The sequence below is a fragment of the Thalassophryne amazonica genome, chromosome 14, assembly GCF_902500255.1.
Source record: "Thalassophryne amazonica chromosome 14, fThaAma1.1, whole genome shotgun sequence".
NCBI classification, from domain to species: Eukaryota; Metazoa; Chordata; class Actinopteri; order Batrachoidiformes; family Batrachoididae; genus Thalassophryne; species Thalassophryne amazonica.
The window spans coordinates 44,143,308-44,215,396 of NC_047116.1; positions in this window are offsets into that span (position 1 = coordinate 44,143,308).

The window sequence follows — 72,089 nt, forward strand, 5'->3', positions numbered from 1 at the left end:
AGTATCCATTTTGCTACACGACAAAAATATAAATGCAACACTTTTGTTTTTGCTCCAATTTTTCATGAGCTGAACTCAAAAGATCTCAAACATTTTCTATATACACAAAAGACCCATTTCTCCCAAATATTTTTCACGTCTGTTTTAGTGAGCACTTGTCCTTTGCCGTGATAATCCATCCAACTTTGCGGGTGTGGCATATCAAGATGCAGATTAGACAGCATGATTATTGCACGTGTGCCTTAGGCTGCTGCAATAAAAGGCCACACTGAAATGTTAAAGTTTTATCAGACAGCATAATGCCACAGATGCCGAACGTTTTGAGGGAGCGTACAAATGGCAATTGCGCGCATTTGATGGTGTCTGGCTGCTGATCAACTCTATGTGAAGGAGATGTGTTGCACTGTGTGAGACAAATGATGGCCACACCAGATACTGACTGGTTTTCTGATGCCCCCAGAACCCCCCCTCCCCCAGTGAAGCAAAACAGCACTTTTCAGATTTGCCTTTTATTGTGGCCAGCCTAAGGCACACCTGTGCAATAATCATGCTGTCTAATCAGCATCTTGATATGCCACATCTGTGAGGTGGGATGGATTTGATTTTCTTGGCAAAGGAGAAGTGCTCACTAACAGATTTGTTAATTTTTGAGAGAAACAGGTCATTTGGGTATATATGTAGAAAATGTTTTCGATCTTTGAGTTCAGCTCATGAAAAATGGGAGCAAAAACAATGTTGCATTTATATTTTTGTCCAGTGTAATTATATTTTTTTCTAAACCTGCTTCTCACAGATGTCTGCAGGCTTGGCCTTGATGGGGCTGTAGCTCACCCACCCTTGAAGAATATGATTAGAACCACCATAACCCCACCATAAAATTTACATTTTTGGTCATAGATCCTCATTTTCTCCTGACTAATCCAGTGCTACTTGCAGTTAGATTATTGTGCATCCATGAAAGATCGCACAGAATGCAATAAAAGTAGTTCACAAGTCTCAAACTATTCCATTTATTTTGTTAAGCAAGCATGATTATAATTAGAAATGAAAATCTCACTTTCTGTAAATATTATGATTTATAAAAGAGACTCATATAACATATTCCAGTGTTCAATAAGGTGCATTTTTATTGTTAGACAAAGATACTTTTCAGCCAAGTCACCTATCACATTGTAATCTCAAATTCAGATGATGTCACAGAAGACTGTTGTCAGAAATTTCAGCTAATAATCTACTGCAACGTCATCCAAGCACTGACATCTCAGATGGTGTTGACATTTACAAAAATCTATCTATGTTAACCCCCCAAAATATTTGACATATCCACCATCAGAATAAACTACACAGGTCCCTCATATCAATTGTCATAATTGCAGTACACCCATCTTGCATACACTCACATATTTGTTCATCCATGAGGAATTGTTATGCCCATGTCATTGTCCAGCAATTCCAGATCGGAAACCTGGTGAAACTGAGAAATATGACTATGATGGTACAACATTTGAAACATGAAGAAGAACAATCCCACCTCCAGGATACCAGGATCTATCATGACCTCCATTTGTTATTAGTTGTCTTATTAAGTTTTTCTATTGTCCTCCCTGAAAGTTTTCCCTTTTTTTTTAATTTAACAACACACAGCTATATATTTGTCACCCTATGACTAAATAATTACATTTAAGATGTTTTGAGCTTGACCCAGAAAACGTATGGCGTGGTTCTCCATATTTTGCATTCTGAGCAACCTGGTCTCATGAAAAAAAAAAACCCAGTCATGAAAATTTCACTCATTTTGTCACGGGAGCACGAAAAAAAAAATGTGAGACTGGGCTGTTCTGAGAAACCAACATTTCTCAACATTGCACCCAGTGAGTCAAAATGTCTCACATTCTTGAGAAATAAATGTTGGTTTCTGAGAACACAAAAGATGGAGAACCCACCAAGAAAAATCCCTTTGGAGCCGCCACTGTCATTTCTCACCTTTGACAATTTATTTAAATCTTCCAAAAACAACACTAAAACCTTTGAATTTCACTCATGTTGCACTTAGCATCAATTAAATTCTAAAGAAAACATCTGAATTCATTATTTGTCTCACCAGGACAGATGTCGATAGGTTTTCAAAGAGAGTGGCAGGTAGAAAACAAATGTTGTGCAGCGGACCTCGTTTAACCTCACTAAAAAGGCTCATCAGCTGCTGCCTTGAGGTGCTTTCTTCTGTGTTTGGCAGGAAAATATCTTGATTGCTTTGATAGTTTGATATTTTGTTGTGAGTAGGTTGTTTCGTCTGGGTAGGTTGTCATGCCCTCCATATGAACCTCCAGTAATGTCAAATGCAGATGACGGTTGAATGAATCTTTCATGTTGTTGTGCTCAGTGTCGAAGGTTTTGAAGAGCTTTCTTGTCAGAGTGAAATACTTCTCTGAGAGATCTCTGCTCAGTGTTCGAAAAAAATCTCAAAGTTTCTGTTTAAGATAACAGTCGATAGCTGATATTTTACCTGTTCTCAAACTCAAATGTGGGAAAACGTGAAGTATCCTTATTTCTGCCATTCCAAGGAGGACTTCTTTACAAAAGCAGCATAGCATACCCCTGATCAAAGTATGTAAATCCTACACTTATTGTTTGATGAAATGGCTGTCTCTCTATATAATGGGATCATTATCTGTAAACCACAAACTACCTTTTGTATTTTAGCAATTGAGGACAGACAGGCAGACAGGCATACATAAGCACTACCTTCCTCTGTTGACTGGACAAGGTAATCAGCTATTTTCTAAAACGACTTTGTTATTAAGTACACAAACATTGCTTGCATGTGTGCTTCAAGCTGACCTTCATAATTTCTTTTACGATTCATTTTTGTTAATCAGAAAAAAGCACATTTCTTGGAACCATGTGTGCTGATGCTGTACAATGGGTCCATAGACCTTGCAGACAATGAAATAGCTAAAGAGAAACCACAGACCTGGCAATGCAGAGCCTATTGTTACCATTAAATGACCCATATCAGAATAATAGCAGTTTATGTATGCATGAATTCCAAAAAATACAGGTGGAGAGAAACAATGAATTAGCACGGTGTGGAATTATTATTCATATCCTTGACAAATAGGAAAGGGGAAGCTGCAGATATGCAGCCAGCCAAGAGAAAGCAACAGAGAGAAAGAATGGAGAAAAAGAGTTATTAATCAATGTGTCAGCACCTCTCTTCTCACACCTCCAGGGTGAAAAGCCAGGGTTATCTAAGCTCTCATTTCTCAGCCTAAAACAACTCCACCTGTCTTCACAGAAGGATGAGGGAAGAAAGAATGGGAAAAGATGGAAAAACAAGACAGTGAGTCAAGAAGAAAATGGCAACATTTAATGTGCAATAACAATCATGCTTTCATCTCAAGCTGCGTGAGGAATCAGAGTGACTCGGTTTTTGATTGTCCTGGGTGAGACAAAGATTGTATCTGCATGTGGTGAAAGTGTTGAACTTGTAGAGACATTTGCCTATATGTGAATGTATTTATATCTCTGGGTCTCTGGCTCATGAGATCAAGAGGCACCTGGGAACAGCTTATGGAGTCATGAGGTCACTGGACAGAAGTGTTTGGCAATACTGAAATCTTTACAGGAGGACAAAGGTCCAAGTCTTTAGGGTTCTGGTGCTTCTCATCTTGCTATATGGTTGTGAGGCTTTCTACATTAATGCCTCCATCACAATAGAGGCCAAATGAGCCAGAATCCCATCCAAATGAAAATTCCACCCATATTCGGGAGGTATCGAAGTGCATTCATGGCCGTCGGAGACAATTCTCAGCGCATTCTAAACAGTCGGGCATAGTCACGTGGCTGCCTCAAATGTTTTGCACATGTTCAAAACATTTGTGGTGCAGTCGAGGTGGAAGAACTATCGGACGGCAGTCGAAGTGTCGTCTGACTGCATTCTAAACAATCGGGTGGTGTGAAAACAGCATTCGTGATATTCTAATTGCATTCAGGGGGACGTTCAATATGTTTCTGCCACAGCCGAGTGTCCCAAATGCACCTGAAAGCACCACGAGCGCTCCTCGAGTGCTGCTGGATTATATTCTGCTGAACCACAATCAGACAGCAATCATACACCTTCTAAGTGCATTTTATTGTTCTTACTGCAATCTGGCAGCTGCCACCCCCAGTGGATGGAGGAAGCCAAGGAGATGGCCATGTTTCACAAACCTGCAGCAGATAAATACTTTACTTTTCCAATGTGGGGATGGACTGGATGCATGCCTGAGTGGTTTCCATTCAATACCTGAAGCAGTTCCATGCACAGAAACAAGGGGCACAGCGCACAGTGGAATAGTGGTTAGCACTGTTGTCTCACAGCAAGAAGGTGGTAGGATTGCCCCCCCCCCCCTTTCTGTGTGGAGTTTACATGTTCTCCGCACGTCTATGTTGTGTGTGGGCCGCTGAAGAGGAGGTACTGCTGGCCCATCACCACCAGAGGGCGCCCTGCCTGGAGTGCGGGCTCCAGGCACCAGAGGGCGCCGCCGCCTGATGAGAGCAGCCAGGGTGACAGCTGTCACCCATTACTGGACACAGCTGACTTCACTCAGTACCGAGGTATATCAGCAGGACAGCGTCTCCACCTCAGTGCCGAGATATCACCTTGAGTTTAAGGTAATCACCTCTGCAACATATATCTGTGTGACGAGACTTTATAAACTTTTCAGGACAGCGGAAGGCCAAGTGTTCAGATAAGTACTCACCTTTCCTGCTTCAGTGTGACAAGAGGTGGAGGCGGCTTTGCCCCTCTCATCTACCGGGTGCGGTCGCATCCCAACCTGTGTGTTTGTGTTCTTTCCCGCCAGCAGTACCGGATCCGACGAGCGGAGGCAGTGGCCACCTGGGAATTCGGGACTTGGCGGTTCCAGTACTTCTGGGTTTCGGTGGCAGAGGAGATCTGGGTGGTTCCGGTTCAACTAGGACGGACGTCTCCTACCTTCGGGCCTGCCCACAAGACACCAGCAGATTTCGGCTTACACCTCCAAATTGCTAATTGTTGTATCAGTTGTGCTATTTTCACAACAGTAAAACTTGTTCTTACTTTTCTCCATTGTCCGTTCATTGCGCCCCCTGTTGTGGGTCCGTGTACCTACACTTTCACAACAGTCTATGTGGGTTTCCCCCAGGCCCTCCAGTTTCCTCCCACAATCAAAAACATGCTGTGGAACATCTACCAGTGCCAACACATGGAAGTTAACCTATGGCTATAATCTGGCTTGTTTGGTTCACTGTATGGTGATGTACGAGGTCTGTTAGAAAAGTATCCGACCTTTTTATTTTTTTCAAAAACCTGATGGATTTGAATCACGTGCTTGCATGAGCCAACCTTGAACCTTCGTGCGCATGCGTGATTTTTTTCACGCCTGTCGGTTGCGTAATTTGCTTGTAAGCTGCCTTTGTGTGAGGATAGGTGTAGTCTGTTGTCATTTTTTCTTTGCAAGGAAATGGCGGAATGACTGGAGCATCGCGATTGCATCAAATTTTGCCACAAACTGGGCGACAGCCAGGTGGAAACCATTCGGATTATTCAGATGGCTTTCAGTGACAATCCTCTGGGCATCACACAGATTAAGGAGCGGTACAACCGGTTTAAAGACGTCCGCACGGTGGAGGGCGCGCCCTCGCTCCGATCGGCATCAGCACGCTGAAATGACCGGATCATTTCCAAAATGAATGCTGTGGTGATTTGGGACCTTTGTGTCATTATCCGAGAAACTGCGGAAGAGGTGGACATCAGCACTTTTTCGGCACATTCCACTGTGAATGAAGATTTTGCCATGAAAAGAGTGGCGGCGAAATTCATCGGCATGAAGCTGATGGCGCAGCAACAGAGCCTCTGTGATGAAGCCTCACAGGACATGTTGTAACATGCCCTGACATGTCCAGCTTGTCCACAATTTCTCGAATAGTCATACGACTGAAAAGCCACCGAAAGCCGTCTGAATCTTCCGAATGGTTGACGAGCTGGGCATGTTACATTTATATTATATATATATATATATATATATATATATATATATATATATATTTGTGGCAAAATTTGATGCAGTCGTGCTGCTCCAGTCGTTCCACCATTTTCCTTGAAATGAAAATCCGCCGAGAGCACTGCGCATGTCCTCACACAAAGGCTGCTTACAAGCAAATGACGCAACCGACAGGCGTGAAAAAAATCACGCATGCGCATGAAGGTTCAAGGTTGGCTCAAGCAAGCACACGTGATTCAAATCCATCAGGTTTTTGAAAAAAATAAAAAGGTCAGATACTTTTCTAACAGACCTCGTACATGAACTTGCACTGTCCCTTCAAAAATAAATAAGTGGTGTCTTGGATGTGGCAAAGCGTGGTAGCAGTGCATGCTCCCAGACTGATTATTTTGTGACATTGCAGGTATTTCTGCTTGCAGGTCAACCCGGTCTCACAGCAAGTCGTGATTCAGCAGCACAAAATATACATTAATCTATTGGTTTGTGATATCGTGACGAAAAGTGCCTCATTTTCGTCATGGCAGCACAAATTAATTCTAATTAATTTTGTGATGGCTGCATGAAATTAAAAGTGAAGTGGGGGGGTCAGGCGTGGTTATGGCTAGGGTTGGGGGAAGGAGTAGGATTAGGTTAAGGTTAGGGTTGGGGGTAGGAGTAGGGTTAGTAATAGTGAGTTAAAAAAAAAAGTCACAAAAATTTGACTAATTTCGTGATGGGCGCATGAAAAAAAAAAACGTGAGACTGGGCTGTGCAGGTCCATATCTCATGTCTGCCATTTCATATGTTTACTCCTATGTTGTTTTATTATTTCACCGTTTTGAGATTCCCACGTAACCCTTCAAAATTCAACAGATGTCTGTCTCAGTGGGAACCTGGGGAAATGTGGTGGGTACACAGATGCTTCTCATGACAGTGTTCCTTGAATTCTGTCACCACTGTCCCACACAAAAATATTCATATACTATTCCCTAAACCCACCATCTTGCGTAAGTTGACCAACACCGGTGGATGTTAAACCAATTTCAAATGATACGGGCCAAATTTGACCAGGAACAGCCTCAAAGTACAAAAACATGCAAAACCTGAACAAAATCTAACATTTTAAAATATTTGTATTTTTGTGTATGTTGGGTTGCTTCAGGAAAAGTAATCAAATTTCAGTCCAAAATAATGACATTTAAGGTATTTTTTACTGCTGTAACATATCAAAATGGACCAGACATTATGTCATGGTTAACTGATATTTTGAAATATCTTCTTTTGATTTACATGTTATTTACACAGTTTAATTTGCTTAGTTAAAGTTAGTTAAAAACAGATAAACAGGGAACTGCTAGGCATTTTGTCAAATCCCTTTAAAGTGCAACAGTGCACTTTGGGCGCTTCTGGAAAGTTAATTATGCCCTCACATGTGTGTGAAATAGTTATGTCACCAGTGCGGGCTGTATCTTGTAGATAATACAGTATTTGATCCTCTTTATCACTTGTAACACCTGAAAGTAAGCCAGATACCTCCAAAAAAATTAAGATTCCTTGCCTGGCATGCTGACAGACAGCTGGCATAACATCAGCTAAATGCATCAATGTGAACATGAAAGTCATTTGAATATCTTTTTTGTTTTTTTTGGTCTGGGGGACCAAACGTGTGTTTTTCTACAATACTGAGCAGTGTGAGTGCCAGAAGGTGTCAACAAAAATGTCTTCAATTCCAGCGATGGAATCCACATTAAGTGAAGTTAACACTTTTAACCCTCTGGGGTCCGAGGGCATTTTTTTTTGGACAGTTTTATATGTGTAATAAAGGTTTAAAATCAGAAATAGGAAAGCAAAAAGTAAAGCAGAAAGAATTTTCCACACACATTTATTCAAAACACACAACAAACTGTAATAAACAACTGTTTTGACACTTTATAAAGGTAATTTGAGGTCTTATGTGAAAGACTGTACAACAAAAAGGTTCAAACAATAAACACAAATGCATATTTTGAACAATATATACACAATGGTCTATGCGTTTTTTTTTTTTTTTTTTGTCTTCATCTCAGAGCAACGTCTGTCTGCTATTACACAAAGGTTAGCAGCTTTCATTCACACTTTGGCCCACGTTGGCTACTTACAGTCTGAGTCTCGCTCCATTGATATGATAAACAGTGCTTTACGCAGAGAAAGCAACAGAGTTATCCAGTAACATTCACATGCAAACAAGTGGAGTAATCCTGATAGTTACACACTCTTTGTTTGAGCATGTGAGATTGCCATCAGAGGCTCTCCATCTGCTCCGTCAGCTTTCACTGATCGCTGTGCATAATGGCGCAGGGCGCACTGGAGCCCAGTAGTATGTACTCAGTGGAGCACCCAGGGGCTATTAAAATGGGCCAACTAAGTAACATATCACTCCTGAAAACGATCTTTGGTTTTTCACGTGAGGTAAATCTGCCCTACGATTGGATTTTGGAAAACTATGTGATGGTGAACCAATTCCGATTGGACATTCACATTGCGCACGTCATCACACAGCTTCTATGAGGAGTACAAAGATGGCCGATGGCTGGCTAAAAAGTCTGCAGAGTTAATTTTTCAGCAAAAATAGTAAGTTTCTATCTCATATCATTAAAAAGTTATTTATAATTTAGTAAAGCTTGGTCTTAGCCATCGTATATGACGGCGTCTGCCCCAGAGGGTTAATATTGGTCATATCTGGCCTCCCTCAGCCACGTCTCACATAGAGCAATCATATCATACAAGCTCTCGATTTGGCTGAGACTAAAATTACAGTGACTTGATGTTATTAAAACCAAGTCTAATGTGCTGATTTTAATCAGGTAAAACACCAGCAGTATGCTGTAAGGCGTAAGATTAATTTTACATCTTGGAGGATATCAACCCAACATGCAAATAATTAAAAACAATTAAAACGTTCTGTAAAATCCTGAAAGTTTCTGAGTCCTATTCCCACCCCCCGTCTGCATATATAGTAATGGTAAATGCCAGACTGGCAGCACCATTTATGGACATTAATACACATATATGCAATTTATTCTTGCAAGACAGAAGGTATGTAGTGCATGAGTGAACGTGGTGTGCATGTGTGACCCCCCATCCTCCCTTCCCGATCAGCCTACAGCATCCTATTCAAAGCCAATAGACAACTTTTATCAGGAAGGGCCAACCCCCAAAACAACACGAAGACAAACAAGAATGAATGACAAGTGGTGAAGGCAATAAATGTGAAGTGATTAGAAGTGACACACTGAGGAGATGGGGCCCCAACCATACAACTTACCAGGACAACCAACCACACATGAACAAGCAGTGACAATAACAGTCTGTTGTCTAATTAGTGTGCATCCATATTCTAATCTAGGACACCAGAGTCTTGATCCCCTTAAGAGCACCCAAAACCGAATTGTGGTGACGGCCACAAACACAGAACCATCCACGCACAGAGACCCAGATCACAGCTAAATATCCAATCACTACTTTGGGTGGTGTGTTGGGCCACGACAAAAGTACAGAACCCTACCATATGACGTGAACCACTCCAGCACGTCAGAGCCATATGGCCAACTGCATGCAATGATGGAAATGGCCACAGGATGCAGGGCCGCAGGAGAAACTAGGAGAAAAAGGGCAGCAAAAGGGCACAGAGGCCAGGAAGGGCAGCCACCAGAGCTACCAGGGCAGCACGACAAACCACCAGGGGAACAGCCCGGTGATGCCAGAATGCACCCACCACACTGCACCCACCTCATGGAGGCACAGGAAGCAATCTCATACCCAAGGGAAGCACACAGAGTGCCTGCATGGGCCCACCAAGAGGGGGCTTCCCGGAACCACACCACCCCGGACCACATCCCCCAAAGGGAGGTGCGAGCAGCGGCAGGGACAGGGGGAGCAAAGGAGCCACTGCCACCGAACCCAAAGTTCAGACAGGGACCACCGAGCCATACAAGGGCGGAGCCCGGCCCCCAGACAAGAGGCAAGACCCAACCCCCCAGGCCAGGAAGCTCATGAGGCCCCCCAACATCCAAGACTCCCCCAGCACAGCCAGCCGGATCCCCTCAAGCTCTCCCCAGTCCACTCCTCCACCAGAACCCCAAACCAGACACCGAGCTCAACATCGGGAGATGGCCCAAGCGACAGAAGGGCAACACTCCACCCCACAGAGACCACAGCCCCCAACACCCAGCAGTCGCCCCCAACACCCAGCAGTCGTCCACCCCCCAGTGCCAACACCGGTGCCCCACCGCAACCACCCACCCTCACAACAGGCCGCAGGACCCTGGGCCCCACAAGTCCCAGAGTAGGGCCCCGAGACCACTGGCGAAGTGCAGGGAGCGAGCCACACACTGAATCCTATTTTTCATCTTCCAAAACAAGCAGGTTTTGTCTCCATCATAGGTGAGGTGCGGGAGCATGAACTGGGATTGTACACCACTGCATCCACCATATCATGGAACCCTGGATGGCAATCATGTCGAAAGACAACATCCATTCCCACCTTTTAAAAGCAGGCATTCGTCTCCCACAGCCAGGTGAAGTCCCTTGAAGGCAGCCTTGGGCATTGTTGATTATTCATGGACAGGACTTTGCCTCTATAAAGGGCCATGGGACCTTGATGATGTGTTAAATCATGTGTGCTCTTTGATCAGTCATGATGAATCATCTCTTACTGTATGTTGTAATGCAGTCATGGTGTTGTCCTATACATCTTTTCACGATACAAGACATGGTCGTGATACACCATGACATCTTTGATGTGGTGTATTCAAGGACTATCATGGTCAAAATTGTGTATAGGGCAGGGGTGCACAACCTTTATGAACCAAGATCTACTTTAATGTGGAAAGTATATCGAGATCTACCAAGCCGTATCAAAATATATTGTGTACCAATATAATAACACAATTTTTGGCACCAAGATAAAATTTTAACAGTACAAATACATTATTGAAGTAAATGTGCATGGTGCAAAGAATAAACACAAGTAGGCCTAGGACTGGCCCATAACAACAAATAACGTCATTGCCTAATTTGCATAATTGGCATTTTTTTCCCTAATTTGCACTCTGGACATACCTCTTTAATTTGGTTAATTTTATGTTTATTTTTCTTTTCTTCTCCACACCTTTCAAGTCAGCACATAGTTTACTCAGGTTTATATTGTATTTGCACTGAAAGGCTTGCACCTTAAATTTTGTTGTACTGGTTACAATGACAATAAAAAATACATATCTGGATGTGCATGCAATTGTTATTGACACTGCTGGAGAGAGGAATAACAGTGTCGGGGGGAGGGACAAAAAGTAAGTAAAAAACATCCTGCACATGTTTAGAAATACAAATGAATTTTCTTGATTGATTCTTGGATTTTGAACTGACAAAAGTGACCCAAAACAGACACTCTAGCAGAATTACTTGTTAGCTTTTCTTTTTTTTCTTCCCTTTTGTTTGTTCATTTTAACTTTAGTTTTTTCAGCCAATGAAATTGAATAACTCACTGCTGGCTGTCTGGCTCCTTTTCTATGTGAATGGAGGAGGCGATTGTTTCCTGTGAGCTTTGGGATGCAACATCTGCTGCTCATTGAGGAGAAATATATGCTTTCACATCAGAGTCTCCAAAAGACTCTAATAACACCAAGCAAAGTGACTAGATTTCTTGCTAGTCATTTTTCTGAAAACAATTTACTGGATGAATGAATGAATGAATAGTTTATTCGGACATAATGCATACAACAACATTTCAACAATACCATTGCACATTCATGTCTGGCTTACGCATCCAGTCCATTCAGTCCAATCCAGTTCAAATAGGAGTGGGGGAAGTATACTTATTTATTCAGTAAGTCAGGTATGGTGCAACCAATGTGAAATACAGCGTATGTAGTGCTTTACAGTCAAGAACGCGCTTTGCCTTATTTAATACCACCATACTTTTCAATGCTTTCTTTTGAATATATTGAATATGAGCTTTCAAATTAATTATTTCATCAATAATGACACCTAAAAACTTCTCTTTGACACGTTCTAGTATGTTTACCCCTTGTATATTTAACTGAATTTGTATGTGTTTTTGATTATTTCCAAATAATATTATTTTAGTTTTAGACAAACTTAATGATACTTTGTTAAAATCAAACCATCTCTTTAACTTTATAATTTCAGTTCTTAAATGGGTCTGAATAGATGCTAAATTTAGCGACAAAGTCACTCTTCTTCTTCTGTTGTGTCTCTTCTTCTTCTTCATTGGCAGTTAACGGCAGCCGGCATCTTATTGGTGCATTGCTGCCACCTTCTGCATCACTCCATTATAGCAGCACTTCATCATCTCAGTGAGGTCAGATTTTTTTTTTTTTTTTATTCTTCGTGTGAGTGACTGGAACTCAGCCTGTGATCGACCAGTCAGTTGCGATTGACCGGTTGGCCATGTCAGGTATAGGAGAACAGGGCTTAACCCTCTGGGGCCGATGGCTAAGACCAAGCTTTACTAAATTATAAATAACGTTTTAATGATATGAGATAGAAACGTACTTTTTTTTTTGCTGAAAAGTTAACTCCGCAGACCTTCGTGCCAGCCATTGGCCATCTTTGTATGCCTCATAGAAGCTCTGTGATGATGTGCCCAATATGAGTGTCCAATCGGAATTGGTTCGCGGTCACATGGTTTTCCAAAGTCCAATCGTAGGGCAGACTTACCTCATGTGAAAAGCCAAAGATCGTTTTCAGGAGTGATATGTTACTAGTTGGCTCATTTGAATAGGCCCCTGGGTGCGCCAATGAGTACATACTATTGGTCTCCATGCGCCCTGCGTCATTATGCACAGCGATCAGACTCACATGCTCAGACAAAGAGTGTGTAACTATCAGGATTGCTCCACCAGTTTGCATGTGAATGTTACTGGATAACTCTGTTGCTTTCTCTGTGTAAAGCACTGTTTACCATATCAATGGAGTGAGGGGGAGGGCTGCTCCTCAGACTGTAAGGAGCCAAAGTGGGCCAAAGTGTGAATGAAAGCTGCAGTCCAAAACACAGTAGAAATATAATTTGTGATATGACCTTTGTGTAATAGCAGACAGAAATTGCTTTGAGATGAGACAAACAAAATGCATAGACCATTTTGTATATATTGTTCAAAATGTGGATTTGTGTTTATTGTTTGCTGTTGTTAGCTAGTTGTTGTTTGTTTTCTGTGTGTTTTGAATAATGTGTGTGGAAAATTATTTCCCGCTTTATTTTTTCCTTTCTTATTTCAGATTGTAAACCTTTATTACACTTATAAACACAACAAAGCATATATATTATGAAAGCACAGGTTGTCCTGAAAAAGAGACATAAAAACTTGATTGTGGGATGCAGGGAGAGCTGTTAACAACAATAATAAAACATTTATGCCAGGCGAGTGAACTGTCCAAAAAATGCCCTCGGACCCCATAGGGTTAACTGATATGCTAGAAAGAAGGATCCTCACACTACTAATCACCTACCCCAGGACAAATTATTCATTAAAATGACAAGAGATAGCGGACATCAGATATCAAAGTAACATACATAAATCCAAATGCCCTGTGTTCAAGTGATGTACTGCATCTTCATTGAAAATATTTTCCTTGTTTGTGCATTTCACCTTCAGAAACAAACAAACAAAAAAACTTTCATTCTGTTGTAAACTGTGATAAAAATAAAAATAAAAAATACTTCTGACTTTGCTTGTTTTCTAGAGATAGTTTTGAGTACTGTCCAAACAGTGGTGGTGGTGGTTAGTGATCATTGTTACCTTAATTTCTATCTGTGAGCAAAAGGAGTGTAAAATACCCAAATGACTGACTCTGAGATTGCAGTTTCAGCTTGAGCATGGTTGTTTCACATTTTGAGGAAAGTACATACTGTACATCTAAACAAAGGTAATTATTTTGCCAAGCTGTGCATCACTTAGCCATAACTGCCTTCCTGGTTCAACTTTAATGAGGTGACAGGCTTCACTGTCTTTGTCCTGTGTGGGTTACTTTCTTGTGTCCTTTGCCTGAACCCTGTATTTATTTTCACATCTCTCCACAGGCTGGCAAAACCCCCTCATTCTGCACATTTCAAAGGCTCCATGAGCTGCCGATTTGCATAATCTGCAATGCACTAATTGTGTGCATGTGCATGTATACATGTGTGTTCGGATGGGCAGCGATTTATTCTTTGCATTCCAAAATGTAATTATCCCCGCTGGCCTGGGGACAGTGCCTACTCAATGAGCAAGAGAAAGGAGCTGGTCACAGATAAAAAAAAGAAGCGGACAAAAGCCAGTGGTTCTGCTGTATAGAGGTTCTTCAGATTTGGGTCACCGTGTTCTATAACTCTATCCATTTTTCTGGAGAGTGACAGTATCACAGTCACATTTCACTGACCCGTTTGGTGAGGACTCTGCTTTTTTCAGTTTGGACACAAAGCTGTTAAATGCTGATGGATACAGAAAGTAGGAACTAATACGGTTTTGATGATGACAAATTATTAGGAGCTTCACAAGGCAACAAAGTTCTGCACTGAAGGAGTTTGTATCTTCATCAAGAGTTCTCCAAGAGCCTTCAGAGACGAGGAGAGTGCAAATTGGCCGACATAGACAGACAGGCACTCGGGCTACTGAGAGCCAGAGCTTGGCAGAGATCAGATCCACATGAGAGCATCTTTAGATCAGAATCCTGCCTCCACTTTGGTATGCAGATCCACACCCACCTCCCCTCCTCAGCACCCATCTCTCCATCTTCTCCACACCTTCCTTCGTCTTGGCCTCCTCCTCATTAAAACTCTTAATTGACTCATTCACACCTGCCCCTGCACTGGCTCATTTGGGACAAACCTCCACCGCTACAGAAGATTTTCTCATCAGCGGTGCACGTTGTCCTCTACTTACCTGCAGTACAGAAGCAAACAATAACTCTGACTGTGTGTGGGAGACAGTGGAGCTAAGTGCATTTAAGACTGTCCATGTGTGCAACCATAAAAATCAGGCAAAGTGGAAGATGCTCATAAAAATGAGAGGGGGTGGAAACAATTGATAATATTAAAATGAGTTTACTGCTTTCCATCAAGCTCAAAGTAATTCTGTCAGAAGCTTGTCAAAAGTATAAATGCAGTGCATCAAGAAAGTATTCATTCTGTGTCACTTTTTCCACATGTTGTTATGTTACAGCCTTATTCCAAAATGGAGTAAAGTGATTGTTTCCCTCAAACATCTCCTTGCAACACCCCATGACAGCAGGATTTTTTTTTTTTTCAAATTTATATCAAAAATAAATAAATAAAAATAAGTACAAGCATTCACACCTCTATACTTTGTTGGTGTACCTTTTGGAGGAATTACAGCCTCAAGTCTTCTTGAATATGATGCCGATTCCTCTTTGTAGCACCTCTCAAGCTCCATCAGGTTGGATGGGGAGCGTCGGTGCACAGGCATTTTCAGATCTCTCCAGAGATGTTCAATCAGATTCAGGTCTGAGCTCTGGTTGGACCACTCAAGGACATTCACAGAGTTGTCCTGAAGCCACTCTTTTGATATCTTGGCTGTGTGCTTAGGGGCATTGTCCTGCTGAAAGATGAATCATCGCCCCAGTCTGAGGTCAAAAGCGCTCTAGAGCAGGTTTTCATCCAGGATGTCTCTGTATATTGCTGCATTCATCTTTTCCTCTATCCTGATTTGTCACCCAGTTCCTACCTGTTGGGAAGGTGTCGTAGCACGGACCCACAACAGGGGGCGCAAATGAACGGACAATGAGTAAGCCAAAAGGTAACAATTTAATGTTGTGACAATACACAACTAAACACACAAAATCTGCAAAGTCAATTAACACCAGGTGACGTGTGGGCAGGCTCGAAGATAGGAGACCCCGATGAGAGAGAGGCCGCGTCCCACACGGCTTCCACCACCAACGGCCTGAAGAACACCGGAGCCGCCAAGTCCCGAATCCCCAGGTGACCTCTGTCTTCGGCTGTCGACCCTGGTACTGCTGGCAAAAAGCAGAAACAAGATGAATGAGTGTAAGTCTGTACACTCAGTGGTCCTCGGTCTGTACACCGTTAGGAGGGGGAACCTCCACCTCCGAATCACTCACTCGTGCAACTCTTGTGTAACCACTTATCTGTCCAGAGAGTAAGGCGCAGTCGTCGTCGTTACGCCAAACGCCGAAGTCCCAGATAAGGCTCCGTCCACAAGAATAGGGCTGCAAATGAGAACTGGATTATAACACAATGTGTCAGTAGCAGAGAACGTACCTCTCGGTAGTCGATTTCTCGGCGGGGAGGTGGAGTTGCAGTCCGGCTTAAGTGGTGGTGTAGATGAGTGACAGCTGGTGTGATGAGTGACAGCTGTCACTTCCTCTGGGTCTGGCGCCCTCTCGTGCTTGGAGCCCGCACTCCAAGCAGGGCGCCCTCTGGTGGTAGTGGGCCAGCAGTACCTCCTCTTCAGCGGCCCACACAACACTACCACTGAAAAACATCCCCACAAGCATGATGCTGCCACCACCATGCTTCACTGTAGGGATGGGGCCTGATTTCCACCCAACATGACACGTGGCATTCACACAAAAGAGTTCAATCTTTGTTCATCAGACCAGAGAATTTTGTTTCTCATGGTGTGACAGTCATTCAGATGCCTTTTGGCAACTCCATACAGGCCTGATTGGTGGATTTCTGCAAAGATGGTTGTCCTTCCGGAAGATTCTCCTCTCTTCACAGTGGAATGCTGGAGCTCTGACAGAGTGACCACTGGGTTCTTGGTCACCTCCCTGACTAAGGCCCTTCTCCCCTGATCGCTCAGTTTTGACAGGTGGCCAGCTCTAGGAAGACTCCTGGTGAATCCAAACATTTTCCTTTTACTGATGATGGAGGCCACTGTGCTCATTGGGACCTTCAAAGCAGCAGAAAAGTTTCTGTACCCTTCCCCAGATTTGTACCTCGAGACAATTCTTCTCTGAGGTCTACAGACAGTTCCTTTGACTTCATGCTGGTTTGTGCTCTGACATGCACTGTCAACTATAGGATGCTATATGTAGACAGGTGTGTGCCTTTCCAATTCATGTCCAATCAACTGAATTTACCACATGTGGACACCAATTAAGCTGTAGAAATATCTCAAGGATGATCAGTGGAAACAGGGTGCACCTGAGGTCAATTTTGATCTTCATGGTAAAAGCACATAAGTGTACATATGTTTTCACAAATACTTATGTACATGCGATTTGTTTTTTTTTTGTTTGTTTTTTTATATATATATAGAAATTACCAAAAATCTAAAAACAAAAAAAAACAAAAAAAAAAACATTTTTCACATTATGGCGTGTTGTTTGTAGAATCTTGAGGGAAAAAAATCCTCAATTTTGGAATAAGGCTGTAAACAAATGTGGAAAAAGTGCAATGCCATGAATACTTTCTGTATGCACTGTAAATAAAGAAATTCAAGGTCGTTAAAAAAAAACCCCAAATGCCCTAGCCACCCGGTCTCCCCATGTCACCCCAAATTTCATGATACCACCATGAAATAATTTTGTGATACTGTCACACAAATGTAAGACATTTTGTAACAGTTTCACAAACTAACAGATGAAATCACTTTTCGTGATGCCATCACGACTTGCCATGTGATCAGGTTGTGCAATTCAAGTAATCTCAGTTGCAGTTTCATATCACCATCAGTGGTGTCATATGAAGTGAGGCATCAGAGAACTGAGAAATAACTGTGATCACAACACTCTTACACACTTTCTGTCGACAGCTGATGTAGGTAAAGAGAAGCTCATTATGTCTGGAACTCCGAACCTTCCCCTGAAGTGTTTTTTTTTTTTTTTAATGTTAAAAAATCCATATAAAATAAAAACAAATATTCAGGTTTCAAAATTGACCTTTGCCTTTTTGCAAGACAGCCTACATTTTAATTTTCAAGCTGTGCACTTCCATCTACCTGCTACCAGTCTCAACAGTAAATAAAACAGAAAAAATAATAATAATAATAATAATCACATTTCCAAAATGTGGAGGGCAACCTTTGGACAGTGGCAGAAAATTTAGATTTCCCAAAATATGACATGGAGCAGGTCACTGGAAACAAATGTCTACAAGTGTCCAATGTGTAATCTATCACACAAAGACATATTTTGTCCTGTCAACTTATATTTGTCCATTACATGATTCCTGTTCATGTAGTTGGCACCTCTAATTTCCCCATTCCCTTCCATTTACTATTTCTGTTCTATAATAACCTAAAGAGATGACTAACACCTAAAATCTGACACCTCATGTCAGTTTTATCCTGTCAAACAAATTGCAGCTGCCCGGTACATTTACGGTCAAAAGTACACTTGTCTGCTGCCTCAGTTACCACATTACTTCATCTATTACTGTTGTACTGAATATGATACACTGTAGTACCTCTGTTACTGTATTATACCATTGCCTATATTACCAGAGTACTTCACTGACTGCTGTACAACCAGAGTCCTTCATCTGCTGCTGCATTACAAGTGCAGCCACTGTTAATGTAGTACTGCTTCTATTACTGCTGTACTGCATATGTTATGTGCTACTACCTCTGTTATTATAGTACTGCCTGTGTTACCACAGTAACTGCATTACTTCATTTATTAAGCTAGTGCAAACTGTTAATGTAGTAATGCTTTCATTAATTTATTGCTGTCTTTGTTACTGTAGTACTGCATATGTTACTTGGGTACAGTCTGTGTTGCTATTCTACTGTGTGTTGTGATACAACTTCAAGTGTTAATGACTCTGTTATTGTAGTACAGCCTCTCCTAATATAGTACTGCATCTGTTACTCAAATACAGCCTATGTTACTGTAGTACTGCATATATTACTGTTACTGGGGCAACTGTTTGTTGTGATTTGGCGCTATACAAGAAAAAAGTTGATTGATTGATTGATTACTGGAGTACTATGTGTTACTTTTCTCTGTTACCACACTACTACATTTGTTACTATATGAACTCCTCTGTTGCTGTGATTGTACCTCTGTTAATGTGGTATTTCCTCTCTTAATGTAGTCCTGCCTCTCTTATTGTTTCTGTTACTCTTGTGTAGCCTCTGTTACTGCAGCAGTGCCTCTGTTACTTCAGTACTACCTCTGTTACTGTAGCACTGCCTGTGATATTGTGGGTTTGTCTCTGTTACTGTCAGACTGCCTCTGTTACTCTACTGTTGTTTGTGTAACTGCATTACTGCACCGGTTACTGTCGGTCTTGCCTTGTTATTGTAGGATTACATCGGTTACTGCATTACTGCATCTGTTACTGTAGTACCTGCCTGTGTTATTGTAGTATTACTTCTATTACTGCATTACTGCCCCTGTTACTGGCAGACTGCCTCTGTTACTCTACTGTGGCCACAGTACTGCTTTTTCTACTGCATTATTGCCTCTGTTGCTGTCAGACTGCCTCTGTTATTGTAATTGTGTCTGTTACTGTTATGTGTCGGACGCAGCCCGGAGAACCGACCAGCGTTTGAAGGACCCAGTATGAAATAAGCAGAGCACGGTACAAAGGATAACAGAGTTTAATGAACATAACAGTGATGTGAAAAAATATAAAAGTGCGCGGTCTGGCCTGGTGGTTTTGCGGTGCGCTCCCAGCAGCGCTAACGGTCCGGAGCCAGAACCAATTCGGACCCAAGGACCCCGCCGACACCCCCCAGGTGGCCGCGACAAACCGAGTCTGTGAAAGAAGGAATCATTATGTGAGTCCACACTCTACACACAGAGAGACCACTCAAAGGTGCACAAACAGCAAACACTTCCTGGCTTAATTGCAAATCAGCTTCCCACCCTGCAGGCATAGAACACCCTGTTCACAAAACTCCACTGCAGTGGAAGCTGATTTAAACGACCAACATACAGCTCAATATAATAAGGTGTGAGGGACACCACATTTACTGACTGTATAAATGTTAGTCACAAAATCTAACGTACCTCAGGAAGTGTGCTGACGAGCGTGAGACCTCACCCTCTCCTCTTTCACAGACCATGCATCAAACCTGGACGTTCTCTGCATCCACTGATGATGAGATGGCTCCCGAGACGACAATCTCACCCATCTGGTCACAAGGTCGAGTCTCTGGCAAATACATACTGTGTACTCCAGACTTAAATGCCACCATGTTCCAATCCATGTAGATGCACCACAGCTGTGAGTCCTGACGAGCTGCACGTGATCAGCCTCAGGTGATCAGGGTGAGGTCCTGATAAACTCAGCTACACAGCCACTCAGTCCCAAATGCGCACCACCTGGGAGGAAAACCAAAAGACAGAAACAAAAGACACACAAAAGCCAGCCAGGCACACCAGCCACAACAGTTACTGCATTACCGCTTTACCACGTCTGTTATTGTAGGACTGCACCTGTTAATCTATTGTCACCTCTGTTACTGCATTACTGTGACTGTAGGGCTGCCTCTGTAACTGTAGTATTGCCTATGTTACTGCATTACTGCATTTATTTTTATAGGACTCCCTCTGTTGCTCCATTACTGCCCAGTTAGTGGAGGACTGTCTCTGTTATTGTTGTATTGCCTCTGTTACTGCATTTGAGTTTGTTGATCTGCCTCTGTTGCTCCACTGTAGCTTCTGTTACTGCATTACTGACCCTGTTACTATAGGATTGCCTCTGATATTGTAGTACTGCCTCTGTTATTGCATTATTACCTCTGTTACTGCATTATTGACCCTGTTACTATAGGACTGCCTCTGTTATTGTAGTACTGCCTCTGTTATTGCATTATTACCTCTGTTACTGCATTACTGACCCTGTTACTATAGGACTGCCTCTGTTATTGTAGTACTGCCTCTGTTATTGCATTATTACCTCTGTTACTGCATTACTGACCCTGTTACTATAGGACTGCCTCTGTTATTGTAGTACTACCTCTGTTATTGCATTATTACCTCTGTTACTGCATTGCTGACCCTGTTACTATAGGACTGCCTCTGTTATTTTAGTATTGCCTCTGCTGCACTGGCAGTATTGCACTTCCTCAGTTAAACTCAGCTGAACTAACTTTTCCAGTATTACAGTGTTTTATCCCACAAATGTGTTGAAATAGCCTAATTTGTCCTTTAATGCACTCATCCTCAAGCAGTGGCTCTGTGTCATTTTTCATGTCACTGATTTGTAACATCCAGACTTATGTATGGTGTTGTAGTCGATACAGAGTTTGACAAAGCCACTTTGGCTTGCTGATGATAAATTTGGCTGATGTGCAATAAAGGAAATGTACATGATTAAAGCTCCTATGAATCAACAGCAGACAGCAGAATTATTACAGTGTATTAGACTCCAATGAATAAGTGATTTCACAAAATTGGCAGGGATTAAAGTGAAATAAGTGTAAAGCCATTGATGTGACATTAAGGTTTTTTTTTATTAGCATTTGTAAATGTTGGATGGATAAAATGGGAAGGCCTTGGGAAACCACAACTTCTGAACTAAATAGAACCTGCTCATTTAAATGCCAAAGTAAAAGAAATTAAGTACCGATTGAACCACTCTGTTGCCGTAAATCAGAAGGACGACAAGAACATTGCAAGAAAGGCTTTATGGTTCAATTTGGTGTCAAAATGTCTTGCAGCATGTGTCCAAGAGTCTCAGGGGCAGAAAATAATTGATTTTCTCTCTATGTTTAGAGTGAGTTGCCCCTAAAAGTAATACACTTTGTTATAAATTCAGACTTGCCAATTGATTTATTGACTACTCTCCTCACGTTCACCATTAAGTCTGTTTTTTACATCTCACATATGCAGACACACTGATGCGCCCAGAAAAAAATACAGTGAACACGGATGATCCCATATCCAGAAAGGTCGGAAAAGAACATGGATGATTACTAGAGGGGTCCAACCTTGTAGTTTGACGGCGGAAAAACAAAAAAAAGATGGGGAGCATAGCTTCTTTGCTTGTAGTAAAGTACAAGCCTACTAAGATTTGTTATATAATGGCTGAGTGGATCCTTATCATTTGATTGGTACTTTGTTCTAATTACAGTTCAAATTTGGTTCCATAAGTTTTGTACCACTGCATGCTGCAACCCCCCCCCCCCACACACACACACACACATACACACACTAGTGGGGCAGTGTTTTTATCTAAACATGGCGGAATTCGTTGTGATGACAACGATTTGAACAAGCAAATTGATGGTGCTAATTTTTCTAACACACATACAAAAAAACAAATCCACTACGCCATAAGTTGTCTGGAGGCATGGATAGCTGTTAGGATGAAACCCTAGACAAATTTCTGATGCATTTTTTCACTGGACTGAGGAAGTACACAAAGTCTTTTTTGTTTTCTTTTTATTTGGAAGTATCACATACTACATTGTCTGACTTATTTTTGAACTATCTAACGTTTTTCCAAGTTAACTGAGAACAATTTTGGAGTCCTATTTAAAGTTCATGTTGGACTGTTGATGTCAAAGCACCAATGACGAGCCCCACAATGTAAGTCACTTTTCTGTTGCTTATAAATTAATAAAATATTAAATGGCAAGGTTCTATTTTAGCCATTATATAAAAAAAATAATGAATGGTTTTACATTCTTTCAATGGAAGGAATATTTAATTTGGTGAAAGATGGAATGTTCCATTCAACGAGGCACCATTATTTACCTCATAAAATATTCATACCATTGAACTCATAAACATTCATTATTTGTATAATATTTGTTATATTCGGACAATTCCTGCAAGTAAAAAACAGTTGACGATGGCATTAAATGTGCAACATGCAACACTTTGCATTCTTTTAAAAAACAGCAAAAAATAAATCAAACTGTTAAAAACAAGCACTTATTTTCAAGTTCAGCGCCTTCCTGTACACACTCTGCTCTCTTCACTCCACACCACTCAGAGATTAGTTCCACCTGAGTGGCATTTGCTCGAGGAAAATGGCCTCATTAACAGCCAACACAGCTAGTTGAGGGCAATCTGACTTTGTGTGCGATTAGGCCACACAAGGCCTTTAATCTGCCCAGCACATGATGGACAGTGGTGGAGAAATTGAAACCCTCCATGGCAGGGCAGCCCTGTGTTATTATAACATAAAGAACAGTTATTAAAGTGTCTGCAGTGTGGGGAGTCAATCCTAATAAGCTGCATGGTGCCGAGGCTCTTTCTCTTCATTCTCTCTCATTTCCTCCTTATATCATTTTGTTCTCCTTTTCACTCTGCTTTTCTTCCATATTTTTAAATGGCTTTTATTTGTATGTCTTCAGTAGTGCTGTGAATAAATAAATAAAGACATGAATGCCTGCTGATTTTACCCTGAGCATTTTCAATGAATATCCCCCTGTGCTGGTACCAGTGTTGGGTTTGGACACCCAAAATGCAAATAAGGAAGTGTAACTTGTAAGTCACTAAATTCAAAAGAATGCACAATATAAATTATTAAGAATGCACAGCACCATATTTGTAGGTGATTTTCTTGCCTTCAGATCTCCTTCTGGTAATTTTATGTGGTGAGCAAACTTGAAGACAGGACAAGGACTTCAAAAACCAGGTGATGTATTGACAAGATGCCTTCACAGAATAAACAAAGTGTCACTACGATAGAGCTGAGGTCTTGGAGCAAGCGTCACCTCTACGTTGCAACCAAGAGCCCTGACATAGTGCCCTGCCTATGGTTTTAAGCGTGCGTTTGATCGACCCCCAGGTGAATGTGTCGTACCCTATTGCATGGATCAGAACAGTTATGTGACTGGATGGAGAGTGACATGCTCGCAATGTTTATCTGAACGGTATGTGTTATATCAAAACTTTGTGCTGCCCGTGTTTTGTGTCAGCGTGATAAGTAAAGAACAGTATGTTTCATGATGATTGTTGCCCCAGATGGAGATATGAAGACTTTAGTTTTATCAGTTATGTATGCTGTGTCATCAAGTGGTCTGAGGACAAGTCATGGAACATATTGTCCAACAACTAATTAACCAGTTAGGGGTTTTTTTAATTATTTTTTGTTAAGGGCCCTGTCGTACTTAGCAATTATCAAGCTGACCCAGGCAGAATATCAAAAAAGGCATAATTCGTGCCACATCTGGGAGGGAATAACAATTGTGGCAGACAGCAGTCCGACTACTCGGACTGTGCTGCACCCTGCCCTGGATGATTCGTGCACACACCATGTCCATTAAGCCCCCAAACACAGTACAAATGTTGGTGGAACACATTAGGATTACCCAGACAGCTGTCAGAATGCAGTGAGAGTATGACAAATGCACTTACATTGCCGGTCAAGTGAGGTCTGATTGCGGGTGGAGGAAATATAATCCAGCAGCACTAGAGGTGCACTCGTGGTGCATTAAGGCACAGTCGGACATTCAGCCAGGATCCAAAATGGTGGATCATTTCAAACCGCCCCTCAAACACGATCAGAATGCTTCAAATGCCATCTTCATGCCGTACGAATATTTCGATTGCAGTCACATTGCAGTCAGATTGCACTCCTTCTGCTGTACGATGTTTTTCCACCTATACTGCACCTCCACTGTTATGCATGTATACAAAACATTCAGGGCAGCCACAAGAATCTGCCCAACTGTTCTCAGAATGCGCTCAGAATGCTATCCGACATCCTCGAATGCACCTCAACACTTCCGGAATGTGGCCCAAACATCCATTCAGACACCATTCGGCCTCATTCGTTCTCTAGTGTGAAGGGGTTATAACAAGAAAAATTCCAAAAATAGCTGTTTTTTTCTGATGTACAATCCTAGAGACATATGCATCCACCCCCCATGTTCACATCAGTTAACCTTGCAGAAACATGATGCAAACTACCTGAGCAAATGCTATACAAAATATGAAATGTTTCAAATCCTTCTTTGGGTGGGTAACTGGCAGGGTTCAGAGTGTGTATGCTGCCAACCAGCTGTGGAGGAATGTGCAGAGAAAAAAAAAATGTATTCACTCAGAGTCTTTAAGGAAGAAAAATGATGAAAATGAACAACAGAATATGATGTTAAACTGGAAATAAAGGACAGACAGAACATATGTTTTAGGATGATATCAAATCTTTTCATCAATAATGTAATGGCTAAATTGGAACACAAATTTGAAATGTTTCACATGCCACCTACAGTACATTGGTATGCAGAGAGACTAATTCTGATCTTAAAAAAAAAAAAAAAAAAATCTTCCTATGAACCCAGAGTTTTTGAGGAAGATATGCATAATATGCCATAATATTATCATTTTCCTGTCCTTGTTTGCCCTGGACATCTTCCATTATGAGTTTTAACCTGGCCATTGTGTTCTACCATGTCAGTCAATATTCAGGTTTATTTTGTGTACTGTGAAACACCTGCTTTTGAACATTGTGCAGGAATATGCATAAAAAGAAACACAATACCCGGTGAATGCTTATAGTCTCACATATGTTATAACTCAGCCACATGGGGTGTGCAGCGAGTACACTCTGAGTGCCGCTCCCAAGCCCAGATAAATGAGGAGGGTTGCATCGGGAAGGGCATCTGGTGTAAAACACAACATAATGGAGATGCAGAGTACAAGTCAGATTTCCATACTGGATTGGTCGAGGCCCGGGTTAACAATGACAGCCATAGGTGCCCAACAGGGTGCAGTTGGAAATTGGGCAACTGCTGGGGGAAGAAGAAGAAGAGGAGGAACATGTGTCCAGACACAGTGGGAGAAGAGGAAGAGAAAACTAGAAGGGTGGAAGTGAGAGTTGGGACCTTGAATGTTGGCAGTATGACTGATAAAGGGAGAGAACTGGCTGATATAATGGAGAGGAGAAAGGGAGACATATTGTGTGCGCAAGAGACCAAGTAGAAGGGAAGTAAGAGTAGGAACATAGTTGGTGGGTTCAAGATGATTTTGGAATGACGAGGATGGACAGGATTAGGAATGAACACATGACATGGACAGCTCACGTGGGACAGTATGGAGACAAAGTCAGAGAGGTGAGATTGAGAGGGTTTGGGCATGTGAAGAGGAGGGACCCAGGGTATATAGGGAGAAGGATGCTGAGGATGGAGACACCAGGCAGGAGGAGACGAGGGAGGCCAAAGATGAGGTTTATGGATGTGCTGAGGGAGGACATGCAGGTGGTTGGTGTGACAGAGGAAGATACAGAGGACAGGGTGAGATGGAAACGATTGATCTGCTGTGGCAACCCCTAATGGGAGCAGCCAAAAGAAGTAGAGGCTCACATATGTTATATCTCACAATAATATTCAAATATGTAGTATGTCAAAAATGTAACAGTATATATCAAGACTATACAAAGTATCTGCAATTTAAAAAAAACAAAGCAAACAAATTAACAAAAACACACAATGCAAACCAACTGCCAAAGCCAAGGATTAATACAATGGGGACCAATATCTTTCAGTCAAAATGACTAGACTTTTGATTATTTCTGCCCTCAAACAATGTCAGACTGATAGTGTTATAATGATAAACCAAAAGTACCTTGAAAGAAAACAGGTCTTCATTTAAGACCTGGTTAATATATATTTAATGACCTGTTAACCTCAGCATTATCCAAACATACAAAAAAAGGAAAAAATATGGATTTGATATTTGACCTATGGCCTTGATAGTCACCCTCTTAACAAAGTCAGACAGTCACTACCTGGGTGCATGCTGGAAATCAAGGTCAGAGGTAAATAGGTTCAGCAGTTACCATGGGAAGTGAACATTGCTCTACCTTGCCCAATAACATGATTGGTTAAAAAAAAGAGACATTATCAGTTTTCATTCCCTTTTTCGTATGATCCTCCATTTACTGAGTAACATGAATAAAACATGTGAAGATGTTAATTAAGCTACTCATAATCCAAACCTTGACTTAACTCTGATGTACAAGTATCTCATGTGCAGTTAGAATTACATCTTACTGAGCAATCTGAAGACTTTTAAATCTGCCTCCTGAAAATGCAAATAATTCTCAGGCAATAAATAACAGATGTGCAGACTTGATTTCCACAGTCCGGCACCTGGGTAATGCCTGGGGCACCTGTGCAAAAAACAGAAAAAACGGCGCCCGCCTACACACAAAAAACGGATGCATTGGATGAACTCAATTCAATTATGAGCAGGATTTTTATCTAATTAAATATATGTAGCCTCAACTCAAAGTGCATTAATGCAAGATCATCTAATTTAATTTAGTTTGGACTACATATATTTATTAGATGGAAATCCTGCCCATAATTTTATTGAATACCTCTTATCAAACGGGCAATACAAATATGATCTGTCTGTTCCTCTGTAGATAACCCATGGTCACAGTCATGAAATGACATGAATGAGAAGCAGTTCGCTCTTCTCATGTCCACATGTACTGATCCGGTGTGTCCAGCTGGCCGCGCGCATGTGTTCTACCCGACAAGTGTCTTGTGGACGCCGCTCTGCAGGACTGACACCGCGTCATGTGGAACAGAGCTCATGTGGGTGGTATCACAGTCAGATCACCCGCTACATGTTCTGATCTGATGGACCATTTCAACCTGGGAGCAGCCTGTCAAAGTCTGTGCCATGCGCGTGCTCGCTCACTGCAGCCCATCGCAATAGCGATATACGTATGTTTTTATTTATGTCCACATAAGGACAGCAAGCAGACACACGCACATCACAGTGGGCAGTTGTTAGTTCATGTCCGTCTAAACGCAGTATGTGTTGTCCCGCTGGGACGTCCAGATCCACAGTTCCCCACAGTTGCTTCTGTTGGCAGCCACACCTCCTGTCAGTTTAGCATGACAACCGGCCCAGCGATGAATTGGGCCAGATACTGGCCTCCATGTTGGAGTGAGATTTCCCACTCCTAAACGACAATAGGAGAGCATTGCTCGTGCCACATCAATGTGTGGCTGACACATGGGTCGACATCAGCATATTGACCGCCAACCAATCACAGGCTAGGAGAGAGAGGCCAGTATCTGGCCCAATTCAGGGCCGGTTGTCAGGCTACTGTCAGTTCAGCGGATACAACGTATCAGTGTGTGTTTGCAAAGCCACACTTGTGGAGAACTTAGACAAATTTCACATCCAGCTTGACAGTGATTGTCTGCAAACTGTTTTTTGTGATGATAGTGTGAATGGCCACACATTTTCTAAGTGCCAAGCGAGCAGTGTTAGATGTTCATGTGTGTCAGCTGGAATTTAGCCGACACCTGCCACGAGAGGGGTCGATGGGCTCGCACGGTGCACAATTTGTCTTTCAGCCTCTGGTATGCGCAAATAGTTGTAGCAACAGGTGTATGAGGCAGCTACAATTTTACACGTTTTGCATGATTCCTGCTTCATGCACACTTCGACCAAAAGTGACCAAATTTGCACTATGTGTGAAGGGGCCCTAAGTGACAGTACACAGGAAATTTTGCTGATTAAAATTTATTCTGTTGGGATAACATTTGGCCCCAGTCTAAATAGAGTTAAATATAGTCTACCACAGGGCTAAATGTACTCAACATAGTGTAAAATAAACTATTATTGTAGTAGAACTACTTGCATTGACTAGACGGTGTCGCCAACCAAATGGCCCACCCTAAAACTCTGTCAGCCCTGCCTTCACTGCACATGCATCATCAGCTACAGTTCACTGATTAACACCTTGTTTCTGCTTAAAACTGCACTCCAGTCATCATCTATCTCAGCGACAGATATCTGAAACTTTTGTACAACAACCATTTCCACATAAATTCAGCATTATTCCATCAGAAAAGATGAAGTGATCACAGCACCACAGCTACACGGGCTGCTCGCTGTTGCAGTCACTGACTGTCCGTCATTTCAAAGTGTCAACGATTAATGCCTCGTTCCTGCTTAAAACAGCCTTGTTTCTCCTTAAAACTAACTTTAGAATGATTTAAGAGGTTTTACCTTGTCATTTCATGGTTAATAATTCCATTAATACATTTGATCATTTTGGGTGAAGAAAGTCCCTCCACAGGAGCTGCTGATCTTTGAAATAACACATGCACAGTGGCGGCAGGGCGTGCCAATTTTTAGGGGGGGGACTGTTCGGTCGCCGACAAGAGTAGAGCTGATTTCACTCTACAATAGAATTTTTTTTTACTCTATTTAGATTGGGATCAAATGTTATCCCAGCAGAGTAAATTTTACTCAACGAAATTTACTGTGTATTAATCAGGGTGATGGGTTGTGGAAAGAAACTACTATTTTGTCCGGTTGATTTTGTACTCATCGACCTGTAGTACCTCTTAGGGGCTGAAACAGGCTATGTCCAGGATGTATGAGGTCTGCAGTGATGCTTCGTGCTTTTTTTCCTCAGTCTGGAGCTGTATAAATCTTTGATGGAGGTGAGCTTGGTGCCAAATATTTTTTTTTTTCCACAACTACAGTCTGTTCATATCTTGTTTATTGGCTGACCCAAGCCAATGGTGACTGATAGAGAACAGACTGGATAAAGGCACTGTAGAACTGGGTATGCAGCTATTGTGGCATGTTAAATTTCCTGAGCTGATGTAGGAAGTGCATCCTCTGCTTGACCTTCTTGATATCCATGGTGATGTTTTCAGTCCACTTGAGGTGTGGAAAGATGGTGGACCCAAGAAACCTAAAGCTCTCCATGGTAGAAACAGTTTTGTTGAGTCTGTGATGGGGCAGTAATGGGGGTGGGGTTCTCCTAATTTTTTACTGTCATCTCGATAAGTTCAGCATTCAGCTCCAGGATGTTCTGATAATACCAGAAGCCCAGCTGTTCAACCTCCCATCTATATGCAGACAGGTCACTGCCATGGATAAGACAGATGACTGTTGTGTCACCTGTAAAATTAAGAAGTTAAATGGAAGGGTCTCTTGAAGTGCCACTATTGATGTAAAGGGAGGATACAGTGGGGAGAGTACACAACCCTGGGGGACTCCAGTCCTGGTGATACGGATGCTGGGTGCAGTTTTTACCCAGCCTCACCTGTTGTTTTTTGTCTGTTGGGACGGTGGTAATCTACTCACAAATGGAAGCAGACACAGTGAGCTGGGTGAGTTCTGAGTGGAGGATTTCTGGAATGATGGTGATACAGTCAATGCTGAATTCCACATATACGTAGCATTGTGTTTTTAATAAGCTTACACACATTGCCAGTAACATACAACACACTGTGGTCCAGCTTACCTTTTAATGGTTTATTCAAGCCCCCTGTATGGTGTTGAATCTCCAGATTGCATAATTTGTCAACATGCCAGTCCCTTGCATACAATGCATAATTACAAAATGATTAATGTGTGGAGTGGGTTCTCTACCGACAGCAGTGTCGGCAATAAAGGCATCAAGCTGTTGAAGATTTGTTTAAGGTTATGTCATGCAGTATAGTGCTGACAAATTTGCAGTTGATCAGAAAGGGAGTTTGACTCTCTTGATCAGAGTGCCACACGATGGTCACACTCAGTGATCACAGATGAGTTATTGACCTCTCAGAGAATGCGGGCTTGAGGAGAATTGCAGCAATTCATCACAGGCCTCATGACTGGAGAAAAAAGATTTTCACAAATTCAAAATGCAATCCTCCAAGCTCAAGCTCTTCATTGAAACCTTTGTACATATGTGTCATTCAGTATAAATGTCTGATTTGGAAGTTGTTCAAAATAAATAGTTGAACTCACTCATACCCAGAAAGTGTGTTCCAGTCATCTTTGAATGAGATCAAGTTGTATGACATAGCACCAGACAGAATACAACATTGTACTTAAATAATGTACCCTCTCATATTGTTGCAATGCATTATATTCTCCCATGACTCATGTTAGTTTTTTATGTGTTGTCATTAAGATTTTCAGACATCCAGGTAGAAGATATCTGGGCCCAATCATCCATATCTGTGTCTACACTCAGGTCCAAAAGTATTGTTTGAAGTGATATTACAGTGATTTGAGTGTTCCCTGTCAACAGGTGGTGCCTATCAGTGGTATATTTGAGGGATCAGAGAAGATCCACCCAGTACTGGGATGTACAAGATCTAATTGGAAATCGTTTAAGATCTGGATTGTGCATACTATGGGTTGGGGACCACAGTGTGGAGAAAAATCAGGCTTGGGGTGAAAACTGGGGAATGTAATATTTTATGACTGATTTAATACCAATACAAACACTGGCTCACCAATTGTAGTCCATTTTATTGGGACTCTCATCTTCATCTCTTGGTTGCCTTTGAGCCATTGATGATTGTGAGATGAGACTCTATGGGTCTCATTTACTAAAGATTTACATTTGTAAAACCATGCGCAAACACCATTGCACTTGCAAATACATCTGCCACTATACAGTATGCAACAACAATAGCATCTGTCAAATGCGCAAAATAATGTGTTCAAAATCAAAATAGGTGATGTTTTCACACGCAATGATTTACCAAGGTCAAAAGGAAATTTAAATGGTGCTGATAATGTCTGTATTTTGCAAGTTTGAAACCTTAGTATTAATGCACTTGACAGATTGCTGTTTCAGAATACTCTTCCAGCACAAAGGATGCACATAAGTAAAATTAAAAGTAATTTATTGTCAATGTCAGGCATGTTTAAATTTACTATCTGCTTCTTTCTGTAAGAACAAATGTCTCCAGATGGACTGGACACAGACATGCATAATAGAGCCTGTGTCAGACATCAGTCTGTGCATACAGGATGTACAGTGCATGAACACACTCATGTGATGGCTATTCCAACAAACTTACAGAAACAACAACAAAAACAATCTCCTATTTCAGACATTTAGTTCTTGTATCATCCATGGTCGTTTTGCAAAATGGTAAATAATTATAGAGAACAATTCTGGCACCATTTATGCACCATAAATAGTGTACTTATGGTTTTTGTAAAATATTATGGATGGAAGAGTTAAATATCTGAAACAGAAGATTGGTTTTCATCTTTTTTTAAATTGTTTAGTGATTTTCTGGTCATACTGGGATTTGAACTGAAGATCTCTTCAAGCCCAACACTTAACCACTAGACCATCACCTCCACCACCACCAATGAAGTCAAGTCTCTTTCTGAGGATGACATAACATAAAAACCACACTGAAGAAAAAAAAAAACAAAACTTTCTTACCTGTCAATCTGGTCATGTTTTCTGCATAAATAAATGTTATCCATTCTTCTGCTCAAACAGCAAGCCAGGCGACGAATCCATGTGGGAAGGGAAAGTGTGTGTGTTGGGGGGGTGCATGGCTCCCCACAACAGCCCTAGATTAAAGGTCCACTTTTGAAGACATTTTTTTCATACTATTATTGCTACTTATAATAATAATAATAATAATAATAATAATAATAATAATAATAATAATAATAATAATAATAATAATAATAATAATTTCAACAACTAAAATGTTTAGAAAGAATTGAAATGTTAGAAAAATGTTGGAAATAATTTAATAGTTATATTTACAAACAATGTAGGTTAGAAACTAAGTTTTACTGTTACAGTGCTGTAAACAGTTAAATATGAGGTCAAGAAAGATGTCTTTTTTCATAAAACAAGTATTTATGTTCATTGAAGTCAAAAAAGGGTGACTATAAAGTGAGTATTGGGAAAACGGTTATCATTTTCATGGTGAGGTGACGGGGCGGTGTTGTCGGCAGCTCCTCAAAGTAAGTAGCTAGTAATCTAACATACTTTTAAAACTGAGTAATCAGTAAAGTAAATAAGTTACTTTTGCAAGGAGTAATCAGTAATTTGATTACAACTTTTTCAAAGTAACTGTGGTGGCTTAGCTGCAAATTTCCATCTGTGTATGTTTGCAAAGTCCTGCGCTTTAGTGTTATTTCATTGCTTTGTTTTATTAGTTAACCAAACTGGATTTTCACTCCACTAATATATATATGTGTGTGTGTGTGTGTGTGTGTGTGTGTGTGTGTGTGTGTGTGTGTGTGTGTGTGTGTGTGTGTGTGTGAGAGAAAGAATTCTTTACCATGGTTGCAAAACTGGTTTCTGAGGGGTTGGGTAATATTCAAGCTTTTCTCATGCACAGCATCTTGAGGCAACTTCTGGTGTGATTTTATAATTGTATATAACTAAACTGAACTGATTTGAATTGCCAGGAGCATGAGGCGGTATGGGAAATCTCTGTGTGTCATTCAGTTCTCAAAAACAAAGTGACTATACGAGAAAGAGACAAGATGCCCATGAAAACTCTGAAAAAGTTATAGGCTTTGGTGGCTGTTTCTGTAAAAACTGAGGATAGTGCAACATTTTTCTGTTGCTTTGCCAGTCACAGCTTAATGGTGGAGTGCAATAGGGAATGATTTTAATACAAGAAAACAGACCAAATCTTTCTCATGTGTAAAAAGGATGAACATGTGATCATATTAAACCAATGTGACAGATGATATAAAATAATAAGTCAAACTCTTGATGTTGCTGAGAGTGTTGCTGTCTGTGCTGCTTTTGATGGGTGTGTAAATTGTCTGTAATCATTTTGTGATTAAAGAACAGCATTATCATTTGCAGGAAGATGATGGTTTAATCATGCACCACTTTGAAAAAGTCCAGTTCATTCATTCATTTTATCTGTAACTATTCCTGGTCCAAGTTGCAGTGGCAACAGAAAAAAAAAAGTTTCTTCCCATTCATATTCAGAAAAATCCCAGCCTTCAGAATCTATGTAACATATTTTTCTAAATTACTGTATTGTGGAATCTTTTGACTCTAAACCTGAAAAAAAAAAAACTGAAAGCTTTTTAAAAACATTCTTAAAATGTTACTGAAAATACAAATGTATTAATGAGTGTGAACTTTTTTGGTGCTAGAATGGTTTTACAAAGTCTTTGGGTCACAAATGTAGTGTAATTATTCATTTCATCTTCTACTGCTTAGTCCAATTAAGGGTCGCGGGGGGCTGGAGCCTATCCCAGCAGTCATAGAGCGCGAGGCGGGGTAGACTCAGGACAGGACGCCAGTCTGTCGTAGGGCCACAAACAGACAAACAAACACAGACACACCCACTTGCACACCTACGGACAATTTAAAGATTCCAATCCACCTAACTCGCATGTCTTTGGATGTGGGAGAAAACCGGAGCACCCGGAGGAAACCCACGCAAACACGGGGAGAACATGCAAACTCCACACAGAAAGGCCATGGGAACTGAACCCACGACCTTCTCACTGTGAGGCAACAGTGCTAACCACTAAGCACCGTGCTGCCCTGTAGTGTAATATATGAAGTCATTGAAGATCAGGTATTATAATGTGTAGGAGTGTGGCCTATTTAATTTTTCATTATTTGCTTATTATTGCATGTTTTCCTTATGTCTCTTTTAATTTCTTGCATGTATTTTATTTTGTTGTGCTGTGGAAGTATTGAGTTGTGTTTAGGCCACTCCCCTTTCTTCCACGAACTGCAGACATTGAGCGAGTGCATCTGTTGCCAATTAGCACATCGGTGGCAAAGAAAAAGCCAACATGGAGCAGGAGACAGCGTGGAAAAACGGCACGGGACCTGGGAGCGCGGCTGAGAGGACCGAAGGATATCATACACAAGGCGCGTTGTGTGTGTGCTGGGTGGCTGTTTTACCCCAACCCCCCACTGGCAGGCTCTCCTCTCCTGGCATGCCCACGGTGCAAGCGGCGGCTAGTGGCACATACAGAATCACACAGAGTCATTTTCAGAGCCCTAAGGACATGCTGAAAGCCTCCCCCTTTTTTTAAGCCCCCCAACGATTAAACTATTTATCTGGTTTTACCTTCTAGCCCTTGGTTTTTAAGTGAACATTTTAGAAGGTTGTAAATATATATTTATGGACGGTGCACTAGTTTTAATTACTGTATTTTCTTTGTAATAAATATGTTTAAACGTTTATTTTCTGGGTTTTAAGTCATTGCTCACCACTGTGTTCTGAACCTGTGTTTTTAACTGGGTCCTAGTACCTCCACTTGGTAGCGTTGTCTGCAACAATTTAAATACATTTTTTTCCCTTTGCTCTTAATTATTTTTAATACCTCACTCGGCCACATAATGTCCAAAATTAAAATATATAATTTTGCATATAGAGTCAAAGTGCATCAGTCACTATACAACCCCTGGCAAAAATTATGGAATCACCGGCCTCGGAGGATGTTCATTCAGTTGTTTAATTTTGTAGAAAAAAAGCAGATCACAGACATGACACAAAACTAAAGTCATTTCAAATGGCAACTTTCTGGCTTTAAGAAACACTATAAGAATCAAGAAAAAAGATGTGGCAGTCAGTAACTGTTACTTTTTAGACCAAGCAGAGGAAAAAAATATGGAATCACTCAATTCTGAGGAAAAAATTAGGGAATCACCCTGTAAATTTTCATCCCCAAAACTACAACTGCATCAAATCACATCTGCTCGTTGATATTGACCCTATGCCATGACATTGACCCTATGTGTCTTTTTGCAAGGAATGTTTTCACAGTTTTTGCTCTATGGCAAGATGCATTATCATCTTGAAAAATGATTTCATCATCCCCAAACATAATAATATCAACAGTAAACTTGTGCATTTATTGATGATGTAATGACAGCCATCTCCCCAGTGCCTTTACCTGACATGCAGCCCCATATCATCAATGGACTGTGGAAATTTACATGTTCTCTTCAGGCAGTCATCTTTATAATCCCATTGGAACGGCACCAAACAAAGGTTCCAGCATCATCACCTTGCCCAATGCAGATTCGAGATTCATCACTGAATATGACTTTCATCCAGTCATCCACAGTCCATGATTGCTTTTCTTTAGCCCATTGTAACCTTGTTTTTTTCTGTTTAGGTGTTAATGATGCCTTTCGTTTAGCTTTTCTGTATGTAAATCCCATTTCCTTTAGGCGGTTTCTTACAGTTCGGTGACAGACGTTGACTCCAGTTTCCTCCCATTCATTCCTCATTTGTTTTGTTGTGCATTTTTCGATTTTTGAGACATATTGCTTTAAGTTTTCTGTCTTGATGCTTTGATGTCTTCCTTGGTCTACCAGTATGTTTGCCTTTAACAACCTTCCCATGTTGTTTGTATTTGGTCCAGAGTTTAGACACAGCTGACTGAACAACCAACATATTTTGCAACATTGTGTGATGATTTACCCTCTTTTAAGAGTTTGATAATCCTCTCCTTTGTTTCAATTGACATCTCTCGTGTTGGAGCCATGATTCATGTCAGTCCACTTGGTGCAACAGCTCTCCAAGGTGTGATCACTCCTTTTTAGATGCAGACTAACGAGCAGATCTGATTTGATGCAGGTGTTAGTTTTGGGGATGAAAATTTACAGGGTGATTCCATAATTTATTCCTCAGAATTGAGTGATTCCATATTTTTTTCCTCTGCTTGGTCTAAAAAAGTAACTGTTAATGACTGCCACAATCTTTTTTTCTTGATTTCTTATAGTGTTTCTTAAAGCCAGAAAGTTGCCATTTGAAATGACTTTAGTTTTGTGTCATGTCTGTGATCTGCTTTTTTTCTACAAAATTAAACAACTGAATGAACATCCTCTGAGGCCGGTGATTCCATAATGTTTGCCAGGGGTTGTATATTACAAACTTTTGGAGTTATTTAGGTAAAGTGAGACTAAATAAAGAATGCTTACTGGAACACATAAACTAGTGCTGGCAGAGGTTTGCGCTCCATGAGGGTGGTCCTCTAATTTTTTGTTTGTTTGTTTTTTTAACCCTACTAGATGGCATTTTCTTTTCCAAGATGGGCTCAAACTACGCTGCACTATGATTTGATTTGAACCACCATCTTGTGGGCTCCAAAAACAAACCTAAAAACAAGAACAAATACTTCACAATGCCTCATTTGGCCATCACAACAGCTAAGATCTGGAAAAAAGCCAGGTTGTTGCATTCTCACTACATGCACACAGTCCTCTCTCTGAGCAAACAAAATATATTCGCTGCTCAATAAATGTATCTCTGTATTTGTTGTTATCCACATGCTGTCAAAATTTGCTCTCTCAATTTTGCGGACTCCATACATGCTCAGCTTGTGCACAGAGGAGGACCTATCATTATGCAGAATGTAATGGCAGCATGTAAACAAACTGTGAATACTGTGCACAGTAGCGGTTTGAGCACCCAGTGTAGTTAAACTTGGTCTTTTTTTCTCTCCATCACTCCGGAGTTCAAAAACAAGTGGAAATAACCTGTTGTGCAGGTCCTGTCCATGTCCTTCACTGTGTGAAACAGATGATGGTAGGACAATTGCTGTAATGTGTACTCTGTTATTCTGTAGTTCTTTTGCAATACATTTCTGTGTTATATTGACACATTTATTATGCAGCAGTATTGCACTGTTTTATCATGTAGTGTTTTTTCTTTTTTTTCTAACTTCAGAATTGACAAATTTAGCAAGATCACAAAAGCTAAATATAAGAAATGGATTTTTGTGTTCCTGAAATGACATTTTGAAAAATGTGTAAACTGAAATAAAAACATCTGCTCACCAAAACATTGTAGTGTTTTTGTCAGTATTACTGAGCATGAGAATGACTACACTTGAAGCCAAACATCCTCCCTGAAACGTTAAATGGTTTTCTGTTAGGTGTAACTGATCGTTTTATCATATGTTCAGGAGTAATAAGTCTTCACGTCTGGGTGTTCAAAATCTCCCATACGTCATTAAACGTTAATAGAATATAATTACATTTTTTATGCATAGATGTCCTTAATTAAATTAGTGATTTAAAATATAAGGTGCTCAATAAGGGAGCAATTACTGTGCTTACTGGCCCAACCTGCTCAACCACCGATGCTATAGCCTCGCATATCAAAATACCTCCTTTGATGTTTTTGTCAATTATTAATAATCATATTGTGTATATCACAAATAATGTATTGACTTTCTGTTTAATATGCCACCTGACTTGTCCAAGCATCTAAAATGCATTTTCAGCATGGAAAATTACAGCTCAGTCACAGTTGCAGCCCCAGATAATGCATTATTGAACATATGTCTGGATGCAGATTGGTTGCATAATGCATTGTTGCAATCAGCCATGTGTAATGCGGGATTATCTCCTGAGAGCCACCTGTTCAGAGATGCATCATCATGAAATCCTACAGCAACATCACAACTTGCCAAAATGAAAGAGTCAACCTGGAAAACATTGCAGAAGGTTAGTTGTCTCTGATGCAATGTGAACTCTTGGTTGTTGGCGGAATGTACAAAGACATTTCGCAAAGAGTCTATAGCACCCATGACCCCAGGGAGATCCATAGTCATCCATCGTTACTGCCCAGGTGACAGGTCATGGAACTAAGCTGTATTGCTGCAAAATGCTGCTCAATTTATGACTGAAATGTCTGTCAATAGCATATTCCAAATGAGTGTATATATGTTATACTAGCAGGATGTGTTTGTCAGAACTTATTTGAAAGCAGTAAGGACTATGTATAGTGTTTACCCCCAAATTGCTTCCTAAACAACATTCCACACACATCATCAGTAATGTGCAGATAAAGGGGTGCCTATCATGACAATTTCTGGCGCACAGTCGATGTGCATAGTGCAAATGCATTTGAAGTTCTGTCAAGCTTAACGTTGATATTTACATGGTATAAATGTGATGGATGCCAGCAGGAGTCGCTGCCCACTAGGAGTCAGTAACCTCACTCCCCAACAGCTAAGAAGGCTGGAGAGGCCTGGGTTTGGGACTTTGGTTAGAATGCCTGCCTCCCATGCCGGAAATTCTGATTTTCCATCCTGACATGGGTAGTGGGAAGAGTCAGCAACACAGAAGAAAAAGTATAAGCTGCTAACATCGGTGCCGTGAGCTGGATGGGATGAAGTTTGACCCTCTGGGGCTGACGCCGTCATATATGACGGCTAAGACCAAGCTTTACTAAATTATAAATAACTTTTGAATGATATGAGATAGAAACTTAACTTTTCAGCAAAAAAAAAAAAGTAACTCAGTGGACTGTCGAGCCAGCCATCGGCCATCTTTGTATTCCTCATAGAAGCTGTGTGATGACGTGCGCAATGTGAGTGTCCAATCGGAATTGGTTCACTGTCACATGGTTTTGCAAAATCCAATCATAGGGCAGATTTACCTCACGTGAAAGCCAGAGATCATTTTCAGGAGTGATATGTTACTAGTTGGTCTGTTTGAATAACCCACTGGCTGCTCCAATGAGTACATACTATTAGTATATACTCAGTGTGCCCTGCGCCATTTCGCACAGTGATCAGTGAAAGCAGGAGCACACGGAGAGCCTCTGATGACAATCTCACGTGCTCAAACAAAGAGTGTGTAACTATCAGGATTGCTCCAGTAGTTTGCATGTGAATGTTACTGGATAACTCTGTTGCTTTCTCTGCGTAAAGCACTGTTTACCATATCAATGGACAACAAACGCATAGACCATTTTGTATATATTGTTCAAAATGTGCATTTGTGTTTACTGTTTGAACACTTTTTCTTGTACAGTCTTTCTCACAAGACCTCAAATTACCTTTATAAAGTGTCAAACAGTTCTTTATTATAGTTTGCTGTGTGCTTTGAATAAATGTGTTTGGAAAATTATTTTTCACTTTATTTTTTTCCTTGCCTATTTTTGATTGTAAACTTTTATTACACTTAAAAAACACAACAAAAACATATATATTCTGAAAACACAGGTTGTCCTGAAAAAGGAGACATAAAACTTGATTGTGGGATGCAGGTAGAGCTGTTAACAGCAATAATAAAACATTTATGCCAGGCGAGTGAACTGTCCAAAAAAATGCCCTCAGACCCCAGAGGGTTAAACCCCGGTCACACGGCACTAACAAAGGACACTGAAGCCAAAACGAAACAAGGCAACAACACGGAAGAGAAAGTATAAGCTGCTATATTGGTGCCATGACCTGGAGGGAGTGAAGTTTAAGCCCCGGTCACATGGCACTAATGAAGGACACCGAAGCCAAAACAAAACAAGAAATATGGACTTACATTGACTTTCGGAGACATCGTTTTACCGTCATCCAGCTTCATTCCTGCAGCTGGCACTTCGTCAGAATTTTCAAACTGTTGAAAAATGTGAACGAATCCCGATGACAACTTCAATTAATCCCTATTCCGTTGTGCTTTCTGTCCCGATGGTTTGTCATTGTTTGCATAGTTCCCATACTGCCAGCATTCCATTTGACTGTCGTCCAACTTCGTCCAACCGCCCAAGTCTGACATCTTGCATGAACATTGAAAATGTCTGAAAGGATCAATAACTAAAGATTTGATGAGCTGAACATGACTCATCCATGAGTGAAATGAAAAGCAATGTTGTAATACAGAAAGAATAAGTAAGTAAGTAAACTTAATTTATATAGCACCTTTCAATGATACCGATCACAGAGTGTTTTACAGAGTGCAGTAATATAGATACAAACAAAGGCACTTAATACAACAAAATTAGAACAGTACAATAAAAACAAAAAAGTAGTGCCACTAATTAAAAGCTCTAATTAAAAGGTCTTAGGAACCTTTTGAAGATTCTGGACCAAGGACCGGAGAGAGCGGCTAGAAGAATAGGGGGTTAACAGGTCTGTGATGTATTGTGGGAGGCAGTGGTGGGCACACTTCCGATAATCCGATAACAGATAATTATCGCAGATAATGTTTTCATTATCGGATTATCTTTTTAGATAACTTTAAAAACCATTATCGGATCAATTATCTTCCGATTAATTTTTGTCCTATAAATTTAAACTGATAAAGTAAACAAAGCTGAACAGCAACAAGCATTGTTAAAATTTAAAATCAGTTCAGCACCCACCTGTTAAAAGTTTTGTAACAGACGCACAGTTACAACCTCTGCAAACAGAAGAGAACTGCGTGTATGAAAAGCATCTCAAACCTCTGCAGACAAAGGAGAAACGGCCAAAAATAACAAAAAAAACAAAACATTTTTGTTAACACCATACTGATACACTGGCAATATCACCTAAGTCATCCAGAGGCATACATTTTTAACTTATGGTTCAAATTTTAACCAAACTAATTTTGGACAAGTTATTTAAAATTACTGTCATGTCTGAAGTTTTAGAAAGTGAAAATATCAGATATATGTTTTAGTTTTAAAGTAATGTACTAATTTTTAAGGTTTTGTGAGCACATGCTCTGCAGTGCATTATAGGTACGATGATGTAACCTCAGTACGTCACGACAGGACAAATGCATTTCAGACACTCTGTTCAGGCTCCACGGACAACAGCATTAAACTCTAGTGCCTAAAACTCTCTTGAATATATTCTCTGCATTTATAGACATTGGTTTTGTATTTGCATCTGTTAAATTCCACGCATTTTAAATGTAGCAGACAAGGATTACCTGGAATTTTGTTTTCAAGGCCTCTACTGACATCTACTGGCCAGTAGTGTTCATGACAGTATTTGCCCTAAGTACTAAGCGTCTGGGAACCAGTAGATGGCAGTGTTCTATTTATTTTGACCCCGGTTATATCAGATGATTGTCAAATCAACTTTTTGGCTTTGCACATGGCTTTTTTTTTTTTTTTTTTTTTACAAATGAAGTTTAAAAACAAAACAAAACAACAGCAAAATAATAATATTAATAATAATAATAATAATAATAATAATAATAATAACATTACAAGCCAGCTCTGCAGTGTTTGCACAGGCACAGTGCAAGCGTTTGGATGCTTGGAGCTTTCAGCAGCAGGAAACCCTCACGACGGCCAACCATAATAATATATCAAACAGGTTTGATTCTCATTCGACCATGCAATCAGCGATCAGGAGGTGGTCGTCAGATGTTGACCGCAGCTTGATACTCCATGTACACTACACGATGCAGGACGCACAATTAACCTGAAACTCGGTCCAAAAAATTCCTGCATGAAAAATCATCTCGCACAGTGTAAAACACATTTTACAACATCATAAAACGTGAGCACATTCTCTCCACATGCAAAACATTTTGCGATGACACTTGCAGGGCTCTGTAAAAATGCCTGTTTTTACAAATAAAAAAATGGAATATTTTACAAAAGCACATTTATCTTTAAACACCAACAAATGACAGACGTCACATTAACGTGTTGGTTTACATAATGAATGACTGAACCAATCAGTGTTTAGCAGAGGCACTTTTACCCAGAATCCTTTGTGATCTGTCTGTTTGTTACAAAACCTCAGAATTAGTGCATTATTCAACATTAAAAGATATATGTTATATTTTAACTTTGTACAAATGACAGAATTGACATTAATGAAGTTATTCTATCGGTATTAATGTTACTTATAAATCAAAACCATAACTCAGCATGACTTTTTTTATTTTTTAAGACCTCCGCCTGACTGGAGCATTGTAATTGATAGAGAGCTGGCTTTGTGGCTGCTCTCAGGGTGCCTCTGTGTTAGGAGCACTGTAATAACCAAGAGCTTCCAGCAGGGGCAGAATGTTGAAAGAAAAAAGTGGTCTCATTGTTTGGGTCTGTTGTTACTTTTAATATTGCTAGAAATTATTAAATTTGTTTTACTAGTAGTTGTAAATGTGCCAGAGATAATATTGGAATTTATCTGTTATTGGCTATCTATAACTCCTGATACATTTTTGGGTGGTTTATTGTTTTATCTTTATTGAAGATAACTTTTCAGTTATCTGATTATGTTATCGAAGTTAATTTTTTGGTTATCTGTGCCCACCACTGGTGGGAGGGGGCTGTCCATTAAAAGCTCTAAAAGTTAAGACTAAAATTTTAAAATTAATTCTGAACTTCACAGGTAGCCAGTGTAAAGAAGATAAGACCAGTGTGATGCGTGCCCTCTGTTAGTCTCCTGTTAATAGCTGCAGAATAACGGCAAGAACATTTTTTTCAACTACTTTAATTATTATGCACATTCCCCCCTATTTGTGGCTGGAATGGCCGTGCGCACACACGTTCCAGCCACAACGGCTGGAATGGCCATCCGTTCCAGCCGTTGTGGCAGGAGCATCATTCGTCCACCTTTCTCGACAAGTTGTGTCTTTGTTGACTTTTTCTTTTGTTCAGCTATCGTTGTGCCATGTGGCAGGGTTATGTGAGTGTGATGGAGACAGCAGGAGTCACTATGCATTCCTTCCTGTTTCATCCCAAATCATATTGCAGACCCGAGCAATCTACTAGGTTAAATGACCTCATCATTACATGTCTGGACATAAAACCTCGGAATTATGCAAGAGCAGTGGTGTCAGGAGGGAAGCACAGAGATGGACAATCAATCTGTGGAGGAGCAGGTGATTACTTTTTGAGTGTAAAAGGAATATCAATAAATCAAGGACACATTGAAACCTGTTGCCTTCTACCCCGAAGAGGTCAAAATCAACCAAAACCACAATTCTGAGGTTTGTAAATAGAAAACAAAAGACTGCTGTTTTCAAGCAGACAAAAAAAAAAAAAAAACAAACCTCAAAGGAACTAATGTGTATAACTCAGCCCCTTGCAAGACAGGCCTCGACTTCTGAAAAAGCAAAACAAGATACAGGCTACATGGATATCAAATTGTAAAATGTATATTAAATAAATGCGTTGCCAGAAGAAGCTAAAATCCTGTGCATTAGAAATGAACAAGATATGGACAAGTATAATTAAGAAAGGTGTAAACAAGGAAACAAAATGGGTGACATTCCCATTTAAAATCAATGTCTAATCCCACTGGACTGTTTTTCTACATCTTCAACTTCTGCACAGGTGCTTAACCTAAAACTTTTGAAGATACTGAAGATAGATTTCACATCATTGAAAATAATATTGATCTGGGTTGTTTTTTGTTCTTGAAAATATTATTCATCATTGTAATTACGTTGCTGAAGAACAACTGAAGGATTATTTCTATTACAAATCAGATTTTCTCTATATACATTTTAATAGTAGAAGTCTATCACAAATTTTTCAAAAATACAGGACTGCTTAAGAATGTCAAATAAACATTTCTTAGTTATTGCAATTACTCAGACTTGGTTGAGAGAGGAGCTAGTTGATGCTGTTCAAATTGAGGGATATGATTTTTCCACAAACAGGATGCAAAAACGGGGCACGAGGGGTGGCGATTTATGTATGTTCAAATCATCAATGTGAATTCTACAAACCTATAATATTATGGAACACATCACATTGGAAATGAAACATAAAAAAAAAATCAAATACATAATTATAAACTGTGTTTACAGACCTCAGGTTCCAACTAAATACTTTCATGGATAAATTGACTGAAATGTACAATACAATGAAAAAGAATAAGCTTTTATTTGTCTGTGGAGACTTTAATATGGACTTTCTAAATCCACATGGTCAGTTACAAAGATGAGAATTTATACATTTATGTTATGATTTCTGTTTTGTATGGGATTGTTCCAGTAATTACACATCCAACCAGAATAACGACAAACACTCGACACATCGATAATATATTAACAAATACTATTGTAGGGAATATAACAGGTGGAATACTCATTAGTGATGTCGGTGATCATCTTCCGGTTTTTGCAGTTTTCCAATCATTAGTTGACAAAAACAAACAAAAAGAACCCATACATTTCAAAAGGAAATTAACCGATGTTACCATTGAGAATCTCAGAAGGGACTTAATGCATCAAAATTGGTGTGACATTTACAGTGATGACATTGACAAATCATGTGAATCATTTATTTCCATTATTTCTAATTTGTATGATAAACATTGTCCGTTGGTGCCAAAAATTGGAAATACACAAAAAAAAAACTTTATAAAACTCAGAACTAATGAGGCTGAAAGTAAATTTAAGAAAACACAAACAAATTAACGATATCATGCGATCGTGTACGAAGCAGTATTACTGCGACTTATTGGTAAAAAATAAAACCAACATTAAAGGCACCTGAAAGCTCTTAAATGAATTATCAATAAGAAAAAGTAGTTTAAAGATAATCCAACTTATTTTTGTATAGAGTCTGACAAAACTTTAAAAGAAAATAAAGTTATTGCAGACCCCTTCAACAATTATTTTGTTAATGTGGGTAAAAAATTATCAAATTCAATTGTACCTTCTAAAACGCGTTCTATGGACAACAGCAAATTAATTAGCACTATTCTGGATTCAATGTATATTAGAGAAGTAGGTGAAAATGAAATTATCAATACAATTCATAAATTAAAAGGGAAAATAATCAACTGACAGTGATAACTTTGATATGTTTTTGATTAAAAATATTATTCATTGTATTATTAAACCTTTGATTTATATTAGTAATTTGTCATTAATGACTGGGAAATTTCCTAAAATGAAAATAGCTAAGGTGATACGACTGTTTAAATCTGGTGACAAAGCACGTCTTTTAAAACTGCAGGCTGATTTCATTGTTACCACAGTTTTCTAAAATTCTAGAAAAAAAAATATTTGTAAAGAGGCTGAATGACTCCATAACTAAACATCGCATACTTAGTGAACAGCGGTATGGTTTTAGAAAAAAAAAAAAATGTACTACTTCTCTGGCTTTAATTGAGTTTGTTGAACAAGTTACTAATACAATAGGGATGAAGCAATACACCACAGGGATATCCTTTGATTTGCAGAAAGCATTTGATAACATAGACCAGCGGTGTTCAAACTATTCCAGAAAGGGGTGAGAGGGTGCAGAATTTCCTTGCAGCCACTGACTTCAGCAGGTGATTGCACTGATTAACATCCCTTTGAGCAGGTGGGATGAGCTCATCAGTGAGATCACCTGCTGGAGTCAGTGGCTGCAAAGAAAACCTGCACCCTCTCGGCCCTTTCTGGAATAGTTTGGGCACCACTGCCATAGATCATACTTTACTATTGGACAAACTACAGAAGTATGGCATTAGACGATTGGCCCTGATTGCATAACGAGTTATTTACGTAATAGGTATCAGTGTGTCCATTTTGGTGGGATAAATTCAGAATTATTGAGGTTTACATGTGGGGTGCCTCAGGGGTCAGTCCTTGGGCCGTTACTGTTTTTTGTTGTACATTAATGATACAGGTTTGGTGTCAAAGTCTGTGAGTTGTATTTTGTTTGTCGATAACACGACTGTGTTCGGTAGTGGGGATCATTTGGGACAAGTCTTGGACATGATGGAGAGGGAATTACAAATTTTTTTGAAATTTCTAGATTTGGTTGATTATTCACGGCAGAGACCATGTATGAAGTTAAAAAACTCTAGCCTCAACATATTCAGGAGTTGTGTAAAATCTGTAATAATCTGCGAGGAACACTGATATTCGATAGAAGAAAGTTTCAAACTACTGTTAAAAGTCATTGGTTTCTGTAAAAGGTTTTAAAATCTGGAATAATTGGTCCAATAGTATTAAATTGTCTAGTACATTAGCTGACTTTAAAAGATGATAAAAACAACATAATTTCTTACTATAGTACACAAAATTAGGTGAACTGACTTTGTGTCTGTTCTTTTCTTTATCTCCACATTGTACTATTGATTGTTTTACTGATTGGTACTTGTTATTCTGAGTGTACTTAAATGTGTATATACTAACTTGTGTAAGGGGTGGGTGTGTATAAGCTTTTGCTTCAGCCCACACCCTTTTGGCCGCACCAAGCTGGGTAATTGTTTATGAGTTATTCTATTTTGTTTTGTTTTCTTTTGATTTGTTTTGTTAATGAGAGATTATTTTATTAAGTATGTTTGTGTGTGACCTGCGTGCTGAATAAAAAGAAAACAAACATTAATTTATTCATTCAATTGTCATGGAATCTGCATCCAATACGGTGCATAAGGAAAGTATTCACAGCACTTCACTTTTTCCACATTTTGTTATGTTACAGGCTTATTCCAAAACACAGTAATTTATTTTTCCATCAAAATTCTACTCACAACACCCCATAATAACAACAACAAAATGTTTTATTTTTTAAATGTTGGCAACTTTATAAAAAAAAAAAACTAAGGAATCACATGTAAGTATTTGCACCCTGTGCTTTATACTTTGTTGATGCACCTTTGGCAGGAATTACAGCCTCAAGACTTTTTGAATATGATGCCACAAGCTTGGCTCACCTTGTGGTTGGCCAGTTTTGTCCATTTCTCTTTGCAGCACCTCTCAAGCGCAATCATGTTGGATAGGGAGGGTCAGTGCACAGCCATTTTCATATCTCTCCAGATATGTTCATTTGGAATCAGGTCTGGGCTCTGGCTGGGCCACTCAAGAACATTCACAGAGTTGTCCTGAAGCCACTCTTTTGATATTTTGGCTGTGTGCTTAGGGTCATTGTCCTGCTGAAAGATAAACTGTCTCTCCATTGTAAGTTCAAGATTGCTGTGGAGCAGGTTTTCATCCAGGTCTATGGTATCACTTCAGCACAGTTATTTTGGGCAAACAGGACTGTTTGCCCTGGACTTTTCATTGACTAACAGCTTGCTATTAATGGTACCATATGTTTACATGCACTATGAAAGTGGGTGGTATATTTGTTCATGCATACAAACTTGCATTGCATTTACACATGAAAGATTGCCGATGCAAGTTTACAAGTAATTCATGGGTATCTGTGTACATGAAAGAGGCTCTCCTGCAAGGTGAACCCTCCTCGATTAGAAAGAACAAACAAAATGTGTCTTCCTCACTGCTGGAGCAGTGATCAATAGTTGCCTCTCCAGGCAGAGCTATTAGCAAACAGTGCCATGCCTAATAACTGAGGGCTGACCTTTTAGTTTAATGCTGTCTCTCCTCAGTTCCAGGCCCTAGCCACAATGCAATAGCTGTTCGTCAAGGAGAAAAGGTGAGTGTCGTTTTAGTAGTTTGTAAATGTAATGCAGATTGATCACTGTCTTGCAGCTTTTATTGGTGTTCGTCAAGGCTGAGGGAAATAAAGGGGACGGTGCTGAAGTTCTATACCAAAATGATTCATGGTCCTGTCTGGTTTTATTCAGTCATGTAGGTGTCTATAGTGAGACTAACATTTTTACATGACGTAAAGCTCATTTTTCATGCATAAGTGTGTGCAATACATCACTTATGGACAGGGAGAATATGTGTCCTGTTGGAAAATAACAGCCATCTCAACATTAAATTGAATTTGTTGATGTTGTTAATAAAATCTACATTACAATATGTTACAATTACACCACAACATATTCATGCCTTTGAGTTCTTTTCCTCAGGAGAATATGAGGTGCCATTTATAAAGCCAAACATGTTCACAATAACAGAGTCAGTTTTTCCACATTTTTTGCCACAAGCAGCAATCACCTTGGAGGCAACCAGTCATAGGCTTTGAAAATATAAGCAACTGATACATTACTTTCAAGCTACACATAACTTTAACCACACCTGCTCCATATTTTCATCATGCATGCATTGATAAGATTATTCCCTGTGTAAAGCCAATACTTTTTGCATTGTTGTGGTGCATAAAGTTAGTCATAATCCTATCAGGTTATCCTCATTATATGTTTTTTTTTTAAATTTGGTGAATTACACGATTACTTATTTTCTTTAACATTTTCATTACAGTTATGTTGAAAATTACAATTTCTTTCTATGTTTTTAACATAAGACATGTTCACCTTTATTACACGTTTGTTGTTTCTCCTGTCACAGTCATAGAAGCCTATAACCTTTGGCTTGGTGGCTCCAGTCACTAGTCTCCTTGCATGCTCACTCACCTTTAAGAACTGCTTCCTCAACAAATTTGCCATACAATGCCATGCTATATGCATTTCTTCAAAAGCAATGTAAATGACATCCAACAGTGACTTGGAAATGTTTAGCTTTAAAAAAAATAGCTGCAAAAGTGATGCCTGTATTAATAGAATTATTTGCTCTTGGGTATTTTTACTCAGTGTATACCATATTGTAAAGATGTATTTTCTGTTGTGAATTTTAAAAGAACATTACTTTAAAAAAATTTAAGATAAATATTGTATATTTTAATTTGATGTTTAAAAAAAAACTTTTCTGTTGTCAAACGTTTTCATGCTACTATATGTTAAAAATAATGTATTCTTTTTCAACCCAAGTAAGTAGGGAACTATAACTTTTCATACACTGAACTTTTAACAATGTAACATTTGTTTTAACCAAAATGTAATTAAATGTGAGCTAAATAACAGTTTTGCTGTCACTGCGTGTAAATATGTAAATACATAATTGTTAAGCGAACCATGTATGAGTTCACAAACTTTAACCTATAATGGAAGTCTGTTGGAAATAGAGCGATCTTCTCTGTGACACACGACAGGTTGACAAACTATTTTTCGACCTAACTTTTTTCCCGTTTCAAATTTCCATCCTGGAGTCCAGTAATTGACATTCCTGCTACTTTTTGTGCAAGTTCTTTGCATAAAACAGCAGATGGGCATCTCCATTACCTGTCTGGTCTACTTCATCAGACTGTCATTCTCCAGTTCTCACTTTTATCTCCACTCTTTCACATGCATCACAGCGGACAGTTCAGGCTGCTGTCCCCCTGCAGTGAACACTTCTGCTTGTGAGTCAGCCGATGCTCAATAATGATATCACTTCCATAGGCTCTGTCTTGCTGGGTGAAGGGTTGAAGATTCATCTTGATGACAAATTGACATGTTTGGATGCACGACAGCTGGCGTACAGCTGTGAATTTTTATGCCTCTGTGGGTGTGTGTGACACAACAATGCCCAGCAATGAGCATTGTGTGGCACCTCCCGTTGGCAGCAACTGCTTTTCTTCTATTGCACTGAGATCTTGTCGATAAACATCCATTTGTGAATTATTCTTCTCTCCCTGTTGTGACAGCCAATTCCGTATTATTCTCCAAGTGTAAAACATGTTTTGTTACAAAGTGATTACACTGACTTCTTATGAATTATGCTGCAAATCAGACAGTCAAGATCATTTGATGTTTGAAGCTACAGTACTTATGTTATTGGTAACAAATTACTTTGTGGATAAGGCAAATACTTTTCCCTGTCACACTGAAATTCAACTATTCAATTTTTGTTTAGGTAGTTGACAATGCAAGACAGCACAACCGTCTTCTGGGAGTCATGGCAACTGTACTGGAAAGCTGGCAAAAGTATCCTTGGATGTTCGCATTTGATCAGATGTCTTTCACAAGTCTAAAAATACCAATCATGTTTACTTTCTACTTTCCACTTGCGTCTCTCTGTGGGAGACTTCGGATGCTCACAGTGAGGTACTCTCTTCCTCACATGCATTTATTCACACCCATGACTGCTGGGATAGGCTCAACCCCCCTATATATATATATATATATATATATATATATATATATATATATATATATATGTTGAGATTCTTATTACTACTGTAGAGACACTGTCTTTGATGCCCCATCGAAGGGTGTGGGCAGCAGTTCTGTGCTGCAGAATTTAAATTTCCTTTGATTCTTAACAGGATGACCCAGCTGTGACTCATTCTACTAGAATAATATTTATAGACAAGGGTATTTTTTTTTCCATATGCGAGCATTTTCAACTGCATAATATCTTTTTCAACACTTAAAGCACAAATCTTCAGGTTTTGACTTCTGCTGCATGAAAAGTATCAGCTTTGCAAGGACTGTTAGCTGCCAATGCTGCATTACTCACATTTCATTGACAATTCCCAGTATGTTCTCATGCAGATGTGTCAAACACTGACATTTTGTCAGAATCCGAAGTGTTATTACACTGCTGGATAAAGTTCCTTCCTTTCCAGTGAAGATATACTGTAGAGACATGCTTGGAAACTGAATAGCTGGCAGTGCGGGGGTTGTGCTATTGGGAGCATACCTCTTACCTGACTGTGTGAAGCCTGAGTGAAAAATAACTCTGGAGATAGTTTTCTATTCTATTACAGGTCACAGGGAGGTTATGGTGATGGTTAGTAGTGACAAAGTTCACTTTTTGGCACAGTACAGGAATGGCAAATGTGCCAGTTTGCATTATCTTACATTCAACATTCAAGAGTGTATGTGCTAACACAGATGAGGAAAATCAACAACTGACAGGCCACTGCAAACATACAATAGAGATACATATCCTTGGTGGTTTGTAATTTGGCAGCGGCTAGACAAGAACGTGCTGTGCACACTTGCAATAGTATTCAAGGCACAGGCACATCAGCAGTGGGACAAACTGTTTGTTTGGCAAGACTGCATTGAGTACCAATTGTCATGTAGCCATACCATCATTTCCCTGTTCATCACGTTTGCACTTGATCACCCTTTGGCGTCCAAAGATATTTTCAAAATTTTAACCATAGTTTTAATAATTCCTCTTTTATAGGTAGTTTCTTTTTATATAATGTCCATGTACAGTGGTCCCTTATCGCGGGAGTTACGTTCTAAAAAACCCCTCATTGTAAAACCCCTCATTACGCACTTTATACACTTTTCTCAAACAGGCATTAACATTTTCTCACTTTTCTCTCATGTGTAAACACTCTCAAAGTTCAAACCTTAGTAGAAAAATAAGACCAACCTGTTTTCAGGCCCAAACATTTTTTTGAGAAATAAAAATAGAATGTTTTCCTATAAATAATTATGATGGCTTTTAGAACTAACAAATTAAATTTTAACGATACATAAGACACATAAGAAATTATTAATAGTGACTGACCAGTATTTCACAGTTCCTCTGATCATGCCTCTTTGTCCTGGCAGCGCGCCGTTGTCACACCTTTTTCCACTGAGTGACACCTCGGTGCAGGTGTCTTTTTCCGAGTGAAGAACATAGTTATGGGTAGTTGTTGGCGCTCTTTTTTCTTCTGGGCGAGAAGATTCTTATAAACAGACACGCAGAGCACAATGCGCGTACTCTCGCTTTGGGGTGCCGTGACCGGCCTGCTTGATGAGGACGCAGAACACAATGCACTGTAAAAAAAAAAAAAAAAAAAGGATGCAAAATTGGGCTTAAAAAATCTGCGAAACTGTGAGGCCGCGAAAGGTGAACCGCATTATAGCGAGGGACCACTGTATTGCATATCAAAGTGTTCAGAACAAGCTGTCTGTATGTGAGACACACAGTACTGTGGAAAAATTTTAGGTATCCCAAAGTTATAATAAAAGTAGTGTTTGAAGTACCTTCCCCCACCCTTTTTTTATTGCCATGCCAACACAAGATGAGTTCCAAGAAATCTGAATATGTGAGCTATATTTTTTATTCAATAATAATAATAATAATAATTTCTTTGTAAGTGTGCTTGCCATTAGAATAGAATACCACACAAACACTTGTAAATGATCATGCAATATTGCAATGAAGGTAAAACACAGTTACTCATACTTTAAATTGGGTTTTCTTAAAATCGTTTTTGAGGTCCTGCGACTTACACTCATTAAAGCTGAAATTCACCACACATTTCATTTATTTATGCCAGGATTTCCCCTGGATCCTGGTTTTAACTCTGTCATTCAATCAGTATCATGTGTTAGTTTCTCCACCAGATGGTGCCCTCAGTTATTTTTCACACCTGGATCTGAAGAGTGATTGATTATTGATAGACTATTTAAACCCTGACTTTCTGTTCAGGAGTTGCCAGATACCTGTGAGCATTGTCAGACTTTTCCAGACTCTTGCAGACCTTCCAGGTTCTCCCAGAATCACAATCCATGATCCAGACCATTACCAGAAGGACCAAGCCTGATTGCCTCTCTGTGACCTTGTCCGCATCTTCCTGCTGTGTGCTTAGGATGCTAGAGCTTCTTTCAGCTAAACTTCAAGTAACCTGGTCTCCCCTCTAATTCCCTTATTAGAGTGAACTGTCTTTCCTGCTGTTCCAGACGATTCCTACATGGCTCCCATGCTGCCCTGGCTCCTGGTCCCTGGCTACCTGCACAGCTACATCACTTTGAAACTCCTCAGTTCTCTGCCCAGAGCACGACTCTGCTACACGCCAGTTAAGTTCCTCCTCATCTTCGTGGGATCCGGTTCTCACTCGTTCCTGTCTGTGACTGTGCTATGATAAAGAACTGTTCCAAGAACTCCTCCTAAGAACTGCATGAACTTTGATATCAAACAATTAAGAACCCAGCTGTATCAAGTCCTGCTGAACTGGAACTGCGTCACAATGTGCAGCACTTGACCTCTGACCCCTGGATAAAATTTCTGAACTGTGAACAATTCCTGAACAGTAAACCTTATTTCTTAAGAAGAGAACAATATTGACTCACCTCCGAAGCAACCTGTGTTAAGCCTTTTGTGAACTGTGACTGTTTTGAGGCACCAGCATTACCAATGCATTCACTCACCCTGTGTGTCTTTATTCCCCATAGTTCCTGGTTTTGGAGGTGAGGGTTCCACCTGGTCCTGGTCCTTGAACCTTAGTAATCATTCTCCTTCAAGACTGGCTTGGGATACTCCAGCGCCCTATTTTCACCACCAGGAGGCATGCCATCTCTCAATGCTGCAAGAACCCCAGTGCAGCACCTTTTATTTATTGTTTATAAGTAAACATATTTTCCTTTGTACTCCTTCCCGTGTCCATCTCCCTGCATTTGGGTCCATTGCCTGAAACGGTCAGGTTCTGTCGAGACCCCTAACCATAACCAATTATGAATATTTGTGAGGATTTCACAATTTTTTAATGCTTTTATGATGCATTAAATGTGCCTAAAACATTTGCACACTACGGTATATTTATCTATAACACTTTCTAAAATACATGATTTGGCTCAAAATCCTAAAATATGGAATGTATTTTTTTAATTCTTCAGATCCTGAATGAATATACATATTTATTCATGTTGACAAACAGTTTTGGTGATAGATATGGGTTCACCAAAGTCTTTAGGTCACAAACATTGTGAAATACATATGAGTATGAGTATCGGCTGCTCCCTTGTTTGCACTCGGGGTCGCCACAGCAAATCCAAGGTGGATCTGCATATTGAATTGGCACAGGTTTTACGCCGGATGCCCTTCCTGACGCAACTCCACATTACATGGAGAAATGTGGCAGGGGTGGGATTTGAACCCAGAACATTCTGCACTGAAACCAAGCGCATTAACCACTTGGCCACCACCCCTGCTGAAATACATATGAAAAGTTTTTAAAACAATATCTAATTATTTTTAAATATGTGCCATGTAGTACAGCAGTACTACCTGCTGGGAATTACAAGTACATGGTATAGACCTGGAACATTCTCAAAGAGCATCTCTGTAAAATGACATTCTTTACCTGCCTGCTGCTCTGGTCAAATAATTACTTTTTGGATGAATAAATTCCATTATTGATGAAAAATTGTTTTAAAAAAATATCCTTTGCTGCTTTTATAAAATGAAAATAAAATGCTGCAACAGAGCACGGTGGTTTAGTGGGTAATACTACTGCTTCACAGCAAGAAGGTTGTGGGGCCTGGACCTTTATGTGTGGAGTTTGCATGTTCTCCCCATGTTGGTGGGGTTCTCTCTGGGTGCTCCAGCTTCCTCCCACTTCCAAGGACATGCATGTTGGGTCAATTGAATACTTTAAAGTGACCATAGGTGTGCAAGCGGGTGTGAATGTGTTTGCCTGTCTATATGTGGCCCTGTGATAGACTGCCAGGGGGGTGTACACTGTCTCATGCCACATGACTGCTGGGATAGGCTCCAACACCCCCCCCCCCCCCATGACCCTTAAACTGGAGTAAGTTGGTATAGAACAACAGTCCTGGGAGGGGGAAAAAAGCCAACCCATGTGTTTTTCCACAATGATTTTCATTGTCTGTAAGAGTAAATAAAAATAGCATTTTCAGGTGAACATGAGCACTCTTTTAGAGTTTGCTAATGAACAGCATACAGCAAGTGTCTGAGCGTGAGTGTGTATATCAGCACTTAGAGTGCACCCTTATGTACAAGTCAGGACGGTGTTAGTGCGCAAGTTCTCATGAGCTCCTCTACCCAGCCTGATACTGGTAGCTATCTGAAAATGACTTCATCTGGAAACAGGCTGTGGAGAGAGTTTTGTCTCAAGGCTGCAGTTAGGCGCCATCAGAATAGGGAATCAGAACAGACTCTGTGTCACTTTGGGTCAGACAGAAACATGTGGCTATCAGTCGTTTTGCGCAAACTGCATGAATAGTCTCTGGATTAAGCAAGGACATGTCACTGTGCATTCCCACAGTGATGAACACAATATGAAATAAACACGGCATCACATGAAGAAAATTAATTTGGTTTCACAGGTGTATTACAGTGAGATTCTCTCACTAACAGTGCAATCTCTTGTTGAGACAGAGAGGAGATGTACCCATGTGACCCTCTTCATCATTGAGAACTGGCTGTGAGTTAGTTTCAGAAAGTGTTCAGATAAAGTCTTTGTGACATGCTGTCGCTGATCTATTAATAGAAATATGGCAAAAAAGTACACTTAGATGCACCAGCACGTCCATCGACCCCAGAGGGTTAAGTGACACAAAATTATCTGGACAGTCATGCTATCATGAGTAGGATATGAGACTAGATTTCTGTTCCTGATAATAACTTTTTCTATCCTTGCTCACATCCGCTTCTTTAATTTGTAATGAGGATCATACTGCTATTGAAATGTATAAAAATGCCATTACATGTTTTGGTCAATGTTCATGTGCTCTGAAGATTTCAGTACTATATACGAGGTCTATTAGAAAACTATCTGACCTAATTATTTTTTTCAAAAACCATATGGATTTGAATCACGTGTGATTGCGTCAGACAAGCTTGAACCCTCGTGCGCATGCGTGAGTTTTTCCACACCTGTCGGTTACGTCATTCGCCTTTGAGCAGGCTTTGAGTGAGGAGTGGTCCAGCCCCCTTGTCGTTGTTTCATTGCCAGGAAATGGCAGAATGATTTGGGCTTTTTTTCCATCAGAATTTTTTCAGAAACTGTTAGAGACTGGCAGCTGCAAACCATTAGAAAAATTTATCTGGCTTTCGGTGAAAATGTTACGGGCTTGGTAGAGAATAAGGAGTGTTACTATCGCTTTAAGGACGGCCCCCAGCAGCTGTGGGGCACGCTGCGCTTCGAAGCCGCCATCGACAGGCTGAACGACCATTTCATTTCTAAACGGATGCTGTCTGGATCCGTGACCATCGTGTGCCATTTCTCTGGTTATCACAAGAGCTGGACATCAACCATTTTCCAGCAGATTTCACTTTTAACAAGAGATTTTGTCATGGAAAGCCGAGCAGAGGCTTTGCGCGTCATGATGGATTCGCTACTGGAGCGAGACAAAACCACCTCCGTTTTGGTCTCACAGGACGGCTTTGAGATGGCGTTCAGACAGCTGTCAGTGGTTTTTCCATCGAGTGATTATCTGAGACATTGTGGATGTGCCTGGACATGCCAGAACATGTCCCGTGAGGCTTCATCACGGCGTTGCTTTGCTCTGGTTTTCAGAAGACTTTATGATGATGGATAGCAGAGGTCGGTACATGAGTAAGCAGTCCAGGAAAAACAACAGTACAAAAATCATCAGGCCAGTGAGCGTGGTCAAAGCAACAGGCAGGAGGTCAGGTACACACAAGGAGGCAGGCAAGACTATGTAACGCAGATAGAGAGCTGGAATGAAGGCACAGGGCACGACAAACTGGCGAGAGACAAACAAACTCAGTGAGCTTATATCACCCCAGGTGGCAATCAGCAAATCAGAAACAGGTGTGCCAGGAAAGCACCAGAACCAGGGCGTGGCCAGAGAGAGAGACAGACACAGACAACCCCAAGCAGAAAAACCCAGCAAGAGAATAAACAAACCAGGCCCAACGAAATACACAAAATAAAACAGACAACCAAAAACTCAACTCCTGACAGACCATCTGTCAAGACATGAGTGAATGACGGCCAAGTCAAGAGTTGTAGTTTCAAAGAAGACAATGACTAAAGCCCTGGACAGGAATGGACTGTAGGGTTGCAGACTAAGAAAACTGTCACGTTTGCAGAAGAGACACTTTCAAGCCTGACTGAAGAATGCTAAAGACAACCTAGAGAAAGAGTATGCATACTGGAAGTGGGTCCTTTGGTCAGATGAGATGAACCTAGAGCTCTTTGGCTATAGAGATGTGTTGGTTATGTTTGGAGAATAAAGGGAGAGGCATATAACCCAAAGAAAGATGGCGGCGGAAGTATCATGCTGTGGGGATGTTTCAGTGCAACTGGGGATCTCCTCAAAATGGAAGGGATCATGAAGAAACAAGGATATGTGAAGATTTTGAAAGAAAACCTCAAGCAATCAGCAGCAAAACTGGGTCTGGGTAGTTGCTTTGCTTTCCAACATGACAACATATGTTGCTCCTGGTGAATAACTAAAAGTGAATATTACTGACTGCATAAAGCCCAGAGTTGAATCCCATTGAAAATCTGTGGAGCGAACTGAAGACCATCAGCCATGCCTGAAGACCACCAGAAGACTTGGTGAAAACTATAACAACTGATTGCAGGCTGTTATCCAACAAAAAGGAGACATAATTGACTGCTAGCATCAGGGGGGACTAATACGTTTGACACTGGTAGTTTTTGTTTTGGTGAAATAATTGTGTTTCTGTGTGCATATTAAAGCAATGTATGCAACCAAAATAAAACTAGGATGTTAAGAAATGCTGTGTTGAAAATTCCATGCTCTGTTAAAAAAGCATCCTGGGAAAACTGAAGAAAACACTAAATTTCACGGGGCAGGGTTACTATTTTTTTCCTTATGTGTATTTAAGGCAGCACAGAGCTTCATTGGATAGTATGCTACCCTCACAGCAAGACGTTCCAAGATTTGAGTCCACCCAGGCCCAGGTCCTTTCTCTGTGGAGTTTAAGTTAAAACCCCTTTCACTGCCCTTGACCAAGGAAGCACGTCTACATCTGGAATTGGTCTATGGGTGCCATACTGTGGCTGTTATGGTTAGAGGTCCAGATGGGACCGGACCATTCAGGCGCTGGAGCAATGATGAGAATAGATGTGAACAGAAGGATATTTATTTACAATAATGAATAACAAAATGAATAATAATGCTGAAGCTGGTGATGGTGCTTGCAGAGCCAAGACAGGCCCACTCAAAGTGGTGGAAAGCCAGGAGCTGCAGTGCCAATGGAACCAGGTTTTGTTAGAGAGTGGGTTAAATACAGGACAGGACATGAACCTGAACCAGGTGGCCACACAAAGCCGAGGACAGAGGAATGTTCTCAGGAGACGAGGAGAACAAAGGTGAGTGAATGCACTCGTAACACTGGAAGCCTTTAACAACAAAATGTTCAGAGTTTGCATGGAGGCTTAATGCATGAATTGTTGATAGTTCAGGAATTGTTCAGAGGTCAGCAGTGCAATTAAGCTGCAGTGCGTCTTATGACACAGTTCAGTTTAGCTGGAACTTGGGTTCAGAAATGGCTTTGAAGTTCTTAGTAGTTCTGTATACAGTTCTTGGGAATAAACAGATGAAGTCACAAACAAGAGCTGAGTGAGAGCGGAATCTCAGAACTCAGAGACAACAGGAGCTTAATTGGAGCAGAGCAGCACACTCTGAGGCTGACTGCAGATGAACAGCGGCACAGCTGTGAATTCCAAAAGTGACATAGTAGTTGCAGGTAGTGGTGTGGAAGCCAGGAGACATTGCGGCATGGAAGCTGCACAGGAAGGCATCTGGGAACACCAAACATCAGAGTACTCTATTACAGCCAGGTTACCTTTGAGAGAAGCTGTGGGAAGATCAGAATTTGCCCTGAAGGCATCTCACGGAAATTCTCTCAGAAAACGGAGCTTGAGGTCGAGGTAGCTCATGGAAGCATCAGTAGAATCTGGCAGGCAGCAAGGTCAAGATAGATTCTGGCAACGACTGAGCTCAAAGTTTGGGTTTAAGTAGCCCGGTCATAATCAGTAGCTCATGAATCACAGGTGCAAGTAATTGATGAATCTCTGGTGTTCCTCGGCTTTGCACCGTGCCACCTGGAGGGAAAACAGACAAACAACACGCAAGAGGACAGGCAGGGCAAGGTCAAAGGTAGACCAGAACAGTGGTTGCCCACTGCTCTGAGTGGTTGGGTTTCTTCTAACTGCAACAAGGATGGGCTGAATGCAGAGGGCAAATTTTGTATGTACAATGATGGGAAAACATTGTTCTTTTTCTTCTTCTTACAATTGACAGAGGAGGGATGAAGGATCAGGAGAAATGATGCTGAGAATGGAGCTCTCAGGTTGATGGAGAACAGAAGCCAAAGGGAGGTTTACGGATGTGCTGATGGTGGGCCTGAATGTGATAGGTGTAGCAAAAGAAGATGCAGACAATAAGGTGAAATGTAGAAGGATGATGTGCAGTGTTACTTCTCACTGGAGCAGTCAAAAAAAAAAAAAAAAAACAAGACTTGATACTCTTGCCTCTAATCCAGTTTTCTCAAACTTTTTCAGACAGGACCACTTTAAAAAACAAAAAAAAAAACAAAAACAAAGTGGGCAACCTAAATCCACAAAAATTCAAAAAGAATAGGTCTGCTTACCACTCCAACTTTGTGAGAGAAACACCTTTAATATCACATTCTAACTTAATTTAAAATGTGATTTTTTTTTTTCAATATAGTCACATACTACCTGTTACGGTTGGCACCACTTTATATGAGGATTGGACCACAGGATGCAGACAGCCAGACACACAAGGGTTAAGTGCAGAAACAGGATGCTTAATTCTCCAGGTGACAATGAGTATACAATGGTGATCCACAAGCCTGAAAGACAAAAATCCAAAAAGGCAGTGACAGACAAAGTGACCCCCCCCCCCCCCAAAAAAAAAAAAAAACAACTGTCAAAGCAACGGTGAAATAAGTTTGACTTAAATACAACTCGACTGATAATAACCAGGTGTGAGGACTGCATAAGGGTGGGGAGCACAAGAGAACTAAACAGAACACGAAGAGACGACAGATGACACAGACATCAAGAGAAATTTGGCAAAACCCAACCACTACGGGAAAGTGGAGATACAGTCCTGATAACACAAACCATCAGTGGGGGAAGAACAAAATCAACATGAGATCTAAGTGCAGACAACCGGGAGCAAACATGGAGATAAAACCATGATAGTTCGAACTACTCATAACAGAAAAACAACACAAAGGAGAAACAACAGGTATGAAACAGAAACAATAAACCCAGGACGGAAATAAGTAACAGAAGGCACAAAGAGGACATTACTTAATCGCAAGGGATAGGACGAACAGGCAGCCACCGCACACAGTTGCCAGGCATAACCCAGACAACTGCATATGGCAGAGGACAGGTCACGGATGGAGGACAAGACAATGACAGATCAAGGATGAGCATGACATGCATGCCCATCCCTAAACACACCGATGACAACGAGAGGGAAATTCCAAAATGTAGACTGCAGGATGACAGGGGCGCACAGCACATTATACGCATGCACACACACACACACACGGGGCATAGGAGGAAGAGGCATGTTCACAAACACAAGTACACAAACACACACACACCAGTATTCAGGACCCACCACTGACACTGGGGTCAGACTCGACGCGCACACATCCACCCACACACCGTCATCCACAAATGCTCATTTCCACACACATGCACTTGGATGCAGGACTGGACAGGTGACAAAAACTTTGACATGACAAGTGACGAGGACGCACAAAAAGACACACACACACACACACACTGACCACAGGGAGACACGACAGGACAGGTGATCAGGACACAGGTACAACTCAAAAACTTGGCAACAGAGCAAACCCCAACACCACCAGTGGTCCATGGACCACTCGTTGAAAATGTTTGCCAAATACAGTTCGCTTGCCAAAGGAAAACAACAAAACCTTTTCTTTTAATTTTACTTTGAAAATTATTTTTTTCATCTTTTTTTAAAATAAGTGTATGATAGTATGAAACACTGTGTGTCAATTAAATGCCAATCTAGTGGAAAATTTTTTTTTTTTTCCTTTTACATCTCGGCACCTGTATTTTGGAAGCAATCACTACACTGAGACTATTACTCTCTATTATGATATTGAGTTCACTCCAATCAACAGGGACAGTGTAAAAGATGTTAAGACCACATCAATCAAAAGTAACAACCTAAAAATAAGCACCCAAAACACAGCTGTGCTGCTTGTTCTAGTGCAAGACTTTGAGTGGATGTGATGTGTCTCGGGAAGTAACAGTCAGTGAAGTGGGAGTGTACCAGCTCAGCTGTAGTGTCAGCAGATGGAGAGAGAAAAACAGATAACACAGCTGGTCCTGTGCTGCACCACACATACTGATCACCAAAAGTTTACAATTTCTGAAAACTCCTGAGTGACAGTTACAAGCAGCACATTTTATCTGGAAATACACTGAATTATATCATGTATTCATCCATCACTTGACAAAATTTACTCATTATATTTGATCTAAAGCATGTGTTTGTATTATTGTCAATGTCCTTATTTGTCTTTATCTACCCTGAGCTGCAATCATTATCAAGCTAAAAGTCCTGTTTGTTCGTATTAGCTGGTAGAAAGCTTTAATTTCTTTAGGAACTGGGGCTGGTTGTTGTGTATTTTCAGCATGGATGTGGAATTGCAAAGTAGTGTGCAAATTTGACTTGGCTCATAAATAAGTGTAAAATGTCAACAACGATAACAATATGGTATTATTATGTCACTTTAAACAAAAAATGTCATTTATTATTTCCAGTTCCTCAGTTATTATTTATTTATTTGGTTGTTTATTCTTAAATATTATTTTCAGTGCATCCAGAAAGTATTCACAGTGTTTCACTTTTTCCACATTTTCCACCCTCAAAATTCTACTCACAAGACCCCATAATGACAACATGAAAAAGTTTTTTTTTTTTTTTTTTTTGGAATTTTTTGCAAATTAAAAAAAAAATGAAGAATTACATGTACCTCTCTGGGAACAGTCGCCTTATCGTGGTGGAGAGGTTTGTGTGCCACTATGAACCTGAGAGCTGTGTTGTCTGGAGCCTTTGTGCTCCTGGTACGGTCTCCCATGGCAAATTGGTCTCAGGCAAGAGGCCAGACTAAGAATGGTTCACAAGCCACCATGATAGAACGAGGTAGAGGAAATGTGACCTGGCCCGGAGGAAGCCCGGGGCCCTCATCTGGAGCAGGCCTGGATGTAGGGCCCATCAGCGAGTGCCTGGTGGCTGGGCTTGCCATGGAGCCCAGTCAGGCCCAGCCTGAAAAGGCAACGTGGACTTTCCATCTCCAGCCTGTGGGCTCACCATCCACAGGGGGAACCCCTGGTGTCGGGTGCACTGTCCTTTGGGTGGCAGTGAAAGTCGAGGGCATCGACAGACCAGACCAGGGCAGCAGGGGCTAGCTCTGGGGGTGTTGAACGTCACCTTGCTGTGGGGGAAGGAGCCAGAGCTTGTGTCGGAGGTGGAGCGATACCAGTTAGATCTGGTGGGCTTCGCCTCCACGCACAGCCTCGGTTCCAGAACCACTCTCCTTGATAAGGGTTGAACCTTATTCTTCTCTGGAGTTACCCAGGGTGTAAGGTGCCAGGCGGATGTGGAGATACTCACAAGTCCCTGCCTGACCAGCGCTACATTGGAGTTTACTCCAGTATGCAAGGATTTTGGAGCATTCAGCCTTCTTGGAGTCCTGTATGGGGCTCTGGTGGGGGACTCCATTGTTCTCCATGACAGAGACACCTGGAGAGGTGTGATTGGGAGTAACGGCCTCCCTGATCTAAACTCGAATGGTCGTTTGTTATTGGACTTCTGTGCTAGTCATGGACTGTCCATAAAAAAACACCATGTTTGAACATAAGGATGCTCATAAGTGTACTTGGTACCAGAGCACCCTAGGCTGAAGATTGATGATCGATTTTGTGATCGTATCATCTGATTTGAGGCCGCATGTTCTGGACACTCGGGTGAAAAGAGGGGCAAAGCTGTCAACTGATCACCATCTGGTGGTGAGTTGGATCAGAGGGAGGACTTTGGACAGACCTGGTAAGGCCAAATAGATAGAGCAGCTGAACTGGGAATATCTGGAGGAGCCCACTGTCCAACAGATCTTCAACTCACACCTCCGGCAGAGCTTCTCTAGCATCCCTGTGGAGGTTGGGGGTATTGAAACAGAATAGGCAATGTTCAAAGCTTCCATTGCTGAAGCTGCAGCAGGGAGCTCTGGCCTAAAAGTCTTAGGTGCCTCAAGGGGCGAAAACCCTCAAACACCGTGGTGGACACCGGTGGTCAGAGAAGCCATCCAACTGAAGAAGAAGGAGTCGTTCTGGGATATGTTATCTCGGAAGACTCCAGGGGCAGATGCAAGGTACAGATAGGCCTGAAGGACAGCAGCCTCTGCTGTGGGGGAGGTAAAGCAGCAGGTGTGGGAGGAGTTCGGAGCAACCTTGGAGAAGGACTTTTGGTCAGCATCAAGGTGCTTCTGGCGGACCGTGAGGCACCTCAGGAGAGGAAAACGGGGAACCATCCAAGCTGTCTACAGTTTGGATGGAACTTTGTTGACCTCAACTGAGGATGTAATCCGGCGCTGGAAGGAACACTTTGAGGAACTCTTGCATCAGACTGGAGCACCCTCTTTAGTAGGGGCAGAGCTGGATCATCAATTTCCCTGGTGGAAGTCACTGAGGTAGTCAAACATCTCCGCAGTGGCAAGGCCCTGGGGGTTGATGAGATCTGTCCAGAAAAGCTGAAGGCTCTGGGTGTGGAGGGACTGTCTTGGATGAGATGTCTCTTTAACATTGCGTTGAGGTCTGGGACAGTGCCTAAGGAGTGGCAAACTGGGTGGTGGTCCCCATATTTAAAAAGGGGGACCAGAGAGTGTATGCCAACAACAGGGGCATCACACTACTCAGCCTCCCTGGTAAAGTCTACTCCAGGGTGCTGAAAAGGAGGGTTCGGTCGATAGTCGAACCTCTGATTGAAGAGGAACAATGCAGGTTCCATCCTGGTCATGGAACAACCGACCAGCTCTTTACTCTCACAAGGATCTTGGAGGGTGCCTGGGAGTATGCCCACCCAGTCTACATGTGTGTTTTGGACTTGGAGAAGGCGTATGATCGGGTACCCTGAGAGATACTGTGGGAGGTGCTGTGGCAGTATGGAGTAAAGGGGTCCCTTCTCAGGGCCATCCAATCTCTGTACTCGCAAAGCAAAAGCTGTGTTTGGGTGCTCGGCAGCAGGTTGGACTCATTTCCGGTGGAGGTTGGCCTCCACCAGGGCTGCACCTTGTCTCGAATCCTGTTTGTGATATTCATGGACATGATATCGAGGCATAGTTGGGGGAGGAGGGTTTCCAGTTTGGTGGGCTCAGGGTCTCATCACTACTTTTTGCAGATGATGTAGTCCTGTTGGCTTCATCAGCCGGTGACCCTGGGAACGCCTCAGGATCCCCCAGTCAGAGGTGTTCAATGCGGCACAGGAAAGGGAAGTCTGGGGTCCCCTGCTGGAGCTGTTGCCCCTACAACCCGAACCCAGAAAAGTGGTTGAAGATGATTGAATGAGTTTGTGAATTCACATGTACATAAGTATTCACACCCTTTGCTCAGTACTTTGTTAATGCACCTTTGTCAAGTCTTCCTGAAAAACAATGAGTAAATACATACTGCATGGAACTATTCATTAGAAGTAAAGTATTAATAAAATGTATTAGTTAATTACTTATTAAGTAAGCAGGGGTGATGACCAAGTGGTTAGTGTGCTTGGTTTCAGTGCGGAAGGTTCCCAGTTCAAACCCCACCCCTCCCACATTTCCCCATGCGAGTTGTGTCAGGGAGGCAGTGTTGCCACACTTACTTTGAAAAAATAATACAATTACTGATAACTCCTTAAAAAGTAACTTAGTTACTTTTGAAGTTGAGTAATCAGTTAAGTAACTAAGTTAGATTACTAGTTACTTTTTTGTTAATTTCAGCAGCTGCCGAAAACACCGCCATGCCATCTCATCATGAAAATGATAACACGTTTTCCCAATACTCACTTTATAGTCATCACCCTTTCGTGACTTCAATGAACATAAATACTTGTTTTAAAAATAAACAAATAATTAAATAAAAGCATCTTTCTTGACCTCATATTTAACTGTTGACAGCACTGTAAGGGTAAAACTTTCAATTTGTAACCTACATTGATTGTAAATGTACCTATTAAATTCTTTCTAACATTTCATTTATTTCTAAACATTTTAGTTGTTGATTTCTTAATAACATTTACATTTACTCTGATGGACTACCCAGCAGTGGGGAATAAGTTTCATTACACTAGAAGTCTTTCAGAAAGCGTTGTAACTAGGTTTAAGGATATGATTCCTTCTTTATGTTCTCTAATGCCATATACCAACACAGTGCAGAGTAGCTACCTAAACTCTGTAAGGGAGATAGAGTATCTCGTCAATAGTTTTACATCCTCATTGAAGACAACTTTGGATGCTGTAGCTCCTCTGAAAAAGAGAGCTTTAAATCAGAAGTGTCTGACTCCGTGGTATAACTCACAAACTCGTAGCTTAAAGCAGATAACCCATAAGTTGGAGAGGAAATGGCGTCTCACTAATTTAGAAGATCTTCACTTAGCCTGGAAAAAGAGTCTGTTGCTCTATAAAAAAGCCCTCCGTAAAGCTAGGACATCTTTCTACTCATCACTAATTGAAGAAAATAAGAACAACCCCAGGTTTCTTTTCAGCACTGTAGCCAGGCTGACAAAGAGTCAGAGTTCTATTGAGCTGAGTATTCCATTAACTTTAACTAGTAATGACTTCATGACTTTCTTTGCTAACAAAATTTTAACTATTAGAGAAAAAATTACTCACAACCATCCCAAAGACATATCGTTATCTTTGGCTGCTTTCAGTGATGCCGGTATTTGATTAGACTCTTTCTCTCCGATTGTTCTGTCTGAGTTATTTTCATTAGTTACTTCATCCAAACCATCAACATGTTTATTAGACCCCATTCCTACCAGGCTGCTCAAGGAAGCCCTACCATTATTTAATGCTTCGATCTTAAATATGATCAATCTGTCTTTGTTAGTTGGCTATGTACCACAGGCTTTTAAGGTGGCAGTAATTAAACCATTACTTAAAAAGCCATCACTTGACCCAGCTATCTTAGCTAATTATAGGCCAATCTCCAACCTTCCTTTTCTCTCAAAAATTCTTGAAAGGGTAGTTGTAAAACAGCTAACTGATCATCTGCAGAGGAATGGTCTATTTGAAGAGTTTCAGTCAGGTTTTAGAATTCATCATAGTACAGAAACAGCATTAGTGAAGGTTACAAATGATCTTCTTATGGCCTCGGACAGTGGACTCATCTCTGTGCTTGTTCTGTTAGACCTCAGTGCTGCTTTTGATACTGTTGACCATAAAATTTTATTACAGAGATTAGAGCATGCCATAGGTATTAAAGGCACTGCGCTGCGGTGGTTTGAATCATATTTGTCTAATAGATTACAATTTGTTCATGTAAATGGGGAATCTTCTTCACAGACTAAAGTTAATTATGGAGTTCCACAAGGTTCTGTGCTAGGACCAATTTTATTCACTTTATACATGCTTCCCTTAGGCAGTATTATTAGACGGTATTGCTTAAATTTTCATTGTTACGCAGATGATACCCAGCTTTATCTATCCATGAAGCCAGAGGACACACACCAATTAGCTAAACTGCAGGATTGTCTTACAGACATAAAGACATGGATGACCTCTAATTTCCTGCTTTTAAACTCAGATAAAACTGAAGTTATTGTACTTGGCCCCACAAATCTTAGAAACATGGTGTCTAACCACATCCTTACTCTGGATGGCATTACCCTGACCTCTAGTAATACTGTGAGAAATCTTGGAGTCATTTTTGATCAGGATATGTCATTCAAAGTGCATATTAAACAAATATGTAGGACTGCTTTTTTGCATTTACGCAATATCTCTAAAATCAGAAAGGTCTTGTCTCAGAGTGATGCTGAAAAAACTAATTCATGCATTTATTTCCTCTAGGCTGGACTATTGTAATTCATTATTATCAGGTTGTCCTAAAAGTTCCCTAAAAAGCCTTCAGTTAATTCAAAATGCTGCAGCTAGAGTACTGACGGGGACTAGAAGGAGAGAGCATATCTCACCCATATTGGCCTCTCTTCATTGGCTTCCTGTTAATTCTAGAATAGAATTTAAAATTCTTCTTCTTACTTATAAGGTTTTGAATAATCAGGTCCCATCTTATCTTAGGGACCTCGTAGTACCATATCACCCCAATAGAGCGCTTCGCTCTCAGACTGCAGGCTTACTTATAGTTCCTAGGGTTTGTAAGAGTAGAATGGGAGGCAGAGCCTTCAGTTTTCAGGCTCCTCTCCTGTGGAACCAGCTCCCAATTCAGATCAGGGAGACAGACACCCTCTCTACTTTTAAGATTAGGCTTAAAACTTTCCTTTTTGCTAAAGCTTATAGTTAGGGCTGGATCAGGTGACCCTGAACCATCCCTTAGTTATGCTGCTGTAGACGTAGACTGCTGGGGGGTTCCCATGATGCACTGTTTCTTTCTCTTTTTGCTCTGTATGCACCACTCTGCATTTAATCATTAGTGATTGATCTCTGCTCCCCTCCACAGCATGTCTTTTTCCTGGTTCTCTCCCTCAGCCCCAACCAGTCCCAGCAGAAGACTGCCCCTCCCTGAGCCTGGTTCTGCTGGAGGTTTCTTCCTGTTAAAAGGGAGTTTTTCCTTCCCACTGTAGCCAAGTGCTTGCTCACAGGGGGTCATTTTGACCGTTGGGGTTTTACATAATTATTGTATGGCCTTGCCTTACAATATAAAGCGCCTTGGGGCAACTGTTTGTTGTGATTTGGCGCTATATAAAAAAATTGATTGATTGATTGATTGAAATAATAATAATAATAATAATAATAATAATTATTATTATTATTATTATTATTATTATTATTAAGTAGTATTAATAGTAGTAATAGTATGGGAAAAAAAGTCTTCAAAAGTGGACCTTTAATCAAGGGCTGTTGTGGGGAGCCACCCTGCCCATGTTCCCTTTGCGCATGGATTTGCCCTTGGCTTGCTGTTTGAACAGAAGAATGGATAAAATTCATTTATGCAGAAAACATGACCAGACTGACAGGCAAGAAAGTTTTATCAGCATTTTTTACTTCATGTCATCCTCAGAAAGACACTTGGGTGCATTTGGGTGGAAAAAAGCGTTAGTATTTGCGCGTCACGGATCATCTGTTTTTAAGGAAGACACGCACAGAGCAGCACAGAGTTTTAAAGCACAATAAAAAGCCTGAAAATGTCTTTGTAAGACCATAGGTCTGAACGTCACCGCAGTTTGAAAGACAAATGTTTTTCAACTTGGAGCTGAGCTGTACAGTGGATGTGGCTCTGTGCTCACAGCTCGCTGAAAGTGTGCGAAGTGGAGAGTTCAGACGTCACCCTGCATCTCGTCGGGACACCTGTTTTAAAGCTGTGATCTACCCGCAATGCAAAAATAATAGTAACGCACAGTGACTTGGAGGAGTAATTTTAATCTGATTACTGATTTAGAAACATTCACGCGTTAGATTACTCGTTACTGAAAAAGCAGTCAGATTAGAGTAACGTTACCGGCATCATTGCAGGGAGGGCATCCAGGTGCATGTTGAATTTTGTTGAAAAAGCTAATTTATTTTATTTCCAAATTAATGTACACTTCATTTTCACGAGGTTACATGTGCTTTTCAAAAAGTAGCTGATTGCTCAAATGATCATTAAGAGGACTAAGTTTAATTGGAACCTGTTTCAAGATTTGTTCATAGACTTCAGCGTGACTCACTGAGCAGAGTGCAGCACATCCTCATTTCCTACGATTTATGAAAGATCAACATTTAGAAGCCTATGGATACACCCCTTCATCATGAATTGTAAGATTAATAGAAGAATTGTGCATTGGAAATCTTGCAGAGTATTAATCACTTCAAGGCATTTTCATTATTTTACTTGTCTAGTCTGCTGGGTTACACGCCTACCATAAAGAGAGATTGTATTATTTGTATCTCATGCCATATTAATATTCATATATTTGTGGCTCAAATATAACTTTGATTCTGGAAAAAAAAATATCTAACAGCTCACATCCTTTTATTTATTAAATGTGCATCTCATGTTAAACCAGAAGACTGTCAGATTTATAAAGTAGGTTGTGCAAGACTGCTAAAATGGAATAAAAGTACTTTGTTTGCATGAAGTATCACTCCTTGTGTTACAGGCAGCACTTGCTGCTAATTTGGGTTGGATGCAGTACCTGTTGGTTTGCACTACCTAAAGTACCAAATTGAAATCATGACTGTCATTTAAGTTCCAGCATAATTTGATAATCATTTAAAATTTTAAGTTGTTCAGGTCAAGTGAGAAGTTTAATCCACTCATGGCAAATATATTGTCTCAGAATTTGTGCCAAGCCAGAGGTATGCTCCTGTTCTTGGCTTGGTCTCTTTTTAGGTATGTTTATATGTACTGTATGTTAGCAACATATCTTAAGACCTATGGTGATTTTGATCAGACACGACAGGCTGAACCTATGTGTGTGGGAAGAAGTGTTTCATTTTAGTCAGCATTGGACAACAATCACAGTCAGAAGTCAAGGTCAAATCTCTATGTCGCATGCTGACATCGTCAAACCTGGGAACATACACTGGTGCCGAACTTGGATGGCAACTACTCAGATTGGTCACATTAAGGCTGTAGTTCTGTTTTGCTGTTTGGGGTCATTCTAAGTTATAGCTGGTCATTTCCCTTCTATGTCATTTGGTATTTTCCTACTGTGGTATTTCTTAGGGTACTACATGACTCACAGGGCGTCACCTGCACGTCCCCTGAATTTTGAAACATTCAAAGATGGCAAGATGACAAAGCTCCTCACCAAATACTCACAGAGCCATCATGGGCATCACAAAGCCCTCTGAATGTAGTCCCTATAACTGATAATGTGCGAGAAATGTGAGAGAACATTGTGGGTGGTTGATGACACACTTTTCCTTTCATATGACTGGAGATCAACAGCGGCTGAGTGAGTCCATCAGCCTACAGCCAGCCAGTTCTGATCTGCTGCGCATGCATGTCAGTGAGCTGGATGACACCTGTACGGTGCTGGAGGAGCTGCACCATCCAATGGAAGTAAGTTTTTTGTTTTGTTTTGTTTTGTTTTTTGCCTAGGCACACCTGTGCACACAAAGACTGGCCATGATTGCCAGTGGACTGGAAAAGTCATGCCCAGTGGCGGAGGACCCTCACAAACCAGTTTTATTGTGGCTTTTTTTGTTGTGTTTGGTTTTTGTTTGTTTGTTTTTTTTTTTTTTGTTTTTTTTTTGAGAACCACAGTGGAAAGTTTAATGTTGCCAGGATGGCAATGACCCCGTGCATGCAGGGACAGTGGGCTGGATGACACTTGAGTGGAGGATGAGGATGAGACAAATGTATTTTATTTTTATTGTTTTTGAAGACAGCAGTGGAAATAAGTTTAACCTTGCCGGATCAGTGAAGACCCCTATGCACTCAGGGACAGTGGGCTGGACAACACTAGTGCGGAGAATGCGGATGAGGCACAGATTCTTTTTATGATTTTTTATTTTTATTGCTTTTGAGAACCACAATGGAAGTAAGATCAATGCTTCATTGCATTATCCATCTCCAATTTGCAGAGAGGGGGGCCATTCCACCACATCAAGGAGTGCTTCCAGAGGATCCCAGAGTCCATGCTAGTGTCGAGGAGTGGATCCTGTAGCCTGGCCAGTTGTATCCTGGTCATCCCTGTGAGGAGAGGACAGTAAATCAAGTGGGGACAATAATATTGACAAGATGCAGCTCTTGGACATCATTCTGCAAGCCGGAGAATGCACTGTCCCCATTTTTCCTTCCTGTTATTTTTATTAATATTTATCTATTACTATTTTATTTACAGTGCTTCTTCTTCGATACCAACAGTTGGGGAAATTTCCACAGCCTCTTTTCTCATAATAGCAATATAATGGCAGCCCACAACCATCCTGACCACTTTGTTTGCAAATGTGTCATTATTTCAGCTGCGTGAGTCACACTCAACATCTCTGAGAGTGCCACATGGCACTTACACTATGAATGCAGACTACTTGCGATTGTTGGCTCTATTTTTGCTGCCATTTGCCATTGTGCCGCATTCAGCCCACCTTTGTGCCGTAAGTACCAATTCAGTCAAATACCAGCTGACAATTTACGTAACTCTAATTCATGTATTCTGTTGCAATTTTGTGCCTCAAATTGTCACAGCCCAGTGAGATTTTACCCTTTTGCTGTTATTGTGATGTTTTCCCTGTATTCACTCAGATTAGTTCAAGTTCTGGGGTTTTGACCTCTGCAGATATGTTTTCCTTCACTTTGATTAATCAGCATCCTGCTCTCCAGCATTCCATGTTACTATGTTCTACATAGCTTATGTTTACATATACCACTAATGTTCTTTGATGTTGACTTTCCTTTACAAAATATCAGGGATAGACAAAGTTGAATTTAGAAGAGGGATGCTTTACTCAGTCAGTTTTACCATGGCTACTCCAGAACATATGCTCCAGAAAACCTCTTTATATATGTGAAGGACAACAAGACCATAAATATTGTTGATAAAGAAGCTTTAACACTGACATTTCTGTTGAATATGTCATTTATATTATCACTTTATATTTTTTCAGTGTGCTAGTATAAAATAATGGTCTGTGTGTTGTGTTTTTTTTTAAACTGTTTTTTTTTTCTTGACCTTGAGCAAACTACTCAAAAACCTAATCACACTCTCACAACATATATACAGTATATATGTGTATATATAATTATTTTCATTTATATAGTGTCAAATCCCAAAAAAGTTGCCTCAAGGCACTTCACACAAGTAATTTGTCAGCAACAAGCAAAACAGAAGAAATACTAAGGTGATTGCCAGCCACTAGCCCACTTCAGTAAAAGACAGACTTTAGACAAAGTTGAGGATGCGGCCCACTCTGTTTCCTAATAAAAATCAATTTAAAAAAGTAAAAAGCATAGTATACTGGCATAGTATACATACTATGCCAGTATACTACCCATATGAAAGGGAAAAGACCTGCTTCTTAAGTCTGGACTTGAAAGTCTTTACAGAATCTGACTGATTTATTCATGAAGGGAGGTCATTCCACACAACAGGGGCACAATACGAGAAAGCTCTGTGACCCGCAGACTTTTTATTCATGCTAGGGATACAAAGTAGTCATGCACCCTGGGA